We start from the raw sequence: 72,089 nt of genomic DNA on the forward strand, positions 1-72,089 counted from the left end.
AAATGAGCTGCATCTGAACAGTGATTTCTAAGAAAAGAAGGACTTCACACGCTAACATGTCAGTGAAGGTAACGTAACAGCTACAAATGATAATTGACTGCCGAGCTCAGTTTGTGCATCAGACTGAAGGGGATTCTTCCAAATGTGTGATTTTGTGTATCGATCTATAGACATGCTTCAACACATCATAAAGACAAACACTGAGGAGCTCAACTCCATCAGCATTTGTTTCAGCAGAGCATTTATTAGTAAGATGCTTGTGAGTCTTGAATATTTTCTACGTTATGTCGCTGATTTTGCTGTCTTTCTAGTTTTCCAAAAGGCACAATTGCTCACTGTGAAAATGTACCTTTACTGCTGCACACATTTTCTGTGATCAAAACTCCATCCTGAAAGGTTTACCTTGTCAGTGATTTATTATTACAATTTTAAATACTGTAACATATGCTTAGTTCTTTTCATTTGGCAAAAAAAAAAGAAAGTTTGCCAGGGACTCTGTAACACAAAAAAAGGTCAGTTTGAAGGCTTGAAAACTGCGGCTCCGCTTGTGACATTTACGACATCTTGAGAAGACAGCTATTTAATTTCAGCCAGGGACATACAGGAAATGTCTCACTGTAACATTTTTTTCTCCCCCCTGCACCACATAGTGTATTCAGTGCATTAAAGTTTAATAGAAATTCAGGAAGTTTTGGAAATCAGTTGTAATAAGTTTTCCACATTTGTACAGGCTGGACTTGACGAAATAGTTTCTTGACAGTAAATTGCTGCATTGTGTTTAGCTACAACTTAAAACTCGACCACATGTCTCCACAGTACGTGAAGAAACTTAGCTTTGAAATAATGAAAACACATTCTATTGTTTACAATATGCAATCTAATATTAATTTAAATTTATATATATTATAGTATTATTTTATTATTTATATATATATATATATATATATATATATATATATATATTAGAGCTGTCATAGTTAATGCATTAATCGCGATCCGATTAATTTTTTAAAAAGTTAGTTCAATTTGATCGCGGTTAATCGCGGCCTTAACAATTGGCTTAATAAATAGGAGAAAAGTCACAAAGAGTTCTGAATCTGATGTGTCTAATGACTGCAGTTTTTCATTCATTTAACTGTCATTAGGCCCTGTTCTGTTTGGAGTTTGTTGTCTACAACAAGTTTTAAGACCACATTGTTGTGGCATTTTATGTGCTGTGTTTTTTTAAATAGACATGTCCCGTGGGTCTACAATGCACTTTATTATTTGAAAGAAGAAATAAAAGATAAAAGACATTTTTTTGTTGTGTTTATTTGATTCTAACTCTATATTTTTAATATAGAGATTAATCATGAGTAAACCAAAATGCATTTTTTATTGAAAAAGAAGGAGGATTCCTACTATGGAAAACTTGGAATGGTCTAATCTAAGTTACAATAACACAGTTTCAAGTTAATATTTTCTTATTTTTAAAAAAAAAAGCATCAAATCGTTTTTGTGTTAAGATATAATGTGATATTATCTGACTCATGAACATGTAGACAAATATATGTACATGTAGACGTTTGCCTGACTTGTAAATTATGACCTGCTGATGGGATTCTTAATAAAGTCAGAATCATGTCTGCAACAGTGTTGGTGATTGACTCCCCTTCAGTTTTCCAGTTATAGTCCATCCATCCATTTTCTGTACCCACCTAATCTGTCCGTTGAGTCGCTGGAGCCTATCCCAGCGGTCATCGGGCGAGAGGCGGGGTACACCCTGTACATGTCACCAGTCCATCACAGGGCCACTCAGAGACAGATAACCACACACACTCCTAAAGACAATTTTAACCAAACATGCATTTTGGATGGCGGGAGGAAGCCAGAGTACCCAGAGAGAACCCACACATACGTGGGGAGAACACAGAAAGGCCCCAGCCCAGAGTTGAACCTGGCACCTTCTTGCTGTGAGGTGACGGTGCTAACCACCACACCACCATGCAGTCCCCAGTTATTGTCACTTATCATATTGAGCTGTGGAACAGAATAAGAACAGAATAAGGAACAACTTTGTTTTGGTAGCTGGCTGTGTCAAATATTTGAACCACAAAGGAAATATGTGCTGAAATGTGATGCTGTACTCTAACCGAGGCCTTGAACAGTCCCAACTGAGATTACATTCTCTCTATGATGCCAAAGTTAAGATATATTGTTTTATTTTGATGTATTTCACTGCTATTTTCGCTGCTGCTGTCTGATTTAATGGGCAATGTATGATTTATGTTGACAAGTTCACATGTTGCACGGAGTTAGGTCAGAAGTGTGACAGCCCACCCACAAAGAAAGGCTACACTTTGTTTGTTGTTTACAAGCTGAATGTTGGCCATTAAAATGTCATTCTGAAAGAGGGTATAGTCATTTTTAACCGTGAATTTAAACTAGCTTCAGTGTGAATGCATGTATATGTGTGTGTGTGTTCGCCCCATCTTTTTCACATTTTATCAGCAAACGCTCAGATAGATAAGAAAGCTCAGAGATGCTGGCAACACATGAACTGCTTCCTCATCTTCAAACACTGATATACCCACCGGGACAAAAATATGTGGACATTTGTTCTTGTTGTTGTTTGTTCTTGTTGTTCTTGTAATGTTTCATCCCAGTGTGGCATTGAGTAAATGAGACTGATGCTTATTTGTGATAATCATAGTGTTCAGGGTGGAATGAAAGAATGGATGAATGACAGTTACAGAAGTCATTATTGCTTCATTTTACAGAGGTAAGCTGGCTGCCTGGCATGTAACAGCTGAGGTTTGTCTTGGTTTCTATGAGTGACAGCTTCTGAATTTATGCTGTAAGGAGTTAACACTTAGAGTGTTTTGCTCCATGATCTGATTTTTGTACAAACAATCTAGTCACATTCATCATAAGTTCATGATACAGTGTGTCATGAACTTATCTCCATACACAGAATACTCTGTGGATGGAAAACTGCACAGCTCTCTGTGGACAAATCCTCATGACAACGAAAACTGGGAATCTTCTGTTTTTCCTCCATATGGTATTGCAATTCTCAAGCGTAACCAGTGTTCCCAGTTGCTTCAGCCTCGGTTACTTTGTGTCACTGCATTGACCGTGCCCACTTAACCGCTGTCAGTTTTATAGACGTCTATTAATCTGAGTAATCACCACTTATCTCGGGACACGTGAGTTTAACATAGTATGGCTTTCCCAAATCACCCAGGTCTCTGTGATGATCTGGCCTAAGGTACTGATATATCCTGTAAAGCACATTAGTACTTTACAGTACTAAGTACTAATGTACTGTAAAGTACATTAGTAACACAGAAAGACACCAGTACAAGATTCCCTTCTATTTCATTGCTAATTCACCCCGACACTAAACGCTCATATGTTCCCGAGCCACAGTCTGCACAGCAGTTCATACTAAATGGGATTAGACACAAAGTTGTATTAATTTTGTGTAATGTAGTTGAGCAGCATGATTAACATACATGTGATGGCTCAAGTATGAATAGTCTGTATTGCATGTGCCACATTTGACTGATGTGCAGAGAACCTCACTGTTACAGCATCAGAGGAACTGCTCATTGGAATCAAGCTGTTAGAGGTCCAACTGAAGAATGCTTGAACCCCTGCAGCAAAGAGGTCTTTATAACACAAATCTTGATTCCTGTTTGCAGAAGCTAGCTGCCTGACATTTATTCTAAATTTCAGAAATTCTAGAAGGTCACCTCTCAGAACTTTCCCTGCCGTTGACGTCTCTATGTGAGGAAGGGAAACGAGATCACATAGAGAATGATTTTGCCTTCCCGTAACAGCCACCTCAGGGGTTTGAACTAAGGGCTAAAACCATCTGAGGACCGAAAAGCACTTTAACTATGATAAACTGCTGCTGTCAAATAATGATGCTCTATTTTCCAAATTTCTAGAACTTCACAGAAACATTTTGTCCTGGTTGAAACCCAATCCAGTACTGTGCAAAAGGCCCTCATTTCTTGTCAAGAAAATGATGAAGTGGTGCAGTGTAGTTATTGAAACATGCTAAAACATACATGGGAATACAGTTTATAAGGCGAAAACAGAGTAGGTACTATTCTAACAAGCTTGAAAGTCAATTTTTGCTATGAACACCTTTATTGCTCAGCACAGCCTGAACCCTCAAAGACGAGCTTTCTTGCAGTTTCTTTAAGTAGTCTTCAGGAACAGTTCTCCGGACTTCTTAAGTAACATTTCAAAGCTCTTCTTTGAATGTTGCCGATCTTTTGTTTCGTTCTCTGTCCAAATGATCCCACACTGCTTCAGTAATGTTGAGGTCCAGGCTTTGTGAAGATTCATCATTGCATAAGACCTGCTGCCACTGATTATCAGTCCAGTCCTTGTGTTATTCGGCATACCTCAGACTTTCCTCCTTGTTTTTCTTCCTCAAGAATGGGCCATTGATGCAATTTCTGATGAGGCTTCAGTGAACGCTAGATGCCAGATTTTTCTTTTTTTTCTTTTTACCTATTTCACTCTTCTTTTGTCTTCCAAAGTGCCTAAATATACTTTTTAAAATTGGTCATTTTTAGCAATAGGAGACAACTGCTAAATTATCTGCTATTTGTTGACACAACACTGGTCATCACTTCAGTTAGGCACGTTTTTTATGCATGAAAGAAAAGAAAAGAAAGCCTGAAGGAATATTACTCAAGACCACTTTGAATTATTACAAGAAAATATGGCTCTTTGGAATCAAAATAAAGAAATATGTGGTGGTTAAAGCCTTTAGCAACATAGTGTATTTTTACAATCATAGTGATATCAAGAAGAAAATTCCATTCATCAACAGCATATACTTACCAGAGATTAGTATGTATTCAGTGAGAGCTTTACAAATAGAGCTATTTGTACGCTACAGTAGCGTGCTTATTTTTCTGCCATTCATTGTTTAGATCCCTGTGCTGGTTTCCCAGCCTGTCTCATAATGTTGCTCTTTATAGCGAAACTGCCGTCTGCACTTTGTCATGTGTTAATATTTATCCAAGAACGCGTCCCCTACAGGCTCTGCAATAACGAGGGTTATTCAAAAGAATCAGCTTCTTTTGTTTGTTGGTTTGTTTTTTTCTCTATAAAACTTTAAGGACAGCACCCTGCTGAATTACACACTGAAAGCGGATATAAGCACTTTCTTAGAAGACAAGGGCTTCATTGTTTAGTGTTTTTTTGGGGGAAAAAAGATGGGTCTGGATTTGAAAGGATTTGAACGTAGGATTTCAGTTAGACATAAGGTTTCTATTCAGTATTGGGGTTGGAGGATATTCCTAGTGGCTGGTGAGAGGTTTTAAAATAAGTTAAAGATCAAATGACTACACTGCCCCCTACTGGTCCCAAAGTATTACCACAAGGCTCTGAAATATTATGCTCATGCAAATTAATCTGTATGTTAAAGGGTATTTGCAAAAAGGATTATCCAACACCAGAAAATCCAACCTCTTGCAAAGCAGTGTAATTACAGCCTATTTGACAAGTTTTATGATATCACACCCCTTTAAGCATTGCAATGTCACATTTAAATGTATTTATCCAATGAACCCAACTGAAAAGTGAAAAATTGTGCACAATTGATATCCTACAGATATCAGTTTAGTTTTACACTTTAGAAAAAAAGATGACAGGCAATGCTGTTCAACAGAACAAATTAGACTTTTCATCCTACATGCACTGTATCATTCTAGAAAAAATAAAAAATGTAATTTGAATGGGAGCTTTGAATATTTAAATGTTTGTATTCTGCTTGGTAAACTGATGCGTTTTCTTTTCCCACCAAAAAAAAATACTGAAAGTTTGTTTATAGATGGATGGGACAGGTCTGAACCATAGAACACTGACCATCTTCCAGGTTTACCACTGCTTAGCATTTCATACTCCTGGTCGATAGGTGGCGATATACTTCACCTCTATCCTCACTTGGTGGTCTTGCACAACAGCTCATCCATCATGGCGGTCCACAGAATATCATGTTTGGGGTTAAATGCCCTTTATTCCACCGTCTGTGCACCTCAGCAGGTAACGTTAATAATGTAGCTGTATTTGTCGCAGTTATTGCACCGCATTTCTTGAACTTGTGTGGCACATTATTTGAACTGAAAATAAAGAACGTAGCAGTAATAGTTTTTGTAGACTTACTTCGCTCTCTGGCTATTGCTAGTTGTCATAGGTATTGGTAACACGGATGTAATATTCTTCCGAAACAAACTATAAATGTCGTGTCTATTGTTAATTGCAAGTGACGTTTTTCTTTGTTTTCTTCTTAATTAAATCTCAAGTCATGTTTGAGGCTCCCGACGTCTAAATGGCATCGACCGAACGAGATGTCCTCAAAGCATATGAATATGTTTTCATGTTAGTCAGTGAACTGAGTCTTCATGACCTGAATGGACATGATGAGACTTTTGATGTTTTTCTGTAGAGGGGCCGAAAAGTTAAAATTTTTGCCTGAATTGTAGATCTAATTTATTGCTTTCATAAATGTTCTCAGAGAAGCGGTATCATCATAATTTTTGCCTAAAGGACAGACGTGCACATTATGAATATAATGACATCGGCTGTCATACAAGGGCATTCAAAGCCGCCTGTAATGTTTGGCTGAAATTTAGGAGGAATGTCAGTTTGTTCATTTATTATACGTGGGACATGCTATTAACATATGTGGTTGCATGTACATGGTTTGCAGGCACTGAGGAGTTGCTGGGGAGCAGTAGAGCAGGTGAGAGGTTACTATGTTGACTGGAGGATGCTGAGGGATGTCAAGAGGAGACAGGTGGCCTTTGACTATGCTGATGAAAGGTTACGGATTAACGCACTGAGGAAGAATATCATCCTACCGAAAGAGCTTCAGGTAGAGTTTCTGTAAAAATTACACTTAGTCTTAATGCACTTCCTCATTGATTTCATGCAACATTCATATGCCATATTATAGTATACAAACCACACATGATGCCCCATGAAGGGTTTATGATTTATTTATTTATTTATTTTTTAATTTATTCATTTAGATCTTGCAAGTCCAACTACTAACGTACTCATTCTCAGTATGAAAGTACTCGTTGCAGTTTGAAGAAAACGAGCCAACAGACACTAACCCACCATTTCTGTAATGTTTCAAAAAATCTTTGCAGGAGGTAGCAGACAAAGAGATTGCAACATTGCCCAGAGACAGTTGCCCTGTGAGGATACGCAACAGGTGTGTGTTGACTTCCCGCCCTCGGGGAGTGAAGAGGAGGTGGCGACTGAGTCGTATCATCTTCCGCCATCTTGCTGACCACAATCAGATGTCTGGGATCCTGCGGGCCAGGTGGTGACCGTGGGTTTGTTGGACTTTTGCAGTCAGATTGAATAAGGAAAAACGGGCTGTTTCAGTGGTCATAAATTTGAGGTCAAGACATCAGCCCTTCAGACTTCTGTGCGTGTTATATTTGCTGCACACAATAAATAAAGAGCAGAAATATAAATGTTCATGTTAGTGAAGAAAAGCCCATATGCACATTGAACATACTGTGCACAATTACAGATTAATAAATATTGTTGTATATTACTGGTGTTGTAAGTGTCTTGATTTGTTGATAAATGTCCTTTGAGACAGCAGTGTTTGTATGGTGTTAGTGTAGATATTGTCAAGGGAAATCATATTTTCTTCCAACGGCAGTAACCTCATTTTGTCACCTTGTAAAAAGCACAGACTGACTCAGGAGTCGCCTTAAATGAAATCCATGTGTCATGCAATATCGCGCTATTGAACCGTCACTAAACCCATAAACGAAAAAGCGTTAACAACGCTGTCACTCAAATAGGTGAAAGAATTAATGGTGGTTTATCAGTTTACACAACAGAAATGATAGCACTGGGATTAGCAGTGCAATGGATTGAGGATACATCACCATTAAGATCGGTTATCTATTCTGATTCAAGTTTATTTGCCAGTATACAGTGCAGTCATTCAGATACGAGACCAGATTTCAACAAACCATGTACAGAATTGAAATGATGGGATTAACAGTGATTTTTCTATGGGTACCAGCTATATAGGGGTTAACAGAAATGAAAGTGCAGACGAGAGAGCTAAGGAATCTTCCAAGCAAAACAACATTGATTTAACAGTGACCTAGAGTAAAACAGAAGTGCAAAGTATTATTAACAGTAGAGTTGAGGAAAGATGCCAAAAGCAATGGGAAGAAGTGAGAAAAGGACGGTGGCTTTATAGAAGTCAAAGGAAAGTCTGAGAAGTGAGGAGGACAGGAGGAAACAAGACATGAAAGGCTAAAATCAAGACTTAGATCGGGACACGCTGGGCATGATGGGCAAACATGACTTGGGTAGATGGGAATTTAGTAACCAAGAATAAACAACTGAACACGTTTTGATTAAATGTGAGAAATATGAGAGAAAGGATAACAATGATAAAAGAAAGGAGATAAAATCGCAGTTTGACCTTATAGACATTTTACAGAACAATTCAGGAGATGAATGTTTATCATATTTATATATGAATCATATTTCATTATGTGTCCGCTGGACTAAAATAATATAATGGTAATAACGATATATAGTGGGGTTTTTGTTTGACTTGCTATCTTGTTCCACACTCCTTACCAATTGGTGGCGGTAATGCGCCATAACGTTGTTTGCCAATCGCCAATAAACGCCAGAAGAATAACTAATCGACTAATAGAAGAAGAGAGCTATTCATTGGGAAAGATCGTGTACGCCGTAGACTGTAGTGGCCAAGTAGCAATTAGTCAAAAATAAAGCCTGCTTCTGACACGGACGCAACAAAAATGGACATAACTGAACAGGTGTGTAGAATGTTTCCTTTCCCAGCCAAAAAACACTGACAAAAAAAAAATAATAAAACTGTATTATTTTCTAATAGGCGGTTGGGCTTGCGTCATTTCAGCGATAGCGGTGTCTTAGTTAGCCGCTGTTTATCAGTAGCATGCCACCCTCAGGGTCAGGATATGCCATGTATTTATTTAGTCCGTGAGTTCAGGTAAAGCTTGTGACTAAAACTGAAGCAGTTGATTTGTTAATAGAAAATACATTTTGAAAAATTAGCTTTGTCATGTCTGGTGGCGTCCTTTAGAAGCTCGGTTGCTAGCTTAGCTATTTGAGTGGAGTTCATCAGAACATTCTAGCAACTTACTTCATGGTGAGTAAGTTGTGTGTCGCCTTGATAAACAGAATTTACGCTTAATCGCTTAGTCAAGAAGTCACATTGAAAATCAAAAGGTTTTAGAAATGTTCAACGTAGTGTGCGTCTTGTGATCGCTTATTAGATTAATGTTGGCTTTTGTTCTGATAGCGTATAGAGCCTGTTCAAAGTATTTCGGGTATGTTTATGTATTTGGCAGACGGGTCATTGTTCCAAATAATAAAGCAGTTCAGTCCCTACAGGTCAAAGTAAAATGCTGAATGTCAATGATTTGCAAACTTGTTTCACATTGGCTGAGGTGTTTGTTATTTAAACAAACACTACAGCCATGCTTGTGTCCACATTTTGTATCAAAAGTCATTATGTCGGGCCATAGTACACCAAAATTCATGGAATACAGTTTTTATTATCATCATCTGTTTTATAATACCGTATTTGGTTGACTGAATATATTTTAAGTGAAACTTATTTTGTTGTGGATGTGCTTGCTGAAAAGCTGCACTGACTAATCAGCACTGCCACATTGTTCCTGTCATTGAGCATGTTCACGTGACTTCTAACTGAAAACTGAAATCCAATCGGGTTCGCACAATTCAGTTGGACACTGGATTACTTTGTGTAGAAACTCAGCTAGACTCTAATGGGCCTTAAAGATACGCCACAGTTCCCGCCCGGAACACAGTAGAAGAAGAAGTTGGTAACATCAAAGAGTTACTACAATGCATAGCATCTTTTTTTTTTTGTAAAAACATACAGTGTAAGCGCACGTTGCTACAGCTGAATTCCCAAATAAAGCTGCTCTCATTCACACATTATTCTGTTTCTTTTGTCAGATGGCTAAACGTGTCAGAAATCGTGGTTGAAAATCGTTGAGACTACGTTTCAACACGTGGGGCATTTTCAGACTGTCCCTCTGCTCCTGGGTTTTATAGTTGCAGAGTCCTCTAACAAAACCACGATTTGAGTAACTTAAACACCACGTCTGTGCTGTGAATTCGGCTATACTTTTACGTACAGGTATCAGGAGATGAATGTTAAGGACCGTGGTCTCGCCCAGTCGAGCTGTAAGAGATGGCTCATTTCAGTTGTGTGTGTGACGGTACTGTGTGTCTTCAGCTTACATACACACATTCAAACCAGTCCAGGAGCCAGTCGCATAACCTATAGTAAAGATGGGGAAAAGACTTTGGTAGCATGTTGTTGGTTTTTTGAGCTTCATTCACAAATTCAGACTTTTTTTTTTCTGCATTTCCAACATGCTGCTTTAAGGGAGTATCATTACCAAGAAAGGGAAATGCATATCTTGACCTGTAAGGAGGGGTGTTTGATGTGTTTCTGACTCTTTCTGCTGCATATGCAGGTTGTCCTAAATTGGCACGACTGACTGGCACTCAGTATCATGTGTGCATGTGGCAGATTTATTTATTTTGCTCATCTAAACATGACATAATAACCAGCAAATTTCCCAACACGGCACACGTGGAAACTGGTATACTGCTGCAACTGTGTCTCAGCCACTACAAAGATGTAAGTTTCTCACTTATCCCATTCTTTGCCTGACACAGATCAATCAGCTGGAAGCAGACTTGCAGGAACTGGGCTCTCTCTTGGAGAAAGCAGAGAGGAAAAGAGTGCAGGAACTCTTAAAACAGGAGCAGAAGAAGGTGGAGAAAGAGCTGACAACCAAACGGCAGCAGAAGGAGCAACAGGCTAAGAGAGAGGCAGACCCATCTGCAGCTTCTAAAGCGGGGTACACGGTGAAGATCACCAGTTATGGTACGGAGCTGTTTTTTTTTTTTTACTAAGACAACTGTTGGCACTTATTCACAATTCTGAAAGTGTCTGGAAGGGCTGAAAACGTATCGTTCACACTTTTGCATCTCTTCTGCAGCGTGGGACCAATCTGAGAAGTTTGTCAAAATTTACTTGGACTTAAAAGATGTGCAGAAAATCCCACCAGAAAATGTGGAGGTCAGCTTTACAGAAAGGTAATGCCATGATCAATGTGCTTTGCTTATCCGTCACGTGACTCCATCTATACGATTGAATATGCTTACCGTCTCTGTTGCAGGTCGTTTTCAGTGCTGGTAAAGGATCTAAAAGGCAAAAACCACCAAATTACAGTTCTCAACCTGTTGCATCCAATTGATGAAAAGGACAGCTACAAAAAGGTATATAACCTTTTTTTTTTAAAGAGACCCAGGAGAAGGTGCCCCACAAGTGCACGTCTACATGTTATACCTTTAGCTGCCACTTGGGAGCAGTCCCATGTGCAGCAGTCTGGGCTGTAGGCCTTTTTAGTTATGTTGTTGCTGTTCTTTTGGAGGCTGCCCATCGATGCAGAAAAAATATTATCTGCAGCAGCCTGTGAAATTTGGGAAGGACTTTGGTTAAGTAGCCAAGGTTAACAGTTACCAAATGAATTGCTAAGCCAAGTCTACGTGGATGTAGGTTAACGAAAATCTGATTGCTGTTTTCAAATCGCCAATTTCAGGGACACCTGATAGAATTCCAGGTTGACTGTCAAAAAACTGAAAAATGCAGTGCAATTGCGCTGAAAAACGTTATGCATGAGAAGTTCAGGCTACACAGCCAGTTATTAATATGTCTGTTAATGTATCCTGTGGTGCAGAGCAAGCACACGTTTCCAAATACATTTATATGCTTCAGACAAGCTTTCATGGTGGTTCTTCACATTGGTTTGAAATAGCCCCCTCAAGTGACCGATCCTGCAGTGTATAATGATATTACATATATTGATAATACAGTTCATGCTTTCATGGCATAACATACAGCAATGCAGTCTTATCTAGGCCAAATGGTATGTGTCTAACGATAGAATGTTCATTTCAGTCATTTGAGACTTGACTTGGAGTCGAACACAAAGGCTTGACTTGGGCTTGGAAAAAATGACTTGTGAACATGTCTGTCGGCTGCTTACGTGATGCTGCGCATGGCGCTTCCCTCTTTTACAGCGCCGGTCGTCCCTCTTTGGATGCACAGACTCTGTGTCACGAGGGCCACATCATTTCCAATCCTGGCTGTCCCTGTTATCACTTGTTTGCACTAGATCCATCTGCTCCTTCCTCTTGATGAAATTGAATGACTGAAGTTGTTTGACCTCAAATAAACTAGTTAATCCGTGAGATTGGGGGATTTTCTGACATATTTTGCGCCACATCTCTGTGGCACACCTTCTGTTCAGAGCCTGTCTGCAGCCGCCTTTCTGGAGATGAATAGAGTTCTTTTTCTTTTTCAGCCATTTATTATTTATCATAAAACTAAAAGCACGCATTTTAAGCAAGTTGTTACATAACTGAAACAAGGTTCAACCTAGCCACAGGAAAAAAGCTCAAGAAAAGAGAGGGGGAAGAAAAAAAAAAACAAGTACTGAACTGAGAAGTAAGGCTGAAAGGTACAACTCTGGCTACTTATCGCTGTAGAACCACTTCTTCACATGACATGTGCTGAGTATTCTTCTTTTGACCATTTGGATTTCTTTGTTCATGGGATTTAAAGCTGTTTGTCAGATAGAAATGGAAAATAGTGAATCAACGGCTAACAAATGAAAGCTCTTGTTTTAATTTGAGACACGGACACAGTTTTGTTTGGCTTTGCGTCAGCTGGAAGAATGCTAACGACCGAAGTGCAATTTCAGTGCTCACTCTGTGGTTTATCCTTATTTAGGTATCTTCGTGTGACTAAAAGCTCGGTAACTGTTTCTTCTCCCTGCAACAGATAAAAACAGACATGGTCTTGGTCATGTGTAAGAAGCAGACAGCCAAGAAGTGGGAATGCCTCACAGCAGCGGATAAGCAGTCTAAAGAGAAAGAGTAAGTTCAGTTTGAGGAAATTATTTGTTTTTTAAGAACTTATTGGAGTCCATTTGTTTGAATGCATGGTCGGTAGCTAATGATGCATTAGTTGGGAGAAATGTGCTCATAGTAAACTGAACCATAACTGTGCACCAATTGGAAAACCTGCAGATTTGTACATTCATAACTAAGGTGGGCCGGACACATTTTTCATGGCGACAGTCAAGCTCTTTGATCTCATCTTTTTTGTGATCTTAACCAGTCGTGTTTAGTCTAAGAATGTTTAGCTAGCAGCCTGTTTGTTTTTTTTTGTTTTTTTTTTAATACAAATGCCCTTTTTAGTTGTCTGCGTGGCCTAAATATGGAGGCTTCAGATTGGTTCTTTTTTTAAAACAAATTTAAGCAGCTTAAACAAAAGTCTTGTTTCCATTGTCAGTATGAAGGATAATATAAATGCCAACATATAGGATACATTATGATTATTAAAGCAATTGCTGTGTAAACTTTCATATTTATAAATATTGCTAAATATGTGCTTCTGACTCGGACTTTTGTTATGCAGATTTATAAGATTTTGAAATTTTGTGTCAACACGTCTAACCAGGTTTTAATGGATGTTATACTGTCCCCCAAAAAAATGCAACAAACAAAAAATACAGGATGCAAAGCAGAGATTATGACATTAAAAACCAATTAAATTCATTGTAGTTGCTAATTAAGGATGAATCGCTTTAAAATGTTGAGGACTGTATGTTTATGAAGTCATTTAATGTTGGAACTTTTCAGATTTAATGAACAGCTGAAAATAATCACGTGCATTGAATGTTATTTAAGGAGACCAGATAACTGCTTTCCAATTTAATAAATGCAGTAACCTCCTCGGTCTTTACTGGGTGCATTGCAAGTGATTTGAGCTTATCTCAACACCATTAACATTATACTGTGCAATATGAAGAGCGGGCAACTTTGTGCTGTGACATGCCGCACCAGACAGGGGGCAACGGGAAGCTGGCAGATAAACATTTGGTTAGATACCAGTGTTGATGGTAAAAAATAAATAAAAAAAGCAAATTTAGCACTTAAAAGTAGATGTAAAAATAGCTTATATGAAAATGAGGTGTCATACTGATGGGTTGATTAGTTAAAAGAACTAGAGCAGATTGCACTGTTCGGCCCACCATCCATCTGGCCACACGCACAACAGGGCACAGGTGTGTGCGTTTTTGTTGATCTCCAAACGAAAGCGGTTTGGGTGCGCTCAGAGAAGTTCGCACATACCACCATCACTGTCCAATTGTCTACCAACAGTAAGGCCAACGTTGATGAGAACGGCGACCCCAGCGACGGTCTGATGAGCATGCTGAAGAAGATTTACGACGACGGTGACGACGAGATGAAGAGAACCATCAACAAAGCCTGGTCAGAGTCCCAAGAGAAGAAGATACGGGGAGAAGGCATGTTGGACTTCTAGATGTCGCTGCCTTTCTACGGCGGGACCAAATGACAGTCGTGAGGGGCGAGAGCAGGCGTGACTTGGATATTAAAAGCTGAAGTTCAAAGTGTATAACTCATAAATAATGTGTCAGGTATGATGTTGAATGGCCTGATTTTATTCCTACTTAAAAAGAAAAAATGTGCAGCTGATCTGTTAGTCATGGGCCCTGATGCAGAGATCTTACTAGGTGGAAAATAAGGAGCGCTGTCCAGCAGATGGCATCCATAACTCAGCTGTTCGTCATTGCTGATGCAAGATTCCAACACTTTGGAGTAAATTGTGGGAGGTGTAGTTCATTTCCCTTCTGTAAAGGGCTTCAAAATCAAATGGGGAGTTGTTCTTTCTTTTTTTTTTTCTTTTTTTTTTTTTTTTTTTTCAAATCTTCACGTCCGCCTTCACATCTCTGGCCTTCCATAAATTGATAAAATGTTTCCCGCATCAGCCCAATGCAACACTCAACATTACCACATGAGTCTGTGTGTATTTGTTTTACAAAGAGAAGAAGAAGAAGAAGAAGAAGAAGAAGAAAAAAAATGTACATGCTTTTCTCATTCCAGTTGCAAAGTAAAATGGGACACCCGTGTAATTCCTCAGTGGGACCTTTTTCCGTGGAGTCAGACAGTGTCTTGCTCTAACTTCTTTGTGTGGCAGCACCGTTCCAGTTGGGATACATAGTTGTGAAAATGTATCGTTTTGTTCATTTTTTTTCTGACTTTGGTTACTGTCGTCTTCTGCCATCCTCGGATGGTTCCACAGCTTCCATCAAATAAAACCGTTGACCTGATCTGTGCACCCGTCTCTTTTCTGATCTTATTGCGCTCTTCTGTAGAAATAGAAAAGAAATGTGAAGTCTTTTAACCGTCCAGTCCGTGAAGACTGAATTTCACACTTGTTCAGATGAAACGTTTAGCACTGATTCTGTCAACAGTTTTAAAGCACCAGCTTTTTTTGTTTCCTCTGCAGAGTTGTTGAACTGCGTGTTGTCCGCCAGGTGGCAGAAGTTAACATCTGGGGACTTCACAGATTGAATCTAACCTTGTGTATTGTAGCTTCTGTAGTTCCAGGCAGAACAACTCTATAAGTCGGACCTTAATTTGTATTTCTGTTTGTTTTGTAAATGACTCGCTGTCATTTAATGACCCGTAAAATAGGTTCAGTTTTTTTTTTGTTTTTTTTTGTTTTTGGAGCATGACAAGGTAGCTCAGAGATCCATGCTTGAATGTGATAAAAGTGGGACTGGTGCAGCTTAACTTGGAGTGTAATAAAACCTAGACCAGTGGTAACATGCACTATCAAATTCAACAGGGCAGGTTAAGTTGGAGTGTTTCAAAAAGCCATCCCCATTAGTCACAAACAGACATTTTGAAACCGGTAAAAGTGGAGAGTTCAGGACCCATGTTTACCTGGAATAGAAAAGTAAAATGAGAATATGATTAACCTTAATAATATGTAGGTTTGACAGATGAGAGATAGAAACAGTCATGGCTGCCTTACTGCATCATTAGCCTCCCATTATGACTGACATCAATGTGGGTGAGAGCGTTTTTTATTTATTTTTTTAATTTTTTTTACATGTGCTGTTTCATTCATATCTTTTCTGGGCTTCCACATGCATTTTTGATCGAGGCTCTGTCAAAGCAAATCATCTGGACTTTCTCCACCATTGCGCCACTTCCCCCCGCCCCCATGACGTCGCTGCTCTCTATATATGCGGGAGATCTGTGTCCAGACGTGCCAGATGGAGACAGTCAGAGGAACGGATCGCGTCGCTGTACACCAGATTTTTTACTGAGACATACTAAGCGAAAGGGATATATACAAGAGGCGATTACGGTTCCCGCTGTGTTTAATGGATACCGGTTGTTTCACCGCGGCGCAGCGTATTTCATGCCACAACATGAATGCGGATTTATTGAAGCCTGTTCCGGAGCGTGGAGCCCAACAGTCCTCTGGCCCGGCGAGAAACAGCAGGAATAAAGCAGACCAAACCAAACCAGAGCTGGCTCAGGTGGTGACGGACACCAAGACCGGGAGATCCTACAGTAAAGGGAAGCTTTTGGGAAAGGTATGAAGGTTTAATTTGTACTTGTGTTTGCTGCCCGCTTCACCAGCTGGGTCTGAGGCGACAGATGGATGTCGAATCTGAATTAATTAGGCGGCGTTTTAGGTTCATGCGCAAAACATATGAGGATTAAAAGTTATCATGAGCCCTTTTCCAAGTGTTTTGATGATTCGGGAACATAATTACCTCGTGGTGAATTTGAACAATCTCCCCCTGCTGTGCGCGTCATTGCTGAATGAATCAGGCGCAAGGTGTGCCCCAGCTCCTGTGTGCGCACACATGGCTGGCAAAATCTAATAAAAAATAAATAAAAAAACTATGACTGTACACAACACACCTCGCGTTTTAATGGCTTCCTTTTAAGGCCGTTTAGCCAAAGTCAAATCTGCCTGGCTATGTGATTCCTGCATCAGACTGCAATGATTTCACCACAGTATGAATGGAGGGAGTGTATCAACATGTTGCTCGTCATTGATACGCTGCGTCGGGCAGTCAGCCAGATCTTTTTTCCCTCCCTGTCTCTGCTGCTTGCCGCAGAGCTGGAAACGTCTTCGTCACTTTCACAGTTGCTGAATGCAGCAGCGCGGTCTGCTTTATCCATTATGTCCCCGAGCATGTAGACCCTTGATTGTATCAACATAAATGCTGCAATAAACAGCGATGCGCACATTTTTTTTGGGGGGGGGGGGTTGATTGCTGGTTTCAGTATCTACATGACAACAGCAGATGCCGTTTATCTTGGCTATAAAAGGATACATCTGATTTAATTAACCCCTATTCAGACAGTTTTTATTCATTTTGTCCACTCTGGCCTTTCAGAATTGGCTGACTTGCTGATGAGGAATAATTTGATTGCCTACTCTCAAGCTATTGATCATCATATGAAAGACTGGCCTTTGAAGCAGAATATTTATGGCCAGTGCATGTTTTTAACCTGCTGCATTTTTAAACTCTTATGTTTTCTCCCAAGGGTGGCTTTGCAAGATGCTATGAGATGACAGACCTGTCCAACAACAAAATGTATGCTGTGAAGGTGATTCCACAGAGCAGGGTTTCCAAACCACACCAGAGGGACAAGGTAGGCAGTTTTATCTTTCTGAGATCTTGGCGGACAGGGGTGGAAAATATCAATCTCAGTGTTGAGTAAAGAACACACACTGATCAATTGTCAAATGTTGACAGATTACGAATGAGATCGAACTGCACAGAACCCTGTCGCACAAGCATGTGGTGAAATTCTCTCATTATTTTGAAGACCAAGACAACATCTACATATTCCTCGAGCTCTGCAGTCGGAAGGTGAGTCTTCAGAAATCTCTACAATGGTTTGTGTAGCTCTGAAGTGCTTGTTTGCTTTGTATTACTCTGCAATGGAACTATTCATCATTTATTTTATCCAACCCCCTGGGGGTTCCCCTTTTAGCTTCTGCTTTGAATGTTGCAACCTGTCAATACTGTAAAGTAGAATTAATATCCAGATAACTTTAATTTTTTTTTTTATATACTGCAGTGATGTCTCATGACAACGATTGAAAAGCTCCACAGGGTTAACTTAGTCATGTGTAAATGCCAAATCAGTTAATTGATGGCACTAATCATCATCACACCCCTATTTAATTTCTGATGCTTCAGGGATGTGTATAGCAGTGTTGCACAGTCCCATTGACGGATGCAGGGTCAACAGTTTACTCATTGCTATGTCTCTGCAGTCCCTGGCGCACATTTGGAAGGCAAGACACACGCTGACGGAGCCAGAGGTGCGATATTACCTCAAACAGATCATATCCGGCCTCAAGTACCTTCACAGCAGGAGCATCCTGCACCGAGATCTCAAACTAGGTATGTGGCAAGTGACTAAAATGACGTGGAGCTCACGTACAAGCATCCCAGGAATCTGCCGTGACTTTGGCGATTCACATATTATCTGTGGAATGCTGACTGAGCAAATGCATTGGTTTCTTTCAGGCAACTTCTTTGTGAATGAGAACATGGAGTTGCGGCTTGGCGACTTTGGGCTTGCTGCCAAACTGGAGACGGTGGAACAGAGGAAAAAGTTAGTATTTTCTTTAAAGAACGGTTTCTCTCTGGAAGTGTCAGCAGACTTAGAAAGTGAGGGGATTTCATTGAATATGGTACAACTTATGTGAAGATATTTTAAAGCTGTTCCAGCTGAGTACGTAATGCCCTATTTTAGCATAAAGCCTCTTGACCTAAAACCTTTGCATTGGTTACTAAGCGCATTCTTCCTACCACAGCTTCGCCCACGCATGTACCTAACTAAACCGGTTTCCAAAGTGGCAGTTGAGTGTAGCTCTTAGAACAGAGTTTCAATACCTCTGACATCTTCCTGTGGAATACCAGAAAAATGAGTGTAGCAGGGGAAAAATAAATAAATAAATTGCTCAACCACTCATGTGCCTTTTGCACATTTGAATCATTTTATGTATTAAACTGAGCGTATCCTTTGTTTCTCTCTCAGAACAATCTGTGGGACTCCCAATTACTTGGCCCCAGAGGTGCTCAACAGGCAGGGCCACGGTACCGAATCTGACGTCTGGTCCCTGGGATGTGTCATGTAAGTTTATTTTTGGCTAATTCTTAACCTAAAACATTGTTATTTAGTTTTTTTTTTTTTCCCCAATTCTGTTTGAGGCCTAGATTTGCTTTGTCTTAGAAGCTCACCAACTGTTCCCCTTGTGTCATCCTCACAGGTACACACTAATGTGTGGCAACCCTCCTTTTGAGACTCTTGACTTGAAAGAGACGTACAAATGTATAAAGGAAGTTCGGTACAATCTGCCCTCAACACTCTCCCCTGCTGCACAGAAACTCATCTCAGGCATCCTACAGAAAAACCCCAGTGACAGACTCACCCTGGAGCAAATCCTCAACCACGAATTCTTCACCAAAGTATGTTGAGCTTCTGCTAGTTTTGTCAGTGCTATGGAGAGACTGAGATTTCAATTCATTTTTCACAGTTGTGCTTAATCTGAAGATCCCAGCTGGGTCAGAAAAATGCCTTTAGTAGTTTTTTTTTTTTTTTTCCCCAATGTCTTTTCTGCCTCTTTTTCAGGGTTTCACTCCTGAAAAACTCCCCCCCAGCAGCTGTGTGATGGTGCCAGAGCTCCATCCTCCAAGTCCTGCCAAGAAATTCTTCACTAAAATGGCCAAGAGCCTCTTTGGCAAGAAAAAAACAAAAGGTAAGCAGCAGCAGCCACACTCTTTAGAGCTCTGAAAATGTCTTAAATTAATGAATCCGTTGCGTTGTTTTCAGTTTATTTATTTATTTTTTCTTTCATCAAGCATTTCCAAATGGGGGGGGGGGGGAATCTCTTGTGGGATTTGTAGTGATTAAAATTACACAAAATCTGTGTTTTGCAGTAGAGAGGATTCCATGCGAGGACAAGGATGACAAGGACATTTCCAAGCTGGTGTCAGGCATTGTTAAATGCTCCATCAACCGGCAGATCAGCTACAAAACAGTGGGAGCCAATGAGGTACATTAATCTTTTTTTTTTTCTTTTCCATTTTATTCCCTATTTGTGCAAGAATATTGCAGACTCATTCTGTACAGTCTTGAAGCAATCGTCAGGCATGGGGAGAAAATCAAGTATATACATTTTAAGGTGTAGAAACTGTTATGAAAGAATTGCTTTGCATCCTGTGTTTCCCATAATCTTAAAATTGTGTGTCAGCAACCGGTTGGAGATGGCACCCTTATAGAACTAGGACGAATGAATAACATTTTGATTGTGAAGAAAAGCTGAAACGTTTTTCTCTCGGAATACAAATTGCACCTTTTGAATAGACTATCGTAGACGGGAGACATGTATTATTTTGTCAGTGGATTATGTAGCTAATTCAAAAGAATGATTTATTTTTTTTAGATGAGTTAGAAATCTGCATAAGATGGCATATTATCCCAGACTGTTGAAATTGAGAACAGTTTGTGATGTTGAGAGAAGCCATTTTAACTAATTTGGGGGAACTTGAGTACATTCAGACTTCTTTTTTTAAGCCCGTTTTTGTTGTGAGGATTTGAGGAAACGGGTTAGTTTCCTGACCATTTGCTAATTTTATTAAAAAAAAAAAAACAACAACAAAAAAAAAACTAGAGCAGAGTTTAAATGCCACAACAGCAGGATGCACAGTTGGCCTATCCCTAATCAGGCTGGTCTAGTTTCTATTTGTGGAGCCTGATGGGTGCTACGCTGTTTGCTCTTTGGAGTGAATATTTCTTTGCTAACATACTGAACCTGTTCTGAGAAAGAACTGCTAACTAGCTTATAATTATCTAAGCAAATGCTTGACATATTTTATATATCCCCTCAGTTGTGACAATTATTTATATATTTTTTCTTCTGGCGATGTTTGGAGGAAAAAAAAACACTGACATCCTTCCAAATGATTTACAGACAGGTTAAACAGCTTAGTGATAACATCAAATTAGTGGCAACATATCAAACTTGCAGCATGCTTGCAGAGCACACTGAACTTGTGAAAGTTGTTTCATCTTGCAGAAGCAAAATGCACAAAACTGAAACAACCATAGCTTATAGTTTAAGATGTGGTAGACTTTAAAGAAACTTTACTGGCAAAGTTTATGAAGGGTGTGGGAATTAATAGTGCTTATTCACCAGAATGTTTCAAGCAGTTCAATGGTTACTATTCTTTAGCCTTTTAATTTTTATTTTTTAAATAGTTTTCCATCTTTGCCATCATTTTGGTTGTATTGTCATGAAATGGGCACTTGAATCATATCTTGTGTTGGTGCTCAGGTGGCCTCTCCCACTGGTCAACTGGTCAGTTCTGTGCCTCTGGAACACACTCCAGCTGAGGAGGAATCCAGGAAGTCCTTCTCGCGATCTTTCAAAGGCACGATGGCCAGCAGCACGGAACGTAGGTTTCACTTCCCTGTCTTTATTTTAAAAAAAATTTTAAAAAAATAGAATTTGCTATTTGTGTTACTTCAGTTTTTCTTATCAGTGTCTTTCATGTTCCCCCCCCAGCTTGTGAGGATGCCCTGACTCCTTCAGCTGTTGCTGAAGCTGCAATGAAAGTTCTCAAGAACTGCTTGGCCACCATGCCTGCAGGTAGGATTGGAGTTCTTTTAACATAAAGATGACTGGCATGGTATATCTGCTGAACCATTGGTCTGTGTGATGCAGATGTCAAATCTTAAATTAAGGCTGATGCTATATCCTTGTAAACTGGTCAATAATTGCTTCGGATTTTCTTTTTGTTTCTTCAGCTACTAGAAACCCACCCTGCTTGTCCAGGCCTCAGTCCTTCCTATGGGTGACTAAATGGGTTGACTACTCGAACAAATATGGGTTTGGCTACCAGCTCTCAAACCAAGGCATAGGTGTGCTCTTCAATGAGGGAACGCATCTCAGTCTTTGTGACCAACGCAAGTAAGTAAACCATGTTTGACTCTTGCATTATAACTTGACTCAGCCAAGTGGATGGGCTGATCAAATATGTTTTGCTTCAACTGCAGTCTAGCATTTTCCACAGCCAAACTAGGCAGTGTGACTTTGATTTCAAAACTCTTCTTTCATCAAACAAATATATTAAGTTTTTTTTTTTTCCCTCAAACAGGACCGTTCATTACTGCTTGACCAACAACAAACACTTCACTTTTCCAACCAACTCGCTACCTGAGCAGCTTCGCAGTCAGAAACAAATTGTGGAGCTCATGGCCAACTACATGGAACAGAACCTTATGGAGGTGTGGAAAAAGTCCTTTTTCCTTTCATTCTGTGTGGATTTGGTTGGTCTTTGCTGATCAAATGAATTAATCCAACGTTTGTCTTCCTTAGGGTGGAGATCTGCAATGTGATGAGCAGCTCTCGGGTCCTCCTCCTCTGCTCCTTCAGTGGGTGAAGACCGACCATGCTCTTGTCATGCTCTTCAACAATGGCACTCTACAGGTTTGATAAAACTTTAGTTCTGCTCACCATACATTCACAAAACAAGTTATGTAATCTTGAGCTACCTGGCGTCAGGTTTATTTTCCCTTTTTTTTGTTGCATGTTTGGCAATGTTGTGTTGTCCCGGTATTTTTCTTATATCGGTTCTGTTTTCATTCTCTTCTAGGTTAACTTCTACACAGACCACACAAAAATTATCCTCTGCAAGTCATCGGATGACTCGTACTTGCTCACCTACATCAGTCGGGAGCGCGTCTCGTACACTTACCTCCTCAGCATGCTGAATGAGATGGGCTGCACCTCTGAGCTTTGTCACCGCCTCAGATATGTGGTGCAGCTGCTCCAACACCACGCAGATGCCTGAGAGCACATCTCAGTGCCTCGCAGGCCGCCTGAGTGGCAGATGCCTTCGAGGCAACCTGACCAGTTAAGACCTTTTTCTTACTCAGCATGACTGGTTGATTTCTCAAGGCAGTGTGGAGAGCTGCTGAAGCCAGTAGCTGGATGAAAGGCTTTTTAACTCCACTGAGCGACATTCTCATCTGGACTGTTGTCCAGATTACCAGATTGACTGACTTTGTTGGACGTTATGCCGTCAGGAAATTGCCCAAAGCAGCATCTGCCTGAAGGGTTTGTGCCTGCCCAGCTTATGCCTCAAAGGTATCCACCTGAAAGGTATTGATACCTTTAAGAAGAGATTAATACCTTGCCTGACATGATGGATGCCTCGCAGGCAGATGCCTCCATAAACACCCAGTTACCTTCCTTGCTCATTCAAAACCTCTGCTTCTTGGGTGGATCTTTTGAATCCCACCGAGCCTGCAGCTTTCAGCCTCCATTGATAGCCGACTACACGGGCACGGTTTCTGAAAAAGGTGTCTAAACACTAAAACTGTCCGGATAGCTTGCAACGGAAAAGGGGAAAATCTTGTGGCTGAAATGCAGTTAGGCTCACTTTTCCAAAAGCATTTTAGCTGCAAGGTCTTTCCATCATTGACTGCAACTGTGATCTTTCAACATAGATGCATTGGGAACAATGGTTTGACTGGAGAGAGGCCCTCCTACCCTCAGTTTGTTTCTGGCCTGTTTGGACTATGGTACTCACATTATTGTAGTTTTTTTTATTTATTTTCTTTTTATTTAAATGAGCCAGCTATAGGATCACTTTAGATCTTGACCTCACATGCACAAACATTTATGGCCTTATTTCCTGATGCTGTTGCTAAAGTTTTGAATAATTTCTTCTGTTCCAACATCACTTGCCCTTTTTTCTTTCTTTGTCATTCGATACAAAATTCACTGATGCGGTTTTGCACTCTTTTTTTTTTTTTTCTAAATTCATCTGCAATTTTTTTTTTTTTTTTTTTACCATCACTTTTCATATTTTAGTCGTTTTTTAACTAGATACCAAAAGGTTTGGTTTTTAAAGTGATTACTTTTTTCTTTTTTTTTTTTAATTCACTTGCGGTAGGTGAAAATAAGGGTGGGGAGGGAAGATAAAAGTGCCTTTCTGAGGGATGACTGTATAGTGCAATAACAACCTTTGTGAATGTCAAGCTGGCTACAAACAAGATTTGAGATGGGTTTTACAGGTGGGATTTACTTTTTACTTTGAGCCAAGTTTAAAAGTAAATCCAGTAGCACTACACTCTCACTACCTGGTATAAGCTTTTAGAACAACTGTTAACATAAATATATATATCAGTAATATCTACTATGGAAAAAAGAAAACATTGTACGCTGTTGTACTGTACTGTACTGTAATCCTTTATCGGTTTACATTGCTTTCTTGATCCAGAGTCGTATCCTAAAAACTGTGACCCGGAATACAAGTATTACTTACATGTGTTCACCCCCCCTCCCCAAAAAAAACCCCAACATTGTGAAAGCCATCTGCCAATTTAGAAGAGTCTTTATTTTTTTGGCACATAATGTCCTGTTTTATTTATTCTTTTATTTATACGTTGTTTTTTTTTTATTTATTGTGTAACGTTGTGGTCTTGACACAAGGAAATGTTCAATTCCAATCACCTTTTTGTATGTAACATATTTTGGGGAAAATGGGACTAAAATAAAGTTTATTGAAAATTAATGGACTTTTGTTGTACCTTTTTTAACAGGTAGCTTTTGACTTGAGTTTTTATGTTTCATTTAATTTCTAAATATTTTGATCTTTACCAAATTTTACACTGTGGCAAAAAAAAGGCGAAATTAACCTTATCCTTTTATCAAATTAAATTGGCACAAAAGTGGAATTTATATATATATATTTTTTCTCATTTATCTTAGCATGAAGCTTTCACATGAACATCTAAAAGGATTACTAAAGCTTCTCTAGGCCAATAACACTGCATGAATAGAAGTTTCCTACATCTATCCAATGCAGTAGTGTATGAAAGTTGAGAGTGGCTTTGGTGTGCTTGATAAATCTTGCTTTGAGCATGCTATGAACTTTGAGGTTGACCTGTGCACCCACAACCTCAGTATGAACTCTTGGGGTCCAATCCCAGCTGCTCCCCCTGATCTCATCTCCTGTGGTACGGAGCAGAGTTGGACTAAAAGCAATATTAGACAATGATGGGGTTTTTTGTTGTTCTTGTGCGGCTTATATGGGACATAGAGCTGTTGTAGTTTCAAGTTTTGAAAAATATATACTTTACAAGCATTTATGTTTTATATGCAGTTTAAGCACTGGCAAGCACTGGTTCACATCAAGAAACGAATACCGTCCGGATCAGAACGGAGTGCTGACATCACTGGCATGAGAGGGTACGCTTCTGTTGGAAATGTGCTCATTTAATACAGGGTTATGGGTTTTCTGTTTCCCAGACATATTGCTGCACAAAAGTTTTTGTTGAATTAAAACCGGAGACGGCTGGAAATGTTTTCCAGGTTTATCACATCATCGTGGCAGAGAATAATAAACATTAGGAATGACTAGATCCATACAATTGCCACAGCAGTGGTGAACGGATGTACAATAGTGTGCTTTTAAAACTGCAAAAACAAAATGATTCGGTTTAACTGTTGTCTGATACACTTGCAAAAACCCACAAACAATGCACAACTTATTGAATGAAATTTATGTTAAATTGGTTTATCAACTTTTTGGAGAATAGATTTAATGTCTGAGGACGTTCAGGCCTGCACATTCCCGCAACTGCACTTCTACTTGTGTGTGAATAAATCTCAAACTGCATATTGTTTGTGTGTGTATAGACATCGAAGATAATGATCCCACAGTGTTGCAGAGTTGAGCCAGATGTTTCCCTCTTCACAGATGCTGAGCTTTTCTAAGAGGCATTTCCTTCACTGAAAAAGGTTAAAAGCGGGCAAAAACCGACTAACCAAAATCACCATTATGAGTAATCTCACGTCATTATGTTTTATGCGACACAACTTAGTCCTAAAACTGATGCATCATTTGATTGTAAGAGACATTATGTTCTTTACAAAGACAAGCTTCTTGACACTGGTCTGTTTTGGTGGCCTGAGTTCCTCATATACGTGCTGACAAAAAATAGGTTCATTAATTAAACAGTGTCTACAGTCGGCATCACACTTTGGTGCATGTATATAAAAAAAAATTACACTTAAGCCTTCAAAATAGCAACACAAGTTTACAGAGTAGACGTGACAAATGTGTCAAGATGGTATGAGGAAGAATGTCATTTGTGAAATGCTGCATGGAAACTCAACTTCTCGTGTCTAATCAAAGTTGGAAATAAAGTGTTGATATCTAACCATTATGGCCCTTATTTAGTTAGCATTATCATTTTTCAAAAGAAGCACAGGGAGAAAAAAATAAATAAGGAAAAGCTTTTGGTGTTATCTGTTTAAACCTGCTTCCAGTATCTGCTCGGAGACGTCAAATCCAGATAAGGAGGAAATTGTTAAAGTTTATGACGTGAAAGAGACTCACGTTGTTGTTAAAGCTTGTGAGGCGTGTCATATTATCAGTGGAAGGAGGGAACACGTTGGGCCCCACGTTCTGTCCAGTTGATAACCAACAAACAAACCAAATGAGCACATAAACACAGCATTTGAGTTTGATGTGTAATTTTACTTATGCACGTAAGAACAAGGTACGTGTAAACAAAACTGAGTCAAAGAGTTCACCGCATGAGCAGAGCACACTATTAGGAGCCAAATTCATATGAAAACACAGGATAAGCACATTAGTAGAAACAGATACAGCCAGTTTCATTAGTGCACAATTTATTATACTGTAAGATGCAGAACTACTCTTTTTGACCATGAAGGTCTGAAAGGATCAACAGTCAACTGAACAAAATAAAACTCAGTTTGCATTGACCCATCCAGGTAAAAAGGCTTTAGTACAGATAATGTTGTATGGTGTATCAACTGTGGAATCATCTCTGCTGTAACTGTACTGTATTAATAAGGAAGTCAGAATATGTGTGTGTCTTCAGATGTTTTGCCAACATTTCTGATAGAACGGACAGTGTCAATGGCGGTAGAACATCTTTCAAGCATGATGTCCCTGCAATGACAATACAAATTCTAAAACACAGATGCTTCACACGTTCACCCTTCACCAAGCAGTATGGGAGATTAGTTAAATCACCACCGTTACAAAGTGAACACAGAGAATTAGTGTCATCAATTCAGTATGCAAGCAAATGTGAAACAATAACAATGTTCTGCTGCCAAGGAGAGAACCCATTATCTTGCAAAGCAACTGGATTCTCTTTGCAAACTATCCGTTTGTGGCTGTATTGGTAGCTATGGGTGGGTTTTAGGTGTAATACTAATCAAACTCCTACAAACATTGAGCAAAGCAAGAGCTCATTCTCTGTTGAGGCTAGTTTAAAAAAATTGGCCTTGGTGGAGGATGTGCTTTTTGAGTCCTTCCCCAATTAACAGATGAATTATTGAGTTATGCCTAAAACCATTTTGTGAGAACAGTGACCAAAACACAAGGAATATAGGAGATTTGTGCCAATGGTAATATGGTGTTCCTGATATACTGCATTTACAAGAATGGAAAGAAAAGACAGACACAACAGAAAACAAGTTACCACTGGCCAAGATGGCCGCCACCCTGGATGTATAAAGATCAGTGCCAAACATATCACATCCAGTGCATTGGGGATATGTGGCACAAAAAGCCAGTTTAACACAGAAAGATCGAGTATGTATTCAAAGTATAATTTATCACTCTGATATTTGAGCTATTTACATCTAAACCACAATATTTAATGAATGAATAAATCAATGAGCAAACAACTGACATGTTTTACTAGATATATAGTTAAATACTTCATTGATCTTGAAGGAAGTTGTGGACTCAGCAGCATTTGCATCAATAAAGCAAACATCAACAAAGAGCAAAAAGTAGAGTCAGGTCAATTATAAGAATAAAGTGAAGTGTAGTAACATGACTTGAATACACATAAAGTAACACAAATAATAAAAGCTAGTCTTTCACAGTCCTACACGTTGTCCATAGCACCACCTGTAGCGCTGTAGTGCTGTAGTGCCTCCCTCGTCGCACCCCTCGCCAATGTGCTGTTTTACAGTCTAATAGCCATGGTTAGGGCTGAGTCTTTTCTGAGTCTGTCTTTAGAGCAGTTCCATGACTGCAGCCTGCTGCTAAACGAGCTGCCCTCTGCCGTGATGGGGACGTTCAGAGTGTGGCTGTGTGTGTGGCCTCATCAATGATGGCCAGCAGCTTGTCCAGTGTCCTCCCCTCTGCAAATGCCACAACCGACTCCAGCTCCATCCCAGCCACAGAGCCAGCACGTCCGATCAGTCTGTCCAGTCTATTTGTATCCCTCTTTGTGACCCTACCTCCCCAGCACACCACACCATAGAGGAGAGCACTGGCAACCACAGAATGGTAAAAAATCTGCAGCAATTTTCTGCAGGGGTTAACAGCTGTGAGTCTCCTTAGGAAATACATCCTGGTCTGACCCTTCCTGTAGAGATGGCTGGAGTTACACTAAGATGTGTAATCAGAGATAACAATACGTAGCAGAAATAAGTAGTAAAGTAAGCTCTTTATACTGCAGAGTGATTTCAGTATTAAAAATGTCCTCCTTGCCTACTGCACCTACTGTGTGTGCTGTACATGAATGGCATCATGCCAAACTCCCCTCATGCAGCTTTGGCAAAGTCATCTTTCTTCTTCCTCTTTTATTTTGTTCAAATCATTATACAGGAAAAGGCTCCACCCTGCAGTGACTAACAGCGTATGACAGACCATCAGTTATTATTACTTAGATTAAAATTCAGTTTTCTAATCTGCTGATTTAAATGAAGTCACTTTGTCATTGTGAAGGAATCCTGAAGTGTATTATAGAGACTGTGACTTTGACATGGACACTTCGCTAACAGCTAACAGTTTGAAATAATTAGTCGGAAACTGACACTTTTTAAGTTAATTACATATAAAAATTGTAGGCAGCAGCTATTAATAATGCTCATTCTTCCATCAGTGATTGTTGCAGATGCAGGGATTGACATCATTTGTTGGCAAGTATGTATATGTATGACAGTTACTATTCTCATAATCCCCTCCTACGTTAGGTGTACTCAAAAGATATTCTTTGTCACATCTGTTACACTATTTATAAGATAGTACTTCCCCTTAATATGTCATAAGCCATGCCAAAATCCCTCTCCCACGCCAAAATCTGAAATAATTTCCCGTGGAAGGAAACATGTGCAAAGCCTAGGCGAGTTATGAATGGTAAAAGAGGGGATGGAAAGTCAAAGATCTTATGGACAGATGACACAAAAATAACAGCTGTGCTGTTAAGTTTCCTTAATTTAATATAGAGAACACATGAATGGATGGGATCCCATTTGCATTTTAAGAGTTTTCCAAAAAGCCAAGACTCAGGGTTTCAACCCCCTTCCCTAGTCTGTCTGTTCCAGATCAGTCAAGACTAATGACATCAAGTAAGCAGGTTTTTTCTTTCATTCCCTTGCCAGGTATCAGTGAATCTAGTCAATATGAACAACACTATTGATATGTTTAATCAAATTAGTGCCTGCTCCCTCCTTGGCAGTATGTACTGTATTCAGTTGTCTAAACTTGCTTTTCACCTACACTTTCTTTATCACTCTGCTCTAAGGTGTGTTGGGTTCTTAAATAACACAGCCTTCTGCATTACTCTTCTCTCACATAGACAAATGGAATTGTCATATGCTAGTTTTATGATCTTGTGGTCAAGGATATGCTCAGATGCGTGTGGTGCTCACATTAACACTCTGTTTTGTCTTTTAGATTAAGGCTTGTTTAAGAGCGATTGAAGTGTTTATGTTCCCTTTGAGGACTACATGTTTCGCTCTCACATTTACGGTAAGAATTACCACTGCTATCCATAAAATCTTTGAAGAAAGGAATGTGAGGCAAGACCAAGTGGGTGGCACTGCTAAAGAAGTCCCTTTCCTTCCTCTGTTACTGTTTCAGTGACCCTTGACCGCATCTTTTTCTGGTTGTAATGTGTGTGTGTCACTGTGTTTGTGTTAGATGTGGTTTACCCTTCATGCTGGACCTAGTTGCTGATGTCACATTCCTGCCTGTTAAGGCTACAACGAGTCCATCACACAAACTTATGCGCGTCACATCCCAGTCCGAGAGGAAATGTGTGTTTCCTTTTACAAGTCTCCTTCTGTTTCCCATTAAAACCACACAGGAGAACGTCATCCACTTTTTTGGCAGCCAGACTGAGATTTTTTCTCCACATTTCAATGAATCAGTCAGGGCTTCATAAAAGATGTTGTCTTCTAGACTGTTGAGTGGCTATAAGAATCATTGTTTAAGAGTTCAAAATGTAGCTTGTAATCAGATGGTGGGTCATATCAGTTTGATGCCCTTTACTTACATGGACAGACTGGTCGCCAGTATGCTAGCTTGGCATAAAAGCTGGGTGTGTGGAGGGAAAGTCCTCCCATATTGACATTACCCATGGCTCTTTGTCAGGAATCTGAAGCGGGAGAGTCTGTGTAGAACACAGCTGAGGTTGAGAATCATTCTGAGATTTTCCAGCTCTACTATGGCTGTGGCTAAAGGTTAAGCTTTTAGTTATTTTGAGGCCTAATTTGTCTCTTGACAAATTTGAACCTTGTTCACAGAATACCGTATACGTTAACTTAAGTGCAACAATACAGAATGATAAATATCAAAAGTGCATAATCCCTGCCATAATGGTTCCCATACTTGCTACTTTGTGCTGTTGAAATTGATATGTGCAATACAGAGCGATGTCTTTGCCATCACTGGGTACCTGTGTGCCTTTCAGAAGCAAAAAAAAGAACTTGGTGATTGTTGCACACTTAGTTAATCCATGTTGCTTTGCTGTTTGCACAAGTAATTTTGAGATAAACTAATAATTTTCAGATGTTAAGGTTAATCTGAGAATTGGGCCAACTCTGTGGTGCTCTGATTGGAAATGTCATTTCACAGCTGGATTGTTCTAGGTTTTTTTAAATTAATTAATTAATTTATTCCTTTTGAACCTTTATTTATCCAAAATGTTGCACCTGATGGCAGCTAAAATGGGATGTAGCTCCTTATGACCCTCATGACCTGTCCGGACATGAACATGCACACAGTGTTGTTTAGGCAGCACTCTTTTTGTCGTGCTCATTTTTGTGACATCCTCCAGGGGTGGAGGAGGCTGCAAACTTCTGTGAGCTTGGACCACAGAAATGTCAAGATAGATGGTGCTTTAACTTCCACATAGATTCTCTGTGTATTTACAAAATGTGCAGTACTTACAGTGGGACGACCAACTCTTTAATCATACAATCATCCAAATTGTCCAATCAAATACATTGACAGGAAAAGTTAGATCCTTTTTAAGGTTATTTTTGGTCTCGATAGATCCATCCTGTATTGTTTCGTGTTGACTTTATTTTTATTTTTTTCTAACGTGCAAGTCCTGTGCCTGTTGGTGTTTAAGCCGTGGTTATTATCTATCCTCGTCAATGATCAGCCACAATATATCCTGCTGTTACAACAGAACATGAAACAGCTCTCAAACCAAAGTTGAAGCTGTCGGAAGTCAAACATCTGGCGACAGGGAGACAGATGAGAGGAGAAAGAGAGGGGAAGAATTTAGCCTTACATCTAACTGCGGTGGGACAATTTTACCTAATTAGAAACTTCTGTTTTCTCATGAGCTTTCTCTGTCCCCACCCCCATTCAATGTGTATGAGTGTGTATGTATGAGCCATTGTAATGCTTTTTCCTCATGAATTCCAGCCAAGGCCACAAGCCAAGGCTCGTATGAATATGTGCAGGCAGGTTTTTGCTTTGGATCGGTTTTTTAGCCAGTACTTATTTCCTCTCAGGAACAAGCATTCCTGAGTCATTTTCATCAGTTTCATCACAGTCCTTCCCTTTCCACGACATTGTGTTCAGACCTGGTGCATCCTAATGCATTGTTCAGACTTGCACATTCATTTCCCAGATGGATTTCTTATCTTTATGACTTCCCCATCTACCTCCCAAACACTGCAAATTATGTTTCCCTACAGAGGCAGACAAAAATAATTGTCATCTTAGGTGTCACACATAACCTGTTTCTTTGTTATAGTTCTTATGGAAACTCAGTGTTTTTACTTCTAAAAGACATTCTAATGAGTCCCAAGCATTAGTTCCTTACTAGCACCTTGTGGTAACTTGACATGTCACAGGGTTTGTTATACAAAATTATGTTTAAAGTTTGATGTGTGTGGAAGTATGCGTCCATCCCCATCGATTATAAATTGATTTCAACCAAGCAGCTAAACCACCAGTGGAGCCAGCTGCCCAATCAAAATACTGCTGAAGTCAGTTAGGAGATGAGAGAAAACCACATTTTCAGCAGTGAAAAGCCAGGTAGTTTAATTATTTTGTATTTTTTTCAATGAAGAATGCTCTCCTGTACTGATATGACTAATGTTATAGCAACATCAGTGTTAATTTCATTAGGAGCAGCAAATGTTGTTCATCCCCACATATGAAAATAAAGCAGGTAAACTGATTGGTTTGACTCACTGAGCCTTCGCCATTTAGGTTGAAGTTGGCCGAGATGGCTACTCTTGTGACTGAGACTGTGTGACTATCCAGAATGCTTCCATTTCTAAAGCATCAGACACAGCTGTTTTTTTGAAAGCTTGTAGCTTCTCTGAGATATACACAGGATATAATTTGGCATTCTTGCCATTTTGTACAGTCTGCTGGCCACAGACTGCGGCAATACTTAATGTTGTAAGCAAATATTTCCGATAAATCAGTGATAGTACAGTGTAGTACAGTGATATGCTAAATGTGGCTATGATCTGATGGTGTCAAAGACAAAATATGTGAATTGCAAGGAGAAGACTTGGCTCTCATGTGAATCCAATCGGTTTATGAAGTAAACTGTCAAAGTTTTTAACTACTGAGAGCATCATACTTTTAGGAATGCTTCTCAAATACACTCCTCTCAAATAGCTTATTCATGGTCTTTTCAGATAAATGCATACTTACGACTTGATGGGTCTGCTTGTCCATCACTTAAGCCTTGTCCATCTCTGTGATGGTGAAACTACATGCACTGTTACCATATTAAGGGAGAAACATCTAGTATTTACATAGCTTAGGCAAAAACTAGATTTTCAGGTTCAAATATTTTATAATTTTCATTTTTTAGACATTGTAGTGACATGGCACATACATACCGCTACAGACAATATAACTGCCCAGATGGCTTTCAGTGCATAGAGTCAAGTCAAAATTGTGACTGTCCTTCATTTGTCTGAGTACTCATGTGTGTGTGATGTGTTCTTGTTAAAGACACCTTTCAACAATGAGCTCATATGTACATGTTGAAGCAAAAGGAAAACTATTTATAGAGCTGAAAAGTCATGGGGGTCTGCAGTGCTTATGTTGTACTTTGTGGAAAGATTACTATGAGTAACTTACATCCTGTGGTGTAAACACACACACACACACAAACATAATACACACGCCTTCCTGTTTGTCAGGTGTTAGAGGAAGCTAGAAATAGCACCCACGCAACAACAAACTTTTGAGAAAGAAGAAAACAAAAACACCCCCATAACACTTTTTTTTTTCTTTTTGTTTCCATCAGTTATGAAGATCGAAGACATTAAGTGGCAGTTTACTGCTGTTGCAGTATCACCATATTATAGGTGTGTCTTTATCACTAACCCACTTTACACTAACACGCTGTGTTAAAAATAAATGTACTTTAACAGATTGTAAGTTCACACTGAGAAGAGCATTTGGCTACGCATTTTCTCATATATTAAAAACAAACATAAGAAGTGTCTGTGACCTGGCACAAAGTACTTCTAAGAGCTTAAATGAGGGCAGCTTTTCTTCTTTTTCTTGGTATTTGAAGACGTTTTTTTTAATCTAAACTGAAAAAGGCCTTTTAGATTAGACATGAACATCTTCAAGAACTAATAAAAAGAAGTCCAGTTGCCCTCATTCAAACTCTTAGACATTCCATCACCTGGCTGACTGAGAAGCTACACCAACATATTGCCAGTCACAGAGCTTTTCTTTCCTTTTTTCCTTTTCAGTCTTTCAATTTTGAGTTTTCAACGTGTATGTACTTACATTCCCATGCAAATCACCTGCCACTCTGTAAGTTACACTTAATCAACTGCTTTTGAACAAGTTATGGAACAAGTTTGTAAAAAACATCTTGTGAGCAGTGGATTCTCTGGGGGAAAATTGTGAAACGCCATGGCGTAGGATAGAGATGGACGGTCAGTCTGTTACAAGCTGATAAAATGTTAGAGCAGTAAAATTATGGCTTGTACAAGTAATGCAAAAGTCAGATATAAACAGGGAACTCAGCCTGCAGTGGGCAGGACTTTGCAGAACTGGACAATGGAAGATTGAAAGTTGTTTTCATGTTTGATGTGTATCAGTTTTTTCACTCAGGTGGACGGCTCAAAATTTGGCACAAACACTATAATGCATTAACATTGATCCTACCATTTAGGCATTATTCAAATACCACAATCCACCTGACTATTGCTGCTATGTCCATCCCTTTATGACAAACATATATACCCATGTTCAAGCAGAATTCTCAAATGGCACTCACAGTCATCAGATCTCAATCCAGTAGAGCTCCTTTAGAAATGAAGCATTGCAACATGATGGTGGAGTTTTTCCATCATCTTTCTGGATCTATACAAAGAAGTCCTGAAGGCAAAACTGAGTCCAACCCACATCCAGCATCATATGACCGCCAAATGAGACTGGAGAGTGTGCTTTGCCACTGCCATCATTTCTTCTGGAGTTTCTTTTTCTTCATCAGCAAACAGTAAGACTGACTTTTTCATCTTTTTAGAAGCAGCGTGTCCACACCCTTGAATTATGTGGGACAGCTTGTGTGAGAGACTGTTAATCTACTAATGTCTATGGTGGGAAGAGGCTGTGCTGACTGGACAGAAACGCACAGCACTGTGAAACAGATGGCCAGAAGACAGTGGTGCAGAGAACACAGTGAGGCTCTGGATTTGGTTTTCTGAAGGGATTTCTAGAGGGCCTGAGCTGTGCCATTAGCTGCATTACTGATTATACCCGTATAGGCTATTTAAATTGATCAGTGGTAAGAATTAAGAATATTAGCAGCATCTCAGAAGATCAGTTTAAGTACAAGTGCTTGAATTAACATGAAATTCATGCACTAAAAGTGAAGTCTAAGATACTAGAAGCACAAGAAACCGAACACATCAAGACAGCTCATGTGATACAGGATGAGACATGACAAGGCAGACAGCTCATCCCTTGCTGAATGAGATAATTAAGAATGGACAAATCAGCAGTTTCTCCACTCATCTGATTACAGGCAGTCACCAGTCAGGTCAAACAGTCACATGTCTGACACAATCACTGAAAACATAAATGAGCAGTATTAACAAAAGTCAGGAAGTCAGATTCATCACCTGAGTTCAGAAACATTCACTTCACTCATGAAAATCACCAGTGAGGAGAGAGAGAAAAAGAAAAAGCCCAAGATCAATGTGATAGAATAAGAAAGGGCTGGTTTACAGAAACCTCCTCTGAAAGTCAGGAAAATGATTCAGTCTGATGTGTCACACATACACTTTTTGCAACTTTTTCATGCTTATCACACAGTCTTCATCATCTGTTTGACTTTCATCAGCGGCCACAGGCGAGTCTGCTGACATGTGAGTTTAGCAACAGATGCCTTGAGTTTACTTGCTACTGTGGCAACTCCAACAACTTTGCCTTATATGGATATTGTTGATATTGTTTCATCAGACTTCTCTTCCCAAGATCCTTGACTGTCACACTTAATTCAGCACAACTCGGTATAGAAAATCTCAAGAGATTCCTCGGTGAGACTCACATGATCATCATGTGGTCTGGTCATATAGGGAATATATGACTTTTTTAAACTAGTCAGCTGTGGGTCATGGAACATGTGAAATAGTGCAACACATACAACCACATGACACTTGATGCCAGCAATTTTCTCAAAAATCTCGTATGTAATCTTTGCACTGGCATAGATGCTGGTTTGATCAAGCAGCTCACATAATCAGTCAGATTTAAGGCGAGCCTCTTTCAGCTTTCCCATTTTACAGTGAGCTGTTTCATTGAGCCACAAGAAAAGCCTTTTTTCATTTTCACTATGCAATCTGTGAAGACTGTGCTCCTTGTTGGACAATCAAACTGAAAAGCCTCCTACAACAAGTATCTTTGAGCGCCAGTCCATCTGTTGTAGAATAAGAGCTTGTTGTAGGACTAGGCACCCTGAGCCCTCTCACACATCTCAATGGAACACTTTGTGTTCTGTCCATTTCTGTGTGGGGGTTGTTTGAAAACCCCCCACGAGGCTTTATTGGCTCCCAATTTAAAGTCAAGACTGTGTAAAAACACAACTGGCAGGAAGCATAAAGCTCTTTTTGTTATGAAATAATACTAAAGTAACCAAAATGATCAAGGTGTAGAAATCAAGACGAAAGATAAAACATGGGGTTATTTCTATTGTTTCAATTTTTTTCATACTTTCTTGACCTGTTTCTCTTCCTCTCTCATCTTTCACCATTTCTCTTTTTTGTTCAACAAACCAAAACAAACACTAGCCCTAAAGAGAAATTCCAGACTAGGCTGACTGATAAGAGGGGAAATCCCATACTGTAGATCATCTGACAAGCTTACACTTATAGAGGGCCAATTTTCCCACAGACACAGAGTTCAGCTCAGATCAAAAGCATGTGTTAAAACAACATGCCAGACTTTGAGTTCAGACAGGATTTACGATCACATTAGCTTTATTTTTTGGAAACTTAAAGAGCAAATGATTGATTTACAAAATGGGAAATGCATTTGATGCGATGTTTCTCTTACATACACTGGTAGAGAAATAAAAAGAGGATAATTTGCTAATGAGACAGAACATCTCATAATAAAAGCCTCATCTTTTTCTCCAATCTTGGACAAACAAATAATAAAAAAATAATTTATTTCATTTAGGTTCAGAAACAAAGCAGAAAGGATAGAATGTGTGTAGGAAAACCTTGACTCAGAATTTTTAAACATGACCTTTATGGGACAACACAACAACCATAATGTGTGCAACTAAAACCCAGAGGCATTTTGATAGAAATATACATAAAAAGAACTTTGCCTAATCTGAGAGGAATCGGGGGGGAAACCCACTGCCTGACTGTCTGAATGAAGGCAAACTCAGTGATTTGTGATAATTGGATTATTGTACTACATTTCAAACTGTCCTGTGCTGCAGCCAAAATAGTTGAGTTTTGATTTTTATGATTTTGTTTGATGCAGCATTCAATTTGGACTCTGTGAGCCTCCAGGGCTAAAACCTCAATGAATGGTATTTCCGTCAAAGCCCATTTTAGAACCATTTCAAGCCTGAGTCTGAGAAACTAGATACTTTAGATAGTAAAAATCAGTTGCAAGGAGCTGCATGTGATGAAACTAATTTGTTTATCTAGGCACTGCAATGGAAAAATTGTCATGTGTTTAGTAAGTTTTGTTCATAAGCTAAAGCAAGAGTTGTAAAAGTGAAGGCTTAAAAAAACCTGACACTATCAGGATGAAATTTCTTGAGAATTATACTGCATTTACGCATAAGCGTTTGAAGAATAGGGGGTTCCACATATCAAAGACTTCCCTCCTGTGTTTCCTCAGTTCTCACTCATTTTAATGTGAATACCCAGGAATTAAAGTCAGGAGTCTGGACAACCAATAATCCTTCTCTAATTGTAACTTTTGTAATTGTTTGTAATTTGTTTTGGTAAATTTGTGTCATGGTTTACATATTTCTACACCTAACTATATGTATCTAGATGTGGGAATTGTTTACATTTATTGTACTGTAATTCATGGCACCTAATTCTGTGATTATTACAGTGTGCATGTGTAGTTTAAGAAGCAAGATGACAGAGGACAGCCTTTATGTCATGAAAGTATTCACAGTAAAATGTCAGTTGTACCTATGTGTTTCAGCTGAAAAGTCCTTATCTTTAGTTATAAGGAGACCTCTGCAAGCTCAGCGCAGTTCCACAGATAGGCCAGCTGAGAACAGTGATATTCACCAACAGCAACTGAAAGATTTGTTGTCTTAATTGTTTCCAATTTGAATGCACTTTATAGTTATTTTAACGTTGCATAGTGTATACAGTGGACCCCGAAGGATTTTTTGTATCATGTTTTGATCCGAAACATGATACAGCTATAAACCCAATATTCCTGTTATAATGAATATATAATGACCTATATTATAATGACCTATTCAGCTTAGCTAATGAATTAGTCCTCATCCCTTCAGTCAAAATACAGTTACTTCTGTCTGTACTGAAAAGAAGAAAAAAAACACTGCAGATGTTCTAAACAGACCTCAAATGTCTTCAGCACACAAGACTGTCCTCCTACCAAATACAACCCTATGGGTCATTTGCTTATGCAGAAACAACCTACGATAATGTTTGCAGGATATGGAACTTTCAATGTCCGTTGAGGAAACTGTACCTGAATTGTAAAAAATAGTATCCATGAATGGTCACAGTTAAAAATTATGTGTTTTAGCCCTAAACATGATAATTTTCCAATCCTAACCAAATAGTTTTGATTTCCTGCCCTAACAAAGAAAATATTTTGCCTTAACCCAGCCAGGAAGCAACAGCATTTGTCATACGTTGGTCTAGAACACGTCTTGTGGGTGCTGAATGATTGAAGGCACTGCACATAACCATGCCATCCAACAAACCTTTAAGTTCCTTATGAGGATTCTGTTATTTCTTAAAGGAAGTACTTTTTGTCTACTCTGGTGTGCAAATGCTTGCATGAGTTATATATCTCTCCTTTAGGGTCATATTTAAATGTATTACGTATTATACCATTTTCTTTGAAGGGCTTGCTGAGGTGACAGCAGTGGATGTTATGTTATGTAAAGTCAGTGGTCAAATAAAGAAATGAGAAACCTTTCACGCATTTACAGTTTTCACTTGTTAAAAAAAAAAAACCTTGACGTTTGCTTATGAGAATATGTTACACTGATATATGACTTAATGTTCACAATGAGGATGATCCTATACCGATATGATTCAGAAGACTTGGATATTATACTTTAGAAAGATATCACCATAACTTTTGCCATAACTTTTGCCTCAGACAGTAATTTAGCCTCAGACAGGTGATTATACCATGGTGCCACACCACCATTAGCAAAGTTAGCATCGTCGCCTCACAGCGAGAGGGTTCCAGGTTCAACTCCCAGCCGGGGCCTTTCTGTGTGGAGTTTGCATGTTTTTCCCTGTGTATGCATGGATTCACTCCGGGTACTCCAGCTTCCTCCCACCATCGAAAATCATGCATGTTAGGTTAATTGGTGTCTCTAAAATTGTCCCTAGGAGTGAGTGTGCGCATGTGTGTAGTTGTTTGTCTCTGTGATGGACTTATGACCTGTCCAGGGTGTACTCCGCCTCTCGCCCGATGACCGCTGGGATCCAGCCCCCCCGCAACCCGACCGACGGAAAATGGATGGATGGATGGATTGTTTCAATCCAGGAATGAATGTGCATTAGTGATCAGCCTCTGTGCAATTAGCTATCGATGGCTGTGCATTATCTGCGTCACACAGATCTTCAGTTGAGAAAATGTGCACGACAAAGACAACTACCGTCTGACTAAAAAGTTTATGAGGTTTGAATTGTTTCAGACGTACTCCTGCCCACGTTTTAAGCAGCTGCCAGCATGGCTTGGCTGTCAGTCTGCCTTTCTGCTTTTCAAAAAGTGGAGCGCACTCTGACGACTGTCTGCTGCAGGTAGGATGATGCCTTTTCAAAAGCACTTCACACAAACACATTTCCAAAAAACCAAAGTATCGTTACTGACGTTATTCTTAAAAACACCATTACCTTTGTCACAGGGAAATTCTAGGAGGAACTAGATAAGTCACACTGTCATTTACCAACATGGTAGATAGAAGTCACGCAAAAAAAAAAAATAATGTGGAGGAGGGAGGACAATAGCCCTTTTAGTCAGCAAAACAACCCCTCTACCCAGCTCTGGATCTCCCCTCCACAGCTTCTGCTACTTTTCAGAAAATCCTTTTAATGTCTCTCAATAAAGTGCGGGGCTGTCCCACGGGTGCCACATTCATCAGAACAGCCCACTGTGTGCATTCATAATCTGTCTTTTAACAAGAGGATCCTAGAAAACAACGCCTCACATCTGAACTTAGTGTGTGTGCGTGTTTGCAGAGGTGTTTGTGTCGGTGTGCAGGCAAAACCAAAGTGAGACTTATCTCGAAAGACAGAGTGGATTCTCTGCTTGACAAAGTGGGGTTTATATCGTTTCCTGTAATCTTTTCAGTGTTTATCATTGTACAGTTCCTTTTTTTCAAACTACACAATGGACTAGACGGATAAATACTGTAAGATCTACTTGGAAATCTGGTTTTAAGGGACATTCAACACCACAAGGACTGAAAAATATGTATCAGGGCATTCATAACACATGAATTAATCTAAAGCCAGATTGAAATAAAGCCAACTGTAAATAGCTGGCTGACAGATAAGTTTGATATCTATTGCAATAAATATCTGCTGTAGTTAGCTCACAAAATGTTATTGTCTTCTCATCCAGTGTGACATATTTACATGTGTTCATATTACGTCTTAATGAAGTAAATATTTTCCCTCCAAGAGAATCATGATTAATTTCTTCGTCATTACAATGTTTCTTCCTTAACATCAACAAATTAACTTACTAACGAAAGTAAACTGAACTAAAAACATTTTTGTGACACTTCTCCTTTTCATTGTTAAACTTCCATTTCTAAAATTAGATTCTAGCGAATGATAAGAGGGAAGTTAAAGGGTCATCGGTTAACCAGATACCAAGATCAGCCTCCATTACCAAAAATATATATTTGTGAACACTAAAATCTCTAAATTATTTATAAAGCCAACCAATCATGACACAGTTCATGAGTTGTGCAGTATTTTTTCTCTGTACAATTTTACTTTAGACCATAACAAATCTAATTATATCAGTGTTCTGTTTCAGTAGACACAGCAGACTGCCGGTTGAGAAATGAAAAATCAATGTGTTATTTCTGATTGAAGGGAACTGTGCGTTTTCTTCCATAAGACAAATCAACAGTTCTATAATAACGTTCAACGTTTTCTTTCCGGTCTCTGTCTATGTAATTTCTACGTAATTTGAAAGTATCTCAAGACAGACATCCCGAGCATGCATAGGCCGGTGGGCAACAGTGGAGAGAAAACAGGAAAGAGACCACTGAATATGGGTAAGAGAACAGGGCAAGGAGCACTCTAACACTAGGTCAGGGATATCTGCAGAGAAAGAGAAACATTTCTAATGCCAAACAAAACAAAACAATGAGTGAGAAAATTAATTATCTGTGAAATAAAGAGTAAAGCATACTGGATCAGACAGGAGATAATTAATCTGGATGACTCTAATGTATGTAACCCCTCCCCCAACACCTTTCAGATCCCAAACATAAACATTTTTACCTTTGAAATGCGGTAATTCCTCTTTTTCTTGATCTTTTCACAGAATGCCATCTGAATGAGATTACATTCCTGTATGTGACTATGTTGTATTTACACTGGTGAAACAATAAGGAGTCCTCACCTTTAACAGAACAGATGAGAATGTGTTCTTTTCCATAAGAGTCAGTTATCGTAAATCGGCGGTAAAACTGCTCATACTGTGGCTTTTCTGTCCAAGATGAGGCGTGATGACACTCAAAATATTTCAGTATTTGTGTTATGATGGATACTCTCTGTTAGAGGCCATTCATATAACTCGTATTAAAATGAACAGAGATAGCAAACCACTCTCGCTAGGTGATATTTTATTTATAAGTTAGTCCAGCTCTCCAAAACTATGAGTAAAAATGGTCACATGGGAAGTAACCTATTTTATGTTGGGGACCATGTGACATTTACTTTATGTCAATTTAAATCGTGGCTTAACCATGTATACTGTGGCTTCTAGCAGGACATGTTTAAAGGATTGACAAGGAGTTATTCTGCAAACAATTGCTTCATTGAAGGAACATGAATGATCACTAGCCGTTAGTTTTGGCTGACCCTCAGCTCTCTTTTTGCTCACACACTTCCACAAGCTCACAAGCCTCTGTCCCTCACTCTCGTCCTCGCCCTCCTACCTTTTACTTTCAACTGCATACTAGTCTAAACCCCAAACACATTCAATGCATCATAGACAGTCAGTACTCACAGAACATTTAGAACGGGAACATTAATGCGGGGTCGCTACAATAGTTTTCCGACTTTAACCATTCAGTGAATTAGAACAGTAGGGAATCAAAAATGAGGAGTGAAATACAAGGCGATGGGTAAGTGTCCCTGATGGCACTGAAACGACTGGAATGTTGGCTTGATGACTCACTCATCACGAGAAAAGACACGGCATAACTTTGAGCGTGAACATGTTTTTTGAGAAGCGTTTTGTGCAACATTTTGCCTTGTGGAACAATGTAGCTATTACACATTCCGTCATGGGATTGGGTTGGAAATAGTTATGTAACAAATGTAAATGGAGAACTAAAGAGACTCAAATTCTGATTTCCTCCCAACTGGAAGTTTACCAATATGTTGATTTCTATGTCCTCTAGCACTGAGGGCTGGTGGATGTGCACACAACAAACCTCCTCACCTTTACAGAACCCATACACATGCACACACAATGTATTACATAACTGGTATCACTTTGTTATCCACAGACTACTGATAGCGCCATGGTATCTGCTTTCATGAAAAGAAAAACAAAGCATTAACCTGAATCATTTCCACCTACTTGTAGTTTTCATATGCCAATAAACCCTGTTAATTATCATTCTTTATGGTATATCTGCAAATCTGGTATCTACAACTAACCAAGTCTCTCAGTAAAGATGTTACAAATTAACCCTACGAGCCTGAAACTGACTCAGGGAGTGTGTACCAGTCTGTGTCAAGCTCTACAATGTTGCTTTAATAAATTCTCCTGCTATAAATCTCACTCTGAGAGGCTGCAGGAATTCCAGACTAATGTTTGCAGGGGCAAAACTCAGAGGAGAAGGAAATGCAATGCAAATCCACTGGAAAGATCGTTTTCCCTGAATTATTAGATTGAAAATTTGGTGGTGTCAAAGAGATACAGATATATATCTCCTTTTGTTGATAATCAGGAACATGTTGGTGGATCCTTAAAAGAATTATAGATAATTTATTTTCAGAATTCCTTTACATTGTATACTAATCTCACAGTTACTTTCTCTCAAGTCTATATTTATTACAGCCATCAAACCTTTTCCGTGCTGGGAGAAAGTATGTTAACAGTAATGCTTCAGCTGAGCTTCATTCCTTGGATGTCTGACTTAAATGCTCTGTTGAGATTACTCCACGGCATCTTTGTTACTTGAGGTACTGGCAGGACTTTTGGGAAAGTTTGATTTTCATTGTTCTCGTGTGTAGTAGATTTATTTTTGCTTTCAGGGTCATTATCCTGCTGCCTCATCTAACTTCTGTTGAGCTTCCACTGGCGTCCACAATATGACATCACCTCTGTTTGTGAGCCTTGTGCCAAATCAGTATGTTTTGTCTGGTTTAGGTTTATGCACACTTATGGAAAGTTGCCATGCTACAAAATCCTCTCCTCTAGATTAGAAATCTAAACATAAACTGATGAATACAGAATGCCACGAATTAGGAGTAGAAAAAGCTATTTAGAAACAACAAGCACCAACAAAAGTAAAGAAAAAGAAAAGAAAAAGATAAACAACCTAAAGGAAGCAAATAATCATTAAAACAAAAGCAGTGTGGGAAAAATATTTTTTTATGGCACGTCTATCATTCCACATTCCCGTACAGTTAAAGCAAAACCTTTGGAACAAGTTGATCTGTAAACTCAGCATATCCTGATCACATGTCAAACACATATAAATCGCATACCATTTCACATTAGGTATGTCCGTTTCCAACAGTTGTTTTCCACTGAATGTGCACCATATAATGAGAGACACACGTTCACCCACATCACACAACTGCTTATATTTTCTGAACAAGCTTTGCATGTTTTTACTTGAGCATGGGAATACATTTGATGACTGCATATGAATGCAAAAAGACTTGCACATCTGTATCTACAATGAACTACAATTCAAACAGACCACTGTGCAACAAAGTTATCATACAGTACCCACGTGCCCATGTTTATTAAAAAAAGAGTGTAATGTGAGTATAGATATACCATTCAGGGAAAAAACTGCTGTTGTGGGCCCTTGTTGAAAGGAGGAATTTACTTCATTTTGATCCCAGACCTCTAATGCTGAACTCTACATAACTGTTCACATCAGAAACTGGTCTGGTGTTGGACCTGGCAGCTGTGGTTTGGAAAATAACTGACGAGAGCACAGGTTGTTCAGCAGGTGGAGAAATAACGGTGTCGTGATTTGATAACTCTTAGCGGTATTCATGCATTAATTTCTTTTAATGTTCAATGTAAACAGCATTAAAAAGTTAAGTGAGCGTAGCAGTTACACTCACATAATTGAAAGATTTGACATTTAAGTAACCCACTGTGAATGTCAAGTAATTTTACAGCCGCTGTTTCTTTCCAATGAATGTCTCACATTGTAGCCCCTGTGTCACATTGGAAATATCTCAGCTGTCTCTGCAATTAATGGCAAGTGTGGCATTACTGTCGCCTTCCACCCACTAAAACAAAGTCTTTCACTCAGACACAGAAATGCATTGGCCCAATACCGGATGTGTTGCCATGGCAATGCAACAACCCATAATCACACTCAATGTTTGTCTCGATGAGTCACACAGTGGTTAATCCATATTCATATCCAGTGTGCTTATTTCTACCACACATGTCTCCTATGTGTGATTTGGTGCGTATTGGCCTGTTTTTGTGAGTGTGGTGTCTTATCATCTGTGTCTCGTGATTGTCTCCGATTCAGCTCATAGAGTGGGTTGTGTGTATGTGTGTGCAAGTGTGTGTTGGAGGTGGGGTTTTCTCTAGTGACCACCTGCTTCTCTCCAACTCTGCTTCATTTTTTTGTATATCTGGCTTTCTCTTCATCTCCTATGTGATTTCCAGAAATGGCTGTGGATCTCTGCGTTTTCATTTTAAGATTAATGCTGAGTCTAGCATAGCCAAACATGGACAGCCAAAAAGGGGTAACAAAAAGTGTAACCTGCATTGAGGCTGCAAAGCACTGGGCTGTGTAAGCAAAAAAATCTTAGATGTGCAACCTGCTCGCCGATAGTTTCATATGGATCAGTTTCAAAACAACTTTAAATGAGTCGGCTTTAAGTTAACTAGCAGATTATTTTCATGTTGAATCATCTTATTTGAAAAGATATATCTTCATTCAATGTATTCTCGCATTCAACACTTAAATGATCTATTTATGTTTGATTAATATCATAATTTTCATGGATTGAATTTTAGGTAATATTGAGGCCATTTCTTTTTTATAAATGCACCCTATACTGTTTTATTACTGGGGGAGGTGAGTTTCCCACTTCCTGGGTGAATCATGAACCTGGCCTCATACAGGGCAGGACTAAAACTGGAATCATGCATGCTACCGTTTTAAGTGAGAGTAGCAACACAAGTTGGGGTTTTGGGCTCCAGCTGTGGCAGCCTCTGTCAAGAGTCACTGTTCTTAACTGATGTGGTGAGTGTATGCTTTCCAACCAAAAGAGCAAAGTTTGGGAAGCAAATAATACAATACCACATCTGGCAACCCTGACCAAATCAATCTTTAAACTCACGCCTATTCAAGGCCGCAAGGTGCAGCAACTTATCCCAGTATGTATTGGACAAGAGGTAAAATACTACCTTCAAAGACAGTAAATGTGACTGTTATGATAGGACAGGAAACAGACAAACATTTAAAATATTTTTCATACTTCAGTTTTGCCCAGATGGTGAAAACACATCCACCATCCATTGATGTAATCTCATTATCTTTCCATTAATCCTAGCAATTGTTTTCAAAACTCACATAACTGTTAATAGTTCTCAAAACAAAATCATTTCCACCTTTAACACATTTCTATTCATTTTCAAACTTTTTTATGATAAACTGTTCTTTTGTCTCTCAGTTAGCATTTACATGACAAGAAAGACAAGGACAGTAGTAAACATAAAGCTGTGTCCTAAGATTTTTGTGTGAGAAAAACGTTCCACACGTCAAGGATGAGCAGAGGGTGAACACAAAAATTTGAGGTGGTCAAGTGCAACTTGTCTGCCACTGTGCTCCGACACAATAAAGGTGACCATGTTGGTGGAAAAAAGGGAAGAGATGGCACAGCAGGTGTTTGTCAGCAGTTTGTGAAGGAAAAATATTGAAGCTTCTGTGACAATTTACACTATCACTGCAGCAGAATAAAAGCCCCTTCAGTGTCATAGTTATGTAATGACTGCACTTAGAGTCAACATGCTCAAGCAATTTGACCTAACTGAACTCTAAAAATAGAGAACCTCCAGACCAGTGTCATGCTGTTAATGTGGTAGATTTCACTGTAAATCAGAGATTCTAAAGAAAACACAAAAGGGAAGGGCAAGAAGAGACTGCACCTCATCTGTTCGTCGGAACAAACTGAGACGTGTGTTTAGGAGACAGAAATTCTTTGATAAAACTGTAACAGGGAAAGTATAACAAATACGTGTTGAAACGTATTGCAAAAAATCGTATTTTAAAGAAATCCAGTAGTGCTCCAGTTGCCATAGCAGCTGTAACTTGGTCAAAATGATGTGTGTGTGTGTGGGTGTGTGTGTGAAGCATACCAAGCTGAAAAAAAATAACGTATGTAAATGTTTCCATTCAAATGGAACACATCTCTAGAGAAAGTTGTATTTATGGAAGGTAAATGACATTTGTGGCTTTAGTTTTTTGCACCTGCAACATGTCAGTTACTGATAATCACATCTGTCAGCACCAAAGTTTAAATTGTAAGTGAGGGCACCGTTCCGAAGCAGATGCATGGGTTTCTGTGTTTGTCATGATGGCTGTGTCATTAGAAAAGTCGTGTTTGCATGTTCATCCTTTCCCAGAGGTTCCCATGGAGACTTAGTTATGAGATCATTTTTGCCTAAGGCATAAATATTAGCATGAATACAACCTGACCAATAAACCAGCTATCCTTAGAGTTTTCAAATAAAAACTGACAGAAGCACATCTGTTGAAAGACTCAGCAAGAACAGGTTTTAAATTTGAATAACAGAAGACGAGGCGGCTGCACATTGTAGTTCAGTTAATTCTTTTTTTTTTTTAGGAAAATCTAATTACATTCAAATCTAACACAGAATTAGTCTTAGTTGATTCAAGTTGAATCACTGGTTGTTTTATGCTCTTCCACATTGTCCACTATGCTTGAGTGATCAAAGCGTTTGTCATATTATGATCCTGATCAAGCAAAGAGTAAAAACGTTTCTGCATAGCTGTTCCAAAACTATTATCAGCTACAATAAGCTATAAGTCTTAAACTATTTCTAATAATTGGGCCAATTTGTGCTCATCATTTGATAAATGTTGCATATTGAACATAGTCTCACATGTTTGCAACAACCACCATATTATTTACCCCATATACTTGTAAATAGTATCACGTAATTCTCTCTCATCAGTCAACCTTGTGCAATTCCTACATTACACAAAATCCCTTCATTGGTTACTTTAAAAACATTGACAATAGTTCTTTGATAAGAACCTTGTATTTTGAATATTCGTTTATTAAAACGTGTTCAAATTCCGTGACAATTGAGCAAAACCACAAGGTTTCCTTCCTGGATCAATAGTCTGTGAGAGAAGCAGACAAGTAATCAATAAGGACTCCTGATCAAGTGCGTCATACATCTGTTGTCACATCTACGCAGGAACAGTATCAGGTTAGAGTGATTCATAGCTGCCAGCATGCATTCCCTGTGACGGTACAGCAGTGTGATTCTCCAGGCTTAAATGAGGAGGTAGAATAATGCTCTTTCATTTCGAAATGAGAAGATAATGTGGCAGAGCAGACTCTCAGTCAGATATTGCCATAGACCAGATTTATAATTTTTTAATCTTCTCGTTCACCTGCCTTGGCAATAATATGCTTTGCATTTTTGTGCATCAAACTGGACTGATATTAGCATTAAAGTAAATTTATTCCATATGAATGAAAGTCATTTTGTTAAACTATACCTGGCTGACAGTGCTGAAAACAGTTTCAGCAGCCTTGTTTAGAGCAGAAAGGACATATGCATGATGAAGTAGGACAATATGCCACGGTGTATCATTCAGCAAAGCGGAAACCATGTCAGGGGAGAGCAAGAGACACCAAGGAGACACAAAGCATGATACTGCATTGGCCATCAGACACAGCCAGCCAACCTGCCCTGCTTTCAGACAAAGACAGAGAGTTCCCAGAGGTACTTCTTCGGTGAATAAAAATCAGAGGCCAGGCTGCACTATTTTCTACCACTTAGTCTTCCTTTATTAACTCCTTTCTTACCTTCTCCTTTTTGTTGTCCAACCATGTCTTCAAGCTGCTACCTTCATTGTTATCGCCTGCTTAATTTCTCTCCTTCTCTTTCCATATGCTTTGACATTTGCCCAAATCCAATTTTTGCTTTTATCAGTGCACTTTAAGTCCCTCTCCTTCTCACCCCTTTCTTCTCTTCCCTTGCTCTAACAGCACTTCAGATCAAACTGGGAACACAGCTGCAGCTCGCGGAATACAAGCAGCAGAAGACCAAATGAAGGGAAGAACACATGACAAAAAACAGAGGAAGTCAGAGAAAAAGGGAGAGGCGTATGTCACAGCCTGGACGTGATCAGCCAATTGATCGAACTGGATCAATGTGAAAGTCTGAATTTGTTTAAATCATTCATGCTAGCCTGATTCCGAACGAATTAAAATGAACCCTTTCTAGAAAATATACACATCATTTCAGTCTGTTGATTCACAGGGAAGTCTAATGCATGTTATCTGGTCCTGGTTAAAAGAGACATTGGTAGAACAATGATTATCAGCTTCACTTTCCTTTCAAATCTAACAGCCTCAGATCACCAGCCCCACATATCTTGTGCATTTTGTTTGCATGTGCACATTCACTGGATGAAGCGGGCTGAGTTCACTCAGCTCTGATAAAGTCACACTGGAGGAAATTCTCTAAATATTTAATATATTTCAGAAAAAAACAACCTCTGCCATTGGAGACCTCTGTAAAAGTTATTTTTGTTTTGCTTGTCATGCCTTACAAAAGTTTCTATCAACGTTCTAATATCTTCATTCAGAGATACTGCATTGAAAAAAGTTAAGTATATTCTCAATCACTTAGATTTTACATGATGTTTGAGGTGGCTTCTGCCAAATTTCAGGCAAACATTGTGCAAAATGAAAACATAATGGTTTTAAAAAGTTCTGATGACTTGGAAATTGAACATCATGAATATTCGGCTCATTTTGCTACTTTTAAGAATAAACTAAAACCATGTTATCCAAAACTCACACATTTGACTTTTCCAAATGAAAAGTCCATCTTGCCAATGTACGGTATATGACCAAAGCAACCTGTTTTTATTCTTTTTACAAATAGAAATCACAATACCTTCTACTTTGTTTATTAAAGTCATGCAAAACATAATCTGTACGACTGTAATCTGATTGAAAAGGTGCATAAAAACAGTTGGATCTTACTAATATAGGAATTTATTCAGCCGCATGTTTAAGATCCTGCAATGTCCACTCCAAGTATACCATTTTCTCATTGCTTATCTCTTTGTATCTAGAATTAGATGGTACTTATTTACAAAGTTAAATCAAAGGAACGTTCAACACAAAGTACTAAACACTTGACACAGCATTCGTAAGGCAGAATGAGCAGCATTCTTTTCTTTAATCAAATAAAAGATAGCTGGGCTATGTCCAGTCTCACAGGTGCATCTAAAACATAGCAAACTGTCTTTAATCTGAAGACCAAAGCAATTGAATCCAAAAACCATATGCTGTAGTTTTAAGGGGGGTTCCAAGTAACTAAAACTCTTCTGCTGTATAAACTCCACTGAAACCTCCACTTTTACAGAAATGGGACATAAGGCGTTAATTGATGAGTCCTTGAGATCTTTTAGGTGAATTTTGCCACTTTTGAACATGGCCAAGCTAGCTGTCTCTCTTTTTCCACTCTTCCAAATTCTAGCTTTATTGTAAAGACACGAGACACATGTGGTATTGATATTCTCGTCGAAACTTCTGCCAGATAGAAAAAAACTAAAAACTAAATATTTCGTTAAAAAAAACTTCCATTCTATATTGTACTTAAAACGTCACTGCATTGTAGTCTAATTCTAATGCCAGTGTACTACCAATGGGAGACTTTAGTTCCTTTATTATTGTCTCAAACTGTGCATTGGCAACTGTGGCTCCATGGAATTCAATAGACTGACGCTTGAACTCGATAGCTGGCTGTTCTATAGTGGGTAAGGGATTTGTGAAACCAGAATAAGCTTTATAATGGGGATGCACTGAAGCAGCAGTGACGTGTGCCATGCATTAATATTCATGTGACCCCTGGCAGACTAGATCTAGTGTTCCTTTTAGAGAAGTGATTATAGCAACAAAAAAAAAAAAAAAGAATTGAATGAAGCAGGCCGGCAGCAGGAGCAGCAGCTTTGGGGCATTGTGGTAAAAAAGACACTGGAAATCTCTGAATGGTCCGTAGCAGGTGGGATCAACTGTTGCCCAAAATCCTGCCCTACACACACTAACACACAGACACAGAGTGCATATTATGTGTCTCTGTATGCACATATACTTACTTTTAACTGTCTCACAGTTATGCACATAATGTTGCAAAAAAAAGGTACAAAGTGGATGCATAACAGAAAAAGAAAGAAAGTCTGGGGAAAAAATGGCCAAACAAAAATTCTGTCTGCTATGAGGAAAGCAGCGAACGCTGACTTGACGTATGACCTTAAGTCTTGATGACTGCGACAACTTCAGCCTTGGAAACCAGCGACACAAGATCTTCTCCTCCACCCCCTTCTCCTCTTCCTCTTGTCTTCATTGAGTGACTACACGCTCTGCTGATTGTCACTGCTAACCCCCCATAAACCCACCAACCCTCTCCTCCTCCATCTCATCCTCTCTGCTGACTGATGGGGGCCCCTCGGCTCGGCACAAAAACCCGGCTGCGCGTCTGTCAGCTGGAGGTGCAGGACAGAGCGGGGCCCCTACTGACTCCTATTCAGCTCCACTGAAAGACATTATTGAAATCCCAGTCCCGGCTGTGTGCATATGTGGAGGCAATAGGCTCACACCTGTCCTCTTAGCATATCTGCCTAAGAAGACAAGATAGGGGAGGGGGAGAGGCAGAGGAATGTGTTGATGCACTACTAACCCAGCTGTTATGTCTGCGCAGTTCACAACGTTGTCTTTGTGTTTCTGTGTGTGAGCCTTTTAGTTTCTATCGCAAAGTGTTTTGATTAATATTTGAAGAAAAATATTTACGGTGAAACAGATTCAACGTTACCGTCATTTAGAAGTATTTTATAGACTTTGAATGGCATAAAGACAGTTTTTAAAATAATGTGGCAGTAAACCACAATGGACGCAAAAAATTAGAGCTGAGTTGAGTTTAAAAAGGGCCAGCTCAACAAGAAAATGTAATGGTCTATTCCTTTTACCAGTTGAAAAGCTACGTATTTCTTCTTTTCAGCACCAAAAAACAACAACAACATTTTAGAAAAGGACATTGGAAGTGAATGCCCCAAAGAAGAAACTCACTGCAACATAAGCAGTCCACTGGTCTGAAGATGGGAAATTTGGATCATGCAAGCAAACTTGACCAAGAATGATAGTTTTCATTTCTAAAACCACTCAAACTTTAACATCAGAACCATCTAAGCTTTGGACAGAGGAACTGGAACATCAGTAGTTGTGAAGACGTAAAAAGAAATACAGGAAGATGAGCGACCAACTAAAAACCAGTGCACACCAAGATGTAACAGTGATTAAGAGTAGTATGAACCACAGCATGACTTATCAGAGCAGCAGAAAATTACACCACTGGCAGTGCACTATTGCACCTATTGCATCTGTTGCTGAAAAAAAGATAGTGATATTCCAGCAGTAGAGATGTGTTCACAGTTTGAATGAAGAATGTGGAAAAGTATCTCCTGTTTCATTCGTTATGGCGTGAGAGCTTGTGTGTGCATGCTGTGTGACTTTTTGCTCGTGTACAGCAGCTGTACACGAGCAAAAATCCTGCAGAGCTGTCACAGATAATAAAGAATGATTATCTGTGTGTTTTTGTGATGAGATAGACGTCATCTTCTACCGATGCCCACAGATGTATGTGCGATGATTGTCTTTCCGTAGCGTCTCCGGTGAATCCCCCTCCAACATTACCATACTTTAAAAAATCTGTTTGCTCTACAATGTATATGACAAACCACCTGTTTAAATATAAAGTCTCAGAAAAAAAAAATTCCAAGGGGAGATTTTTTTTTTCTTTGCTTTCAGTATCACCAGAGTCTTCAAACAGCACACTAACCATGACATGTACCCAATTTATCTCTGCCCCTGTGTTTGTGCACAGGCTGATATTGATTTCCAGGTTGGGTATAACCTCCAGGGGTTTACACAGAAGGAAGGTCAATCAGCATGAGCTGCTTGTCTCATAGGCCTCGATAAATCATAGTAAATGAGGGAACTGATAAAAACAACTTAGTGTCACATGGTCATGTAACTGAGCTATGATCTGCAAAAAGCTAGAGGGGTTGAAGACCATAGATGAAGATTATTTCTGATTATGTTTTCATTGACCATGAGTTAACTGTGGATATATATATATACAGATATACCCCGGGGAAGACCCAGGACACGTTCGAGAGTCTATTTCTCTTGGCTGACCAGGTAACACCTTGGGGTCCCCCCGGAAGAGCTGGAGGAAGTGGCCGGGAACAGGGACGTCTCGGCTTCTTTGCTCAAGCTGCTAGATAATGAATGGATGGATGGATATATATATTGTAATGTATAATTGTATCAGTATAATTGCTTACATTAAAGCAAAACACAATGTCTGACCAGTCCCCCAGTGAGAGCAGGAGAGTTGTTGGGTTTTTCTAGTTAGAAACATACGGTAGTGGGCCCAAGACTATGTTGCTTGAAAGACTGTGATAAGATATACTTGCAACAGTGTCAGTGAAAGGTTCCCACTGAAATCAAATCAAATCCACTTGACAGAAACCTTCCTCTGCCTCTGTGTGCTCCTGCTGCACATCATTAGCTTTTATCTGAAGTCATTCCAAATGTGGAGGCTGCAGTTCTCAATAGCAGGACAGCTGGTGCGTTGCTTCTGACAGTTTTCTCCCTTTTTCTCTTGAAACCCTTTATCAGTTGTTGGAGAGCCAATACAAGTTCTTCAGCATTTCTAATACTCCTATTTTTTTTTTCATTCAACACATTTGAGCAGTTTTTTTGGAAATCCAGTTTTGTGAGCAGACACACATTCTTATCATTCGCAAAACACACTCGCACACATGTAAAAGCCATCCACAGACACACATACACCCCAGCAGTATGACACATACTCCCCTGTGACCAAGGTTTTTAAATTAAACCCCTGTTCCTGATTAAATCGTTCTGCGTAGTTAACGTTTGTCTGCCTCTATAAGCTCTACACGCTTGTGGCAGAGGAGTGCCTTAACAAAAGTAGTTAAATAGTCCAAAAAATTGGAAAAGATTCCAGAGCAAGCATAGAAAATGCAGGACTTTCAAGGGGGAAATACAGCAAATACATCCATGTGCTTTATATTGCCTGTAAGTTGCCAAAACCTTGACAGCAATTCACTTTAGAGCATGAACACACAACCCAACAGAGATGCAACTTTGGGCATCTCAAAATCTATAAAGAATGGCTAAGCAAATAGAAGATTACCCAGTTTTCAAAAGAAAAGATAAGAAAAATCCCCACACAATCTTTTTCAGTTTTATAATAACAAAGGCAAGATATTGTGTACTCTGAATTGTCTGTGCTTGCTAAGTATCCAAATTGTAAACACTATTTGCGTCCAGCTGCCTTGTAGGACTTTTTAAAAACAATTTATCAAGTTATTTTCACAGATTCCTCCAGCAAAAAGTTTTGTAGTTATCTGAAATGATTGGATGTTCTTGCTATCTCGCACTACGAGATTGCTTTTGAGGTCATTTGAGTCGTTGAAGTCATGGCAAAACCTTTAGCCTGGATCTCTTGAGATAGTACACAGTGAAGTCTTTAGGATCATTATCCACATTTTGTTAATCTTAAATTTTATCAATATTTTATTTTCCAGTGAAATGTTCCCTCAGTCACTGGCAACAACACGTGTAGATCCATAGCGTTATCAGTACACACCCATTCTTATCAGTTGGAGCTCTTTTTCAGAAAAGTTCCATTTTCACTTCGCCACAGGAAGAAAAGTGCTGAGGTGCAGAATTAAGTGAAACAGTAACATAGTTCATGTTCATCAACAGTCATTGTGAGACATATTGTTTAAAGGAAACCGTGTTCATGAAAAAAAACATTTGCGCTTTTTTACTTTTTCCTGTTTGAGAATAGCTTGTACTGCAACGCCAGATGGAAACTTCAACCATAACCCACTCTGATGTAGCTGAACTAGACGGAATGAAACATAGAAACAGGAAGTGCTGTGCCGTGAGCTCCACAGTGACAAGTGAAAATAAAAATAAAAGCCAGCACAGAATTTACAAAAATGTACGCACTTGATCAAGCTTTTCCTTTCTTTTTAACTTCCATCACTGTGAAAACACAGCAGTTAATTATTAAGCACCTGGGTCAAGGGAAGCGCTCGCCTGCTCTCAACAGTTGGGGAATTTTATTTTTGTGGTTTTCCGGTAGAAACTGTAATGGCAGAATCTGCGGACTCCACCAATAATAATTGAATGTGCCTCAGTAAAAACTCCCTCAAATACCAAAGTATGAGTTAAACTATGAGTTCAACCCATGATTATATGACATGACTAAGTTGTTTTAGCTTTAATGTCATATCATTGGCCATAAAGTCAAAAATCAGTACAGCAGTTATCAAAATAGTTCATTCTTGTTTGTTTCTTTTACTTCAACTTGTATACAGCACCCTGTGAGCATAAGGGCAGTGTTTGATATGATTTTGTATTGCAAACAGCTGACTTTACAGACAGCAGTGGTCTTAATTACCCTCAAACCAGACTTCTGAATCTTTGCCCACGTGTTTTAGATTTTCAGGTAAAGTGGCAGTTCAGTCTTTCAGTTCTTACCACAATAATAACTAACAACAGTGATAATTGTATAGTTTATGATAATGATAAACTATTTGTATAACATTTCTCTTAAAGTTTTAAAGGGCTTTACATGAAGGAATAAAGTGGGTTCGGTTGGATGGAGGGTCACAAAAATACAATTAAAATGCACAATTAATATATCAGACATTGCCAAAGGCTTTCATAAAGAGGGAAGTTTAAAGGAGGAATTTGAAGGTAGCTACAGTCTTAGTATTGCTGGCTTCAGAAAGCAGGCGAGCGTTCCATAGGGTTCCACAAGTTTAATGAGAATAAAATATCCAGTTGTAAAATTGTTGATAGTAAATTAATACTTCACTTTTTAACAGTCTGATACCAAACAGACTGAATTCCTCCTTGGATTTGGATCTGGTCTCCACCCACTCTCCCTCTCAAACATGCACAGACATGTCCAGACGGAAAGCCCCGCACATGGTGCCGAGGCACTTTGCATCCTGATTCACGGAAGTGAAGTGTAAAAACAAGAAACACAACACATACAAATGGAATTATGGTGCTGAACTTTGATCAGGTGTGCCTTGCTGTCTGGTATCCAGTTCTGTCTGAGCTGATGAGGCTGGACACCCAGATTAATGTGAGTCATAACAATAGTCTGATCTGAAGGAGAAATGATGATGGGTCAGAGAGGCAGCAGATGGACAGACAAACAGAGACAGCAGCAGACAGAAACATTTATGAATATGGATGTGCCTACATGAATGCAAGATGAGCTGCACGTGTGCATGCTCTAGAAGTCCAAATAAATTTGCGCGTACTTCAGCTTCGTCTTCCTGGGAGTGTTTGACCTTTGACAATCTCCCTGTGCCCAACCAATGCCAAAACTTGCACCCCCACCCCCACCCACACCCACCCTATCTCACCTCCCTACATCCTGGACAGCTGCCGGCAGGGACCTCACCAAAGAAAAAGACCCATCTGTTGCCTTCCTTCAAAGGTCAGGGTGCTCTGTGTGTATGTTTAGTGGGGGGAGGGAGGCTTCTTTTCAGTCGTTAATCCCTGTACTCTCTCGCGCTCTCTGGCACACTTTTGAGGGATACGGCTGTTGTAAATGCAGACAACACTCGTATCCATATCTGATGCATGTGTGTGTGTGTGTATGTGTGTGTATGTGTGTGTGCGTGTGTGTGCATGTGTGTGCGCACATGTGCCCTCACTTGTTTGAACGTTGGAGCTCCCCTTGTGTGTACCTCAGCTAGTGCTCTGTCATTAATAAAGTACAGAGTGCTGCATACTCAGTATTTGTCACAGATCTATCCACTCAAGATCCTCAAATGCTGTGAAAATTGTAAAATAAAAGATAAATGCAGCTGTTAAAGAAAGATAGAAAAATACCTACTTGGTGGGAAAAGTGTTCAGTTTCCACTTAAACCACTTCTAAACTTCTAAAGAGGACCTCCCCTGTTGGTCTACAATGAAATGATCATACAAGTCACTTGATGTTGTTATCATCAGAACTACAAACGTAACTCTGCCTTAAAGGATGGATGAAATCAGCTAAGAAATGGGGAGAATCAGTGTTTGATTTTTTTAAAACATCTGAGAATGAATGTTTAGGGGGTGGGCTAAGCTGTCAGCATTTTCTAGTAAATTAACTGAGGGTTTTTTTCCATTATTCATCCCCCCATAGGATTACACTATTTATAGATTTTGCAACCAAGTGTCAATCATTTCTGATAGCACATGCCCTTGACCATCACACACAATATAAAAACACTGCAGTAAAGGCTTCAGATTTCACTTTCAGTTTAAATTAGAATAGACTTTTGCAGACCTTAGAACCTCACATGGTTCAGTTCAATGTTTATCTATTCCTCAAGTCATAGATTCCCATTTTATGGTCTAACCTGTTTTCCTTTTGAAGCTGATAAGCTGGAAATCCCCTACTTGCTCATGCTATCCTCAAACATAAGAGTCCAAACATTCCTCTTGAGTTGCAGTTGTATATGTGCAACATAATAAAACTTCTAGTTTTTATCAAGGCAGCAGATTACATTTGAATCATTTCCAAGTAGTGGAAGATAATGCAGCCGGAGAGTCAATCAGACATCTTAGTTCTTGGTTTCAGTGTGATAAAAGGAAAGTGAGAGAGAGAGGTAGAGATTCAGAGCAATGCATTAATGTTACATAAAGGGATTTAGGAAGAAAACAATGGTTTTCTCTGTGAGATTACTGAGGATCATACAGAAACACAAAACCTTCCATGTCTAGCTCTGTTACAGCACACTCGTAGAAATAACAGCAAGGGATTAGAGTCATAGGTGTAAACTGCAGTACAGTAGGTCAGTACAAAGCAATGATTTTTATGCAGCATTCAGGTAACATGGGATTAATTTTGGCTGAAGAAATAGAGACACAGTTTATCAGTTGGATTAAGATTTTTGCAGTGAACAGCTGGAGTGACTGTGTGAAAGGGTGATCCAGAAATGTATGTAAAGTACTGTTTAGAAAGGTGAAAAAGGTGCTATGTAAGTGTGGACCATTGACATTTCTTCAACCATTTAAGATTTATTTGAATATTTGAATCCAATCATGAGGTTTTTTAGCACAAGGACGTCATCACATAAGAACACATAGCAATGCATAGACATTATAAAATACACTGACACTTCATTGCGCCTGCAAGACAGATTACACTGAGTGGAGTGGGTAACCGGTCCAAGATGGCGGCCCCACGGCTCGTCAGTGCCAATAGGCAGTAGCGTCTATTCTTTATATGTCTACGTGGCGATATAGGATGTTGATTTGCTGAAAAAGAACATCAGTGTGCTGAAAAATCTAATCTTAAGTTACATCTGGAACAGAGTGAATAAATCCTTAGAATTTTACAATTCAGTGAGCTGTTAATGTGAAACTGAAACATCTTGCACTTTGAACCAGTTAAGCTTTTCAAAATTCTGTTATGTGATAATGTTGCTGAGGAGACCTCTAAGTGCATACTGAGTTAACTTTTTCTTTTTTGGTCACAAAGATTGCTCAATGTATTTTTAACTTTATTCTCAATCCAAATCAGTCTTAAATTCCCCTTCAATGATATTCAACAGTTACCTGTTTTCACCACCACAGTGACTGGCCAATGAGAAATGAATTGTTTTGTTAAATCCCTCAAAAATAACCCAGCTTAATGAAGCAGGGACTAGTTTAGCATCCAATGAAACGCTATCTCCATTTTGCTTTTTTATCTATTTATTTTTAGGTATGTCCTTTTCCACAGGTATGAATCTAAATAAAACAATGGTATGGTTGTGGAATGGGAGGTGCAGACATAGGTTCTGTATACAAAAACTGGAAAACAATTAGTACTCAAATAACCTCTTTACTGTAATGCAGGTAAATGTATTTCTGGTGTGTTCTTTTTTCTAATATTTCAACTCAGTTAAGAACACATGAACATAGTGATGCCATTGGTTTGTGAAATTATTGTTTTTCACGAATTTTATAGAAATTGTATTCATATTTAGGATTATTTTATTGGTAATTTGGTTCAATATAGTTTGGACATCGAAAGGTCAAGAAAGGTTATGTATCATATGCAAAGAGCCAATTGTGTACCAACACAGTAAATGTTAAGATCAAGAATATGCTAATTAACACAAAAATCATTCTACACTTGCACATCCAAAGGAACAACATGACATGCGTGTGGTTACACAGAGTATGCTGCAACATTACACTCTGTGATAAAAACTGCTTTGCTGCCTTCACAAGCAATTTACATGACCTGTCTGTCACTGCATCTGTTACCTCAAGATTTTCCATCTGTAGAGAGCAGACGCTGTTGTTTTTCCACATGTGAGACACAAAGACATCTGCTAAATCATGGCACACAGATAAGCCTGCAAGTCAGCTCAAGTGTGGTCATGAAAATATCTCATCTGATGAAAATGTCAAAAAAAAAAGACAGGTGTTCACAGCAACAGGAAACCAAACGATCGATATCTCCTACTTCAAATCCACTCAGTCGATGCTGACGTGTGTGGAATATGCAAATGTTATAATACAAGTTCTCATTTGTTCTCATTCAGATTTTTTTTTTCAAACATGTTTGATCTTTGGGTCTGATATCCTACAGTATGGTGTCACTTGTGTCAAGAAAGGAAAGAAAAATTCCAGTAAATGCACTTCTTTACCCAAAATCATTCACCTTTTGTTACCTTCTCTACATTGCTTTACACTTCCCTTTCAAGAAACTCAACTGAAACTGTTGTTACTGGCAGATGTGCCACAGATGTGCCCCCTCTTCTTCTTCTTTGCTTGTAGATTTTGTAGGTGTCAGCTAAGTGTGTTACCAAGCTATGTTTCCATGCTATCAGTTGTTTTTCCCAAGCTAGCCATTCTCAGTCAAGATGTTCTGGTCATCTACCTATCCAAATAGCTACGGTTCCAATGCCTTTTCTGGGCATCTGTGTGGCATGGCAAGCTTGGAAGGATAGTCAGGATGAAAGCAAATGCGAAGGCCCTGGGCTGTGATGGAAGAAGTAGCAGGGAACATGAATACATGGGCTTAGGCTCCACCTCACCTGTTGCAGCTAAAATTGAAAGCCAATTATTAGTTTCCACATTCATATACGCAAACCAATAAGGACTTTGCCGAAGTCTCACAGTCTCTCGCACAAAACAAGGATCCGTGTTCTCTTTCTTCTGCTCTTCATCTTCATCAAGTGTATTTTTGGTGCCACCTTTTTAATGGAAAGTTGATCCAAGCGAGACTACCTTGTTCTTCAAAATATGCCCTTCGGTCATATGTTCACGCAAGCAGGTATGACCTATAATTACGTTTAGAGAATTTGATGCCTCTAGTGGTCATGAAAACAACTTCAAGTGAGGTGTAAAAGTGGCATGCATAACAATGCAGTTCCACCTTAAAAGGAATGTCTTTCAGCCCTAAACCATGATCAAGTTCGAATCCAACCCAAGTAGTTTGGATTTCTAACCCTGACCAGCTGATGTTATAGCCTATGACAACCAGGTGATGACAGTTTTGTCGAATCCCATTCTGTTCACACGTAACCAAGGCAACCAGCAAAATAACACTCATGGAGGTGAAAACAGTGTATTTTAGCTCTAATCATCGTTTCCAAATCCAAGACAAGTCAAGTTATTGTGTAAAACTACCTAAATATAGAAAAAAAAGGTGTTATTGTAAATTGTTGTGTTATTGACTGAACATAAAAAAGAAGTGAAAAGACGGATGTTATATTTTGTCTCAATTTCAAAACAATAGAAGGCATATGATTGAAAGCTCTGTGATTAATTTCTTCATCCACTCTCCATCTTTCCTCCTTATGATGCCTTTGTGGTTTCTAAATTAAAGTCTTGAAGATGACTCCTGTTCCAAATGGGAAATGCTCGTATGAGTTTACTCATACAACATCGAGGGGCGGAACTTAATAAAACAGCATTATGAGTTATATTTAAAGGTAAGAACAAACAACTTATACGGTCATTTTGACTTGTTGATCCAGGTGCGTGTGAAGTCGGTGCGCTTGCTTTATGCACAGATTGCACAGCATTTGTTCATTTGTTCACCATCACTATATTTCATCAGCTCACTAAATAAATAATCTTCCACACACACACAATCCATTTACAGAAGTGGTTTTAGAATGGGCTTGGCTTGATAAAAGATCAATTAACACAGTGATGGAGAGAAAGGTGGAGGAAGATGAAAAGGAGAAGTGGATAAGGGAGCACAAAAACATAAGAAGAGAAAAAAAGAAAACAGACAGAGAATTAATGAGACAGAGAGACATGTGAAGGAACTTGCTCAGGGGAAGGAGAAATCAGGGGAGAAAGTAGTGCTTTCTTGTAGATGTGGGCGGTTTATGAAAGCCATGATGATAGTTTGGGGCCATTGTGCTGCACCTCGTCTGTGTCTGTGAGTGGTTATGTGTGCACATGTACAGCTCCTGCGTCATCACCTCGATTAAACTGCAAAAGGGAGAGGCAAGGAAACCCCAGCCCTTTCTCCCCCCCCCCCCTTTCTTCCTGTCCCTCCTCTGCTTTATCCTTCTCTGTGAGTCTTTCTTTCTTTCAGTCTGAGTTTATCACACTCACACATTTCTCATCATAGTGTTTCTTGTAAACTTGCTTTACCCCAGAGAGATTTTCTTTTTCTGTTTTTTGATCACTTGTTTTGCCTGTCACACTTTCTCTTTCACAAGAAATGTTCATGTCATATAAACCAAACGAAAAATGCTAAAACATGTTGATCAAGAGCCGTGTGTTTGCTAGCTGCGGTAAAAAGCAGAGCGGAAGTCAGACTAGACCCTGTGACACACTTCTATGGCTGGATTTAGCAACTTTGCATAGTTTGCAATGTGTTTTTGTTTGTGGTAGGGTGTTTCTTATCTGGAACTAGTCAGAATTTAGCATGTGACATTAGAATATGTGTGTAGCAACTTTCCCTGAGATTGACCTTTGAAACCCTCTCTGGCATTAATTACCAGATGCAATACTCAGACAATTTGTCACACACTGCCTTCAGATAAGACAAATTATTGTCTGTAAATGAATATCTACAATGACTTTGGTAAATGACATCTAATGACAGGGTATTTCACTGAAACCTAAATTAGATAAATAATTACCCTCTTTTTAGCCTTTTTTTGGTCTCCACCTACAGAAGGAAATGCCTTGATAAATTACGTTTAAATTACTATGTTTAGACTGATTAAATAAGTTGTCAAATCAGAGTGTTTTGTCTGACTGTCCTCTTTGTTATTAACATGTCATTAAAACAAATTGTGTTTATGAATGTATCTACGGGAAATCTATGGATACTGATGTAGCTCTTTTTTCCCCCTATTGTTTTATTAGATGAGTTGTCAGTGATCTAATAAAAATATGTTGAGGATAAAAAAGAATTTAGAAGAAAAAGCAAAAGCAGATGTTGACAGGGATGGGAAGGGTGAATAAAGCTGCTGTTTAACCGTTAAACATCCTGTCTTCTCAACCACATCATAGCATGTCAATCTTTTTCTATATAAAAAAGTTCTGAGGATACACTTGCATTTCATTGCTCATCATAGCTTTTTTCAAGTTCAATTTCTACAGTGTCAACCCGTAAACCATAGTATTTGTTTAACTGTTGTCCTCTAAGCTCTAAGAAGTCCACCCACTGACTCTCACTTTCAGATTAATGTGGTTATTGCAGTGTGTTTGATTCAGACCAGATAAACTAAATCTCCAGGAGAATGTGTCACTGTGTCACCACATGACTGTCACTTTCAGTGGTGCAGTCAACGCACGTAATGGAACATGATGACGAATTATGTTCAAGAAAAAGAAGGAATTAAAAGTTTGAAAAAAATCTTTTTTTCTTTCTCCAACAGACAGGGAAATAAAAGTGGGAGCACCCATCACTTTGTTTTGTGTTGTGCTGCTGGGCTGTTACCAGGCAAATAAGAGACCAGCAGATGGCTGGAATGTTGAAAATGCCAAAGATCAGAGGTCAGCAGTGACACAATGAGATCTGAGGGGAAACAGAGAGCAGCCCCCCCAAAAATGAGCTTTATACATCCTTGTGTCCTTTGAGGTGGTCGTGTTATATAACATAAAATTCCCTTTGAAGCAGTTCAGCTTGTCAAATTTAAGTTTAAGTTTTGGATAACCTTCAATAAACCTTTAATACCTATATCTTTTTGTAAAATGCATAACATTAGTTTAAAAAAGGCATTTCAACTGTAGCAAAACAGTCTTTATGACATTTGGTTATCAAAACAACTCGAGTCCACTGAATTATATTTTTACAGGTCTTGAGAGTGAAGGCATTCATAAAGGTATGTATAAAGCCTTCTGTGGCTCAAATGTGCTTTTATGATTTCATTCCAAACAGCATTAGTTAGTTCCTAAAAAAAACAAAACAAGAAAACTAAAATTCAAGGTTCTGTTACTGACGAGTTAAACAAAGCTCCAAGGTGCCGTTCTCATTCTTGAGGCAGGCATCTACTACATTATGAGCTACTGGCATAACACACCCAAACCCCTAAACTAGAATTATTCAGAACCAGTTATTTTCTCCATGCTTGGTCTGCCTGAGCCAATAATCTATCAGAGCATCTCATTATGTTCTAAAAAAACATAAAGCTATGGATGCCACCATGTTTGGGTTTCTAACACCTCTTACACAATGTTGTTTTGCTCCGTACTCCATAAAACTTTTAATTTCATTAATAAAAGATGAGCAAAATCACATTGTCTACTGTCGCTATTACCGGCTAACTCAACTTTCACTCTTGTAGTTAAATTTCTCTCTCTTTTCATCCTCTCATCCCCCCCATTGCCATTTGGGCTCGTGCCACCATTTAGGTCGATGCAGGGATTTGTAAAGACACAACATGTAATGTAGTTTAGGACTGTGGGTTAAGAAAGTATTGCTACAAAGCCAAAGAGGACCAAATGTTTCCTAGAGTCAGCACACCAGCTCCTGGCAGTGATACAACTTTCCTGCCACTACAGCTGACCTTGGATTTGTTGCTCATTGTTGGCCATCTCTCTGTCTTGACCATGTCGTCTTGTGTAGCTCAAGTGATAAAGGGCTTTATCATCTATATAAGTCTAAATGACTTATATGCATGACTCCAATGCATTCAAATAATATACTGTATACTCTGTATGGATACATTTCACTGGACATATGCACAAAGTATATGTCATCATGTATCCTAGTTGCTCACCATGTTTCCTTATTATATAACTATCCATTTTGTGTACTGGCAGGAGGCTCTTCAGATTCATATCTACACCTGGCTCAACACTATATAGCAACACACTTGTGGGTGGGCACATGTCTGTGCTTTAGAGTTAAAGACTGAGTAGTGTTGGGAGCTGAGGGCGCACTTTACTTCAGTTCTACATTCTTTCATTACACAACTAACAGAGAGGCTTTTACAGTTCTTGTTACACCTTTGATAGCTTCATCAGATGTATTTTGCAGCTAAGCACAAATGAGGCATGTATGTCTTTTATATTACTCACACATCTATGAGTCATCAACACCACTATCTGTGCTTATATAAAAGAGTATTTTGTTATCTTTATATACCACGGTGGAGGTCGTTGTTACAAACGGTGAGCAAGGTATTCAGTTTGATGTGTTTTATCATCTTTTCATCCTTTTTTACTTGAATTCTTAGAAAGAAAATATTGATTGTGTTTAACACAGAAGGAGATCACACCTCTCAACCATCCGATCGCACATCATTCTCACCACCAGCCCAGAGGGAAAACTCCTGTCTCTCCGTATATCCTGTCCTCCCCTGATGAAGTTCAGCTAGCGTTCGAGGCTACTGCAGAACGAAAATAAACAGTGAAAACTAATGTTTCTGTCTGGTTCATTGGTTGAAGCAAAGTGCTGTGAGGATTTTATTCCTCAGTAGTAGATTAAGGGTCCAGATTAAGGGCCGTCAACAATCACACAAAGATGGAATTATTCAAGAAATCAATAGTGTTTTCCAAAGAAAATGACAACAGATGGTGTATTGTGAATACAATACTTTCTGACTAACATATGCTTGGCACAATGGCAGACTGAATTCTAAGTATAAGTATATAAGATACAAAATTACTGTATGTTGTATTTCATAATCACGATTTAGAATAAAAGTGAGTCAACATGAAGTGAATGTAGGCTAGGTTATATGAGAGGTCTAGCCTCATTTTTTCTTTCACACCCAAATCTCTTTTGATATTTTCCTGCGGTACCCAACAAAGGATTTGGCATGTAATCCCATAAGAAGTGAATAACAAGTATAAACCGGACCAAGTGTGCAGCTTTTGCAAGGCATGACGAATGGTAGTAATCTATTTTACTGAAGGAATATATCACAACTTCATTCTAATCTAAACAGTCATTCTGTATTCGGTGTACGTGCTTTTAATGATGGACAGCGACGCTGGCGCAAATGCTACATCCAAGTAGTGTGTGTCCCCATCGCATAGCTGCCGTCACGCTGGAGCACAGCCAGCTGATGGAGTGTTTAACCCAACTGTGGCTCGAGTGCAGTGTTTGCTTGACAAAGAAATATACACAGAGTGTATGTGTCCAGGGGCTTTTTATGTGGCTTGGCCAACCTTGCACAGGAAAACACCACTGTGTTTAACATGAATTAACCAAGGAAGATGTAGGTCTTACATGATAGAAGAAACTATTGAATGCATCATATAGCCTTAACAGTGAGGAACAAATACTGTTGACGGCTAACAAAAGACAAGCACTGTCTGAACACAACACAGAGTGAATCATAAAGTTGTGAAATTCTCTGAAATTTCCAGACAGCACAGCACTCACATCCTGTTTGCTTATGTACTCCCCACTGCAGCTGCAACCCTGGCATCCTTTTTACAGAGAGTACCAGTGATTTATATTAGTTCAACCTAGCATCCTTCGGAATTTATCAGGCTATATTTGTTCATTCATTTGTGCCTAATTCTTGTATCACTAACTGCAAGATATACAGTGCTGTACAAAACCGAAATCATAGCTTGACAAACTGTATGAGGAAAATCATCTGTAAGTAAACTGAGTGATCCGGTCTGGCTTTTAAGAATCAGCTCCACAAGTTTGCCCTCCATATGCAGAAAGTAATGCTTATGTGCCCAAGCATTCTTAACTACTTGGTAACTAAGTAATCAGAGTGAGCAATGGACCCTAAAAAAACCAACTAAGCCTATTAAACAGTAATTAGGACAAAACTTAATCCATACTCTCATTCAGAATTCAACATGATATCCCTTACAGTAAGGCTAATCTTTTGATTTACAACAACAAGGCAAGTTCAGGTGTGAATAGTTACATTGTGGCAGTGCTCAGATACAGTATGACAGCCAGTTCTGTTCTTTACATAACAGTGGCCTCTGAAGATAAGATACAAAAGAAGATAATGCACTGGATTTATTAGATAACCTGTAATTTATTCTACTTGTTAATGCTGTATTGAATAAACTGCCTCAAACATGAAGACAGTCATGGCCCCTGTCATCATGTGAAACATTCTTGCACAATGCCACTGACTAGTTTCATGTTGCTGAAAGTTTACTTTGAGCTCTCCCTTGTTTTTACCTGAAACAGTTTTCTTTTCTCTCTTTTTTTTTTCTAATTTTGCCTCACATCGGCAGTGTTGAGCCTCAGTAATTCTGCATTAACATGAAGTCTGATTTTGTGCAAATGCCTTTTGTTTACAATACCAGAATAGAACAATGCATAATTTAAAGTGGGACGTTATTGAAACATGAATAGATTAAAAGCAAAACATGAATTATGTGAGTTTAAGACACAGAAGGCAACATTAAGGGTGTAGGATGCATCACAGATTACATAACTTTGCAGCAAGTCTGCAGAGCAGTCTGCAGGCATAAACTCATCTTGACTTTTCCAAACTGCAAACAGACCATAAACAGAGATACTTTAGGCTCTTTTGACTTTCCAACCATTCAAAATCCATTTATATGCTTTGTTGATATTGGTTAGATAAGGTGACAAATGTTGACAGACAGAGGAGAATATGTTTGGCTCCATGTGCTTTCTCCTCTGGCCTCATCCTTTAGGGCAACAGTCAGGTAATCTCTGCAGTAAGTGACTGACTGAGTGCAGCTATTTTAGCTTTGAGCTGCCTGGTGCCATCAATCGCTCTGCAGGGCCAGAGCAAAGAAAAGAGAGGGCTTTTTACAGTGATGACACGGTGACAAAAAATCCAAATGCACCTCAGGGTGGAAATACTACACAGCAAAATGTAGAAGGAACATGCAGTTGACTTGTTTACATGTCATGAAAGCACAAAAAGAGAGTGATATTGCTGAGATAATCTTCTTTTCTCACAGCCATGAACATCATGTATATATTCATAAGATCTACATTTGGTGTTTCTACTGTATATCCCCCTGCACATGTCTTTGTTTTTTATTATCCAGTCGTCTTATGATTGTGGCATTAGACACTAATCCCCATACAACAGTGGAAGACCTTCAAAGAGAAGGCAGGTTTTTTTAAACAATTATAACCGAATTATAACCATAACCGAATATTGCTTTTATACAACACAATCAATGTTTGTGTACTGTAGAACCCTTATTCTTGTCCTTAGCTCTTTGTCAAGTCAATTTGTAAAAACAGTTAACTCTTGAATATTGATTTGAGTGTTAAAAAGCATGTGAGTCAAACTGTGTATATAGGCCAGTTGCACAGACAATGTTCATTTGGCTCTCATTAAAACCCAAGAAGCAAAAAGGCATAGGTGATGTAATGAGAGGGTGCCAGGTGTTTTGATGACACACACAGTGCTTCAGTGCTTGAATCGGGTTCGCCAACATCTTCTGTTTGGTCCTTTCTGGCCCTGGAGCACTGGAGTGAAAGAAATACATTCTTTGGAACAAGAGGAGCTGTAAAGCAGCTAGTCAGGTTTTCCACACAGAAGCATGGATGGTCAGAAATATGGTCAGCAATATGATTCTGTCCTCAAGTCAGACCACCTGGTTGTCACATCACTGGGATTGTCTTCGATGCTCATAAACAGAGCATTCAAATGTTCAGAGGAGGAAGGAATGAGACAGACAGGAGGAGATGAAATCAGGGGTCGAGCAGCACAGCTGGACTCGCAAAACATACTTTGGGTTAAAAGATGGATAAAAAGAAACAGTTTGCATCCACTGTTTTCCTCTGTGTGTTCCTGCTGTGCAGTTTTTTACAGCCTGGGATTTACATCAGAATCCATAATAACCAATATAAAGTCACGTCACAGCCTGAACACAAAGTAAGTCGCACAGCTCATATTTTAATGATGTCTCCCATAAGCCATCATTAAATGAATGTTTGAAACGGAACAGCCGTTTGACCTGAATCCTCTCAAGATACTGTGGATAAGAATTGATTGGTGGGATAAAGGGAATTTTTAATGATATGAAAAATTAACTTTGCTAACAAAAGACAACATGTCAAAGGTGTCTAATGTCTGATGCAGAGCACATCACTTCTTTAGTGTTGAAACAGTTCTACATTAGTATTATACTGACACCTGCTGGAAAGAATGTGTTTAGCTTCAGTTAAATGACAGTTTCAAATATGTATGTATGTATATATGTATATATATATAAACACATTTATATGTGTTTGTTAATTTTTACATATTTGTAGAATGTAAAGCTATATAAGGACTTACCCAATCTCTGGGAGATTTGATTGCTCTGGTTTGCCTTTATTGCTGTGACGACGGAGGTGTTTTGCGGCTGTATTCATTCATCTATGTAGTGATCGAATAAAAGAACAATACTGAATACAATCCCTTTCTTTTCCTTCCTTTCGTGACTATAAACAACAGAAAGGTGATCACTCTGCTGACTTTGACTAATATTTGGTGTAAAATTTGGGAACAGATGTTGATAAATTTTGGTTCTACAAATGTCATTTTTGTACAAAAAAATATTTAGTTTTTTATGTAGCTATGTAAAGTCACCATTTCCTGTCATGCTATATATTATAACTATGAACTCTGGAGAGGGAGAAGTTGCACGACTACTAGGAATATGCCGTCACTGAATCAGTGGAAACTGTGACACAGGTGAACTTAGAACAGGAAGTGATACCTTTTCATACTTATGACACATGACTATTTGCACTATGCTAAATGTTATGGCACGACAAACTCTGCCAACAAACTACTGGCAACAGGAGGCAACACGATCTCACAAATTATGGAAGTAATGCTCCAGAGTTTACTGATCTGAAAGCTTTTCAGTTGACAACCCTCTGCCTGTGCCTGAGTGAAGTTCTCAAGGTTAAGATTCTCAACCAATCAGCATTACCTTTAAAACACATTCCTCCAGACACTATTGACCACTATTGAATTGCTTCCCCTTAATTGTTGTAGCTTAGCCTTTCAACTCTGATTTTATCACTTGGTTTTATTCTGTTGCACCAGTTATCATCTTGTTCAAATGAATGTTTTTTTTTATACCCTTTAATTGTAATCCACACTTTCATTAAATATGCTGGAACTTTGTGTTCAAAGGAGGGGTCAAGTTTGTCGAGACCACTAACTACTCTTTTACTGGTCATCCTGACCCTGCTTCACTCCTTCACCTACTGCATATAATATCATGAACTGATGCTAAACATAGATCTGAGCATGACACCCTAGGATTTCCCGGACAGCTGAGAAACTCACCTCCGACAACACCAGTGACAACAATCAAGCCACGTTGTGCAGGATTGTAAAATGCCTGACTTTGGCGACCCCTAGTGGGAGTAAGACCACAGTACACACACTATTTCCCAGCTCATGACGACTGAAAAGACATCTGAAAGACATGATTAATTTGAAGGCAACACATGATTTGATTATTAAGAGGAACCTACTCAACTCATTTTTTAATGGTTTATTTTCCTCCATGTGACAGAAAGCAATGTGATAATGATATTTTTTATGGTTTTAGACCCACGTTACTCATTCATTTAACAAGCTAACTGTAATACTACAGTTTATTTATTAGAATAGAATAGACAGCACATAAGTCAAACACAGTGCAAAAGTTCAAAGTGCAAATCTATACAGAATCTGCTGTATCCATATAGACAACTGTAGTATCTCCCTTTAACTACAATGAATTTTAGAGGTATGATTCATTCATTTATCTATTTTATTAATTATTTTGTTTACTTTTTGCGATTGTATCGTCTTGAAAAAATTGTTAAATCGCACGCAGTTTGTAAACATTATGCAAAACAATCAGTTGTAACCAATATACTGTGCTTTGACCCGTATTTGGATCCCTGCATCCGAAACAATCCCGATTACCACAAAACAACTTCTCAGAATAGCCCTAGAATATGTTTACTATATTCTACTGGAAATAAGTCATTCTATTTTATCGCTTTAACTTTCAAATTTTCTGCCAGCTTCTCAGAGTTCCTTTTTAAAAGTCTAATTAGATGAATTTGCTCATACACGTAGCTATGCAGCCCCTATTGACTATTTGGTCATGACCATTGATGAAGCCCCCCACACATGCAGTGGCTGAAAGGCAGAGTGATATGACACTTCACATATAAGCTCTTTTTAACATACGCGTTGTGCCTTCTTGGCAAACAAAAAAAGAAAAGAAGCCATCTTCATTGATACTTTTCTGCCTGTACATATGCATGAATGTTTCCATGACTCCAGAGGACATTGCATTGTTATACATAAACTGTCAGGAGACTTTTAAGCTATCAATCCTTAACCCTGACCTCAACCTTAAAATAAATCTTCACTTTAGAAACTAATTTTTTGTAGCTTGTATAAGGAATACAAGATCCCTCAAACATGGGAAACACACACACACACAGGCACAGACAGGTCAATACAATGACCATTTGGATCTTTTGCAGCTCAATGGCACATCTTTTTACGGAACATAAGTGCTTTCCATGCAGCTTCAAAAGTTCTGCCCCAACAGAAAAGCCATTTGCATGGTCTATTCAAACAGGAGCCCCCACAGATGCATGCACAAACTCACACAGCTTCATAAGCAGACACGTCCGCATCTACTCACACACACACACACACCCACACGCAGACCCCTCCCTCAAATTACAGACTCATGGCTTCTCCTCTCAGAGGGGCAACAACTACATTGTATCAGTTCCAACAGACAGCCCCTCACTGAGACAGTCAGAAAGGCTCTGAAAAAAAACAGTAAGCAATAACGACCCAAAGAAAACGCCCCTATTGTAAGAATTGACCTTGAGAAGATTTTTCATATGAAAAATCTCAGCTTTAAAGGAGTCATTTGGAATGGTCTTTTTCTGTCATTTTAAGAGTGAATAACTCTGATCTTACTGTAACACACTAAAATCTACAAGGCTGAAGAATCCCAAGCAGAGTATGATTTCCACTGATTGGCGATTCCCACTATGCTCATCTTCAGTAGGCTCATCATTCAGAGAAATGTTACGTTATAGTCATAGACAAACATGAGGCAGACAGAAAAACAATATATTTTGTTTTGGAAGGAGTTTCATTTTTGTGGTATTTATATGTCAGAATATAAAACTCCTTAATTGTGCAATTTATCCTTCAGATTTCAATCCAGATGCAGACGCACACAAAGAAGGAAGTGAAACCATGCTGAAAAGTAAAATCCAAACATCTTGCACTCATGAGGACATGACTCGCCATTGTTTTCGACCCAAAGAGTTGTGGCAGCAGAACAGGAGAAGTGAGACGAGATGATGGAACAAGGGCAGAAAGGAGGACCTTTTCACCCACTGGCAGGAAGAAGCTATGGGAGACTTATATTAGGCGTTCTGTTTTGGAAACTGGTGGACACCCTTTTGCATATGCTCTGACTCTCCCTCTGCCTCATTTTCTCCTGCCCACTTGCCCTCCCTTCACCCCCAGCCGCGCTCCCCTCTCCTCCTTTCTCCTGCATCCCCCCTCCCTGGGAAAACAGGGACAACAAATTAGCCTTCTTTTCTCGGCTAGGCCCAGGGAGGAGGACACTTGGACAGCCCTCAGAGTGTCCGCCTGGAGTTCCCATGGACCCCTCTTGCCCCTTCCCCTTTCAGTCGGCGAGGAAGCAGTCATTGTGCCAGCACCTGTCTCTGAGGAAATTGGTAAAAGTGATGGCTTTGTTAGCGGTCTCTATGACAACCAGGAGAAAAGAGCAGGGGCCAGCTCGCAGGGATCGGAGTAGAGACTGGGGTGGTGAGGAGAAAGAGTGGGAGGGGGGAGGGAGTTCACAATAGAATAGCAGTTGCATCGCT

At 39.1% G+C, this 72,089-nt stretch overlaps 3 protein-coding genes across 3 annotated transcripts; all 3 read left to right on the plus strand.

Moving 5' to 3' along the window:
• The first annotated feature begins 5,952 nt into the window (after positions 1–5,952).
• mrps14 (mitochondrial ribosomal protein S14) lies at positions 5,953–7,579 on the plus strand. Its single transcript, XM_072363549.1, has 3 exons — positions 5,953–6,051; positions 6,719–6,883; positions 7,164–7,579. The coding sequence occupies exons 1-3, from the start codon at positions 5,983–5,985 to the stop codon at positions 7,344–7,346; spliced, it is 417 nt and encodes a 138-aa protein (XP_072219650.1). The 5' UTR covers positions 5,953–5,982; the 3' UTR covers positions 7,347–7,579.
• A 1,138-nt stretch (positions 7,580–8,717) lies between these two features.
• cacybp (calcyclin binding protein) lies at positions 8,718–15,287 on the plus strand. Its single transcript, XM_072363956.1, has 6 exons — positions 8,718–8,837; positions 10,759–10,969; positions 11,085–11,181; positions 11,265–11,364; positions 12,932–13,026; positions 14,317–15,287. Exons 1-6 carry the CDS (start codon positions 8,820–8,822, stop codon positions 14,477–14,479), a joined length of 684 nt encoding a protein of 227 aa, XP_072220057.1. The 5' UTR covers positions 8,718–8,819; the 3' UTR covers positions 14,480–15,287.
• A 952-nt stretch (positions 15,288–16,239) lies between these two features.
• Positions 16,240–24,590, plus strand: plk3 (polo-like kinase 3 (Drosophila)). The gene is made up of 15 exons (XM_072363693.1): positions 16,240–16,568; positions 17,536–17,643; positions 17,748–17,864; positions 18,275–18,404; positions 18,531–18,618; positions 19,045–19,140; positions 19,277–19,475; positions 19,639–19,765; positions 19,947–20,062; positions 21,344–21,464; positions 21,575–21,658; positions 21,817–21,979; positions 22,167–22,296; positions 22,388–22,498; positions 22,665–24,590. Exons 1-15 carry the CDS (start codon positions 16,353–16,355, stop codon positions 22,860–22,862), a joined length of 2,004 nt encoding a protein of 667 aa, XP_072219794.1. The 5' UTR covers positions 16,240–16,352; the 3' UTR covers positions 22,863–24,590.
• Positions 24,591–72,089: the final 47,499 nt, after the last annotated feature.

The sequence above is a fragment of the Leuresthes tenuis genome, unplaced genomic scaffold (genome assembly GCF_036924035.1).
Source record: "Leuresthes tenuis unplaced genomic scaffold, fLeuTen1.0.hap1 SCAF_14, whole genome shotgun sequence".
Taxonomy (NCBI): domain Eukaryota; kingdom Metazoa; phylum Chordata; class Actinopteri; order Atheriniformes; family Atherinopsidae; genus Leuresthes; species Leuresthes tenuis.

Bases quoted from the DNA above. Each gene is read 5' to 3' on its own strand.
- mrps14 (XM_072363549.1), top strand. From the start codon at position 5,983: ATGGCGGTCCACAGAATATCATGTTTGGGGTTAAATGCCCTTTATTCC. The intron at 6,052-6,718 runs GTAACGTTAATA...CATGGTTTGCAG, and splicing joins CCGTCTGTGCACCTCAGCAG to GCACTGAGGAGTTGCTGGGG. The intron at 6,884-7,163 runs GTAGAGTTTCTG...AAATCTTTGCAG, and splicing joins TCCTACCGAAAGAGCTTCAG to GAGGTAGCAGACAAAGAGAT.
- cacybp (XM_072363956.1), top strand. The intron at 10,970-11,084 runs GTACGGAGCTGT...TCTCTTCTGCAG, and splicing joins GGTGAAGATCACCAGTTATG to CGTGGGACCAATCTGAGAAG. The intron at 13,027-14,316 runs GTAAGTTCAGTT...GTCTACCAACAG, and splicing joins AAGCAGTCTAAAGAGAAAGA to TAAGGCCAACGTTGATGAGA.
- plk3 (XM_072363693.1), top strand. From the start codon at position 16,353: ATGGATACCGGTTGTTTCACCGCGGCGCAGCGTATTTCATGCCACAAC. The intron at 16,569-17,535 runs GTATGAAGGTTT...TTTTCTCCCAAG, and splicing joins AAGGGAAGCTTTTGGGAAAG to GGTGGCTTTGCAAGATGCTA. The intron at 17,644-17,747 runs GTAGGCAGTTTT...AAATGTTGACAG, and splicing joins AACCACACCAGAGGGACAAG to ATTACGAATGAGATCGAACT.